Source organism: Lampris incognitus, chromosome 18 (genome assembly GCF_029633865.1).
Source record: "Lampris incognitus isolate fLamInc1 chromosome 18, fLamInc1.hap2, whole genome shotgun sequence".
In the NCBI taxonomy this organism is placed as follows: domain Eukaryota; kingdom Metazoa; phylum Chordata; class Actinopteri; order Lampriformes; family Lampridae; genus Lampris; species Lampris incognitus.
In genome coordinates, this window is record NC_079228.1 from 5,305,399 (window position 1) to 5,377,487 (window position 72,089).

Consider the following 72,089-nt stretch of genomic DNA (forward strand, 5'->3'; position numbering starts at 1 on the left):
TACCATCTGGCATCATGTGTGATATCAGTGCTCCTAATCCATATGCACTAGCGTCACAAGCCAATATGATAGGCAACTGAGGTTCAAAGTGAGTAAGGACAGTTGAGGATGGCAACTGCCTTTTTGCATTCTCAAAAGCTGCTTGGCAACAGCACCATTATAGGTTTGATGATGGTAGGCAAGTTCTCGATAAATTTCCCATAATATGTCAGTAAGGATAGGAACGCTCTAAGCTCTGTGGTATTCTTTGGCTGTGGAGCACTTGCTATGGCCTCCACTTTCTCTAGTACTGGGTGTAACCCATCTCTGTCTATTTGTGTCCGAGGTATGTTACACTTGGTTGACAGAAGGCACATTTCTCTGTTTACCCTAATACCTCTGTCTTGTGGCCGTTCTAAGACCTGTCCCACATCTTCCCAGTGTTGGCTTTCTGTTTCCCCTGTGATCGGAATGTCATCTAGATAACAGACAACACTTGGAAGACTCTGTAGCACCTGATCCATAATACGCTGGAATATTGCAGGTGAACTTGCTACTCCATATGGCAACCTGTTCAGTCGATAGAGACCTTTTGGTGTATTTATGGTAAGGTACTGCTTCGATTTCTCGTCTAACTCAACCTGTTGGTAGGCTTGTGTTAGGTCTTAGCTTGGTAAAATATTTTCCACCTGCTAATTTAGCAAACAAGTCTTGCGTCTTCGGTAGTGGGTATTTGTCTATCTCTAACCATGGGTTTATGGTGACCTTATAATCCCCACAAATCCTAACTTCCCCATTGGTTTTTGGGATGCACACAATGGGCGTCGCCCACTCCACTGTACTCTACAGGAGTCAACACACCTTTCTCTTCCAGCTTTGTGAGCTGCTGCTCAACGCATAAGGTACTGATCTGGCCTCACAAAATTTTGGAGTTGCATTGTCAACTACCTGTAATTTTGCTTTTACTTCCGAGACCACCCCTCTGTCCCTATCAAATATTTGGGAGTATTTCTCATACATCTCAGTCAGCGGAGCTGTTACTGGTACATAGTTCACTCTAGACCAGTCTAGATGTAGGTACTGAATCCAGTTCCTACCGATCAGTGTTGGACCTTTTCCCTTTGACACTAATAATGTTAGCTGTTCTGTTTGGTTTCCACACTGTACTCTCACTTGGAATTTCCCTACCAGTGGAACTGGCTCTGAAGAATAAGTTTTCAAGCTAACCTCACAAGGCTGCAGCTTACACTTCCCAAATCTCTGTTTGTACAGTTTCTCTGCGATTATACTCATGGTTTGCACCTGTATCTACTTCTATTTTAATCTTGACACCATTGCATCTTACCATTACCATGTATGGTTTCACATACTCACTGTCACCTTTCACTACAAACAGTCCAAATTCCTTTTAAGTCCCTGGAGTGTCTGTGGATGCAGGCTGACGGTTTGCATTAATGGGTACGTCTACGATGTAGTCTGGGTCTGGGGGCTGTCCCGGCACTGCTGGGTAAAGTTCAGTCTCTCCTGGAGGCTGACCCAGCACCTCTGGGTACATTTCAGTCTCTCCTTCACGTGCTGACTGGTACCTCACCTCCGTCGCACTTGATCCCACATTGGCTGGTTCCCTCGCTATGTAGCGGGTCTCTCTCTCTGCCGCATTGGCTTTATTGAATGCCTGCGGTCTGTTGGAGCTGCCGCCCTGGCTCGCTGTCTCCCTCGCTGGTGCAGTATTGCAAGCTCGCTCGAGATGTTCTTTCTTGTTATATGCTCTGCACTGGAAATCTTTGTACTTGCATGATACAGCTGGATGTTCCTCGCCAAGGCATCTGTAGCACGGAGTCTCTCTTTTTCCTGTCCTGCGCCTTCTCGGCAATCCCGCATGCACCTGCATTCGCTTTGTGTCTATTCACACTGTCTGTTCTCAGCGGAGTTTGCTGGAACGTTCTCAAACTTGTAGTTGTGCACTCGAAATTATTCACAATGGCCATCAATAGCTCTTGCCAAGTTCAACTGTTCTCCGTATGCAGCACTTAACAGCTTAGCTCGTAGCTTTTTCGGTGCTACCAAGTCAGTCAGTAACGAGAAAGTGTTTGCACCCACCACTGATAGGAAAACGGTCTGTCGTTTCTCCTCTTCAATTCCGTTTGCTTCTACAAATTGTGCAAAACGTTCTTTGGATGTGCTGAAGCTTTCGTTCGCCTCATTGAAACACAATCCCGACTCACTGCTGAAAACCGCCATGCTTAGTTGACCACGCTGCTAGCTAGTTGTGTGACTTTTCGCTAGCTTCATCTCCCGTTCTCTCAACATTTTCTCTCCGCTTCCACAGGGGAAAAAACAACAACAACAAAAACGTGGTAAACGAATCCACACCTCGTCGCCAGTTTGTTGTGTCCTTGCGGGCCCAGCATTCAAAAATAAGGATTGCCGGAGACAGAAATACGATTTATAAAGAACTCAAGAGATTTATTAACTCCCGCTTCATGTGAACTTGGGCACACTCTGATCTGGAGCTATGCTGAGAGGGCGGGGTTTTATACTGTGGTGTGACACTTCCAGCAGCCTGAGGCTCATTGGATATGTAGTACAATATGTCTACCACGCTCTATAGACCCTTTTACAGCTTACGTCATCAAAAGTATGCGCGCGCATTTAGACAACGGAAGTGAAACGCTACCCCCTAGTCTCCCATTCATTCAGGGATTCAGACGAGGAAGAGGAGATGACAGAGTTTATTCAGAAGTATAAGCAGCATCAAAATGTGCGGTTGTTGTGTGTTTGGCTGTACGAATCGCTACTCTACCAACAGCGGAGTGTAGTTTTACCCAGTCCCGACGGGATCACGGCCATTTCAGAGCCACCGGAGGCGCCTCCCTGTGGCTGCAAGCCATCAAACGTATTGATGAAAACTGGACTGAGGACCCGATCCAGATGCCGGCGTTTGCAGCGGCCATGTTCTCTCAGGTACGTTATCCATCTACTCTGTGGTTTCACTGGCATGCCTGGTTTAGATGGAGACTAATATCTACAGTAACCGATAAGCAGCGTTAGCCGCTATTATCTGGCTAATGTGGTGTGTCTGGCTAGTTACTGGTGAGGCGTCACTAGACTCACAGAATCCTGGTTTTGGGCCCTCTGTGTTTAAGTACACAAAACAAAGTCAGAACCCCGAGGCAAAGGTGGAAAGGTCAGAATAATTAGGCCTAACACTTCCTAATGGTTTTAGAATTACTTTTTCCCCTCTTTCATTTCATGCTATTCAGTGCACTTTGGAGCTTGCAGCTGCTGGCGCTGAGAAAATGGGGCTGTATTACAAATATTTACTGTCTTAAGGTTAAAGTGAAGATAGGGATGTCTAAGATAGGATTTTTCTCCAGTTGGTATTAAGCAAATCATAACCTAATATCTAATCGTAACCAAACAGTTAAGATAGGATCTGCAAGTTAGGAATGTCCTGTAATATGGCCTCTGATCAGTATTTCTGTTCATTAATTTAGCTGTTTTATGTTAAGGTACCATAGGAAAAGGAGACGAGATGAAAGGGTTTACACTCCACCAACCCAGCCTGCTCCTTCTGAAACTCCAGGACAAGTCAGCAGCATGGATCACTGTCCTGGTGAGGACATATTTCTGTTGTGCAATCGACCAATTTGTTGTGAGCTTGTGCCAGCATATCCTAACTGTTGGCTTTTCTGTTAAAGCTGAAGAGGACGTCCCAGTCCCAAGGACAGAATATGATGATCTGAACCTGAGGTACCCTCAGCTTCAGAAGGACTATGTCAACCTGCAGCAGGAGTGTGAAAAACTACGGGCTGAAAATGAGAAGCTTAAAGAGGAGCTGCAAAACTCTACGTTTTCCTATGCCACTATTAAGTTCAACATGGGACAACTGGTTTTTTTTCACAGGACTTACCTCCATTATCTTTGACTGGCTGTGTGCAAAAATAACAGACAGTGTAGGAAGAATTAGCCAAAACCTCTTTCTACAGGATCATCTATTGCTTGTGCTAATGAAATTAAGGCTGGGCCTAACTAATACTGATTTGGCCTATAGGTTTAAGGTATCAAAAACCACCTTATCAAATATTTGTTGGAGCTGGATACCTGCCATTGTCATAGTCCTCAAGCCACTCATTAAATGGCCAAGTAAGGGAGCTATTCTAAAGAAGATGCCTAAAATCTTAATGCGAAACTTTAAAAGATGCCGGTGCAGAATAGATTGCACAGAGATTTTCATTGCTAGACCCAGTAATCCGACCACCAGGGCCCAGACATGGTCAAATTATAAACACACCAACACCATTAAATATTTGATTGGCATCACTCCAGCTGGAGCAATCTCATTTCTGTCCCCTGGTTGGGGTGGGCGGGTTTCTGACAAGCAGATAACAAAGGAATCCGGGTTTTTGGAACTTTTGGAACATAACGATGAGATTCTGGCAGATAGGGGATTTCTAATACAAGATGAACTTGCAGCTTATGGTGCCACCCTTCGTATACCTCATTTCACAAAAGGAAAAAGCAACTCTCTGCACAGGAGGTGGACTCATCGAGACAACTGTCTGGTGTAAGGATACATGTGGAACAAGTAATTGGGCAATGGAAGAACTTTAAGATTTTGCAGACAGTAATTCCAGTGTCACAGGTTAACTTTCTCGATGATGTTGTGATAGTGTATGGCGCTCTCACAAACCTCTGCAAAAGTGTTGTTCCCAAAAAATCTAAAAAATTAGTGAATTCTATCATTGATATGTTGCCATTTCACAAACAGCGCCGTGTATTGTCAGAACGTGTACATTGTTTTTGTTTTCCTCTCAAAATAATTTAGAACTGTAACTATTAATTGAGAGCTGTTATTAAATATACATTGTGACAACACCTTGATCTGAGTCATTTATAAGAAAATTTTTGGAAATTCTCTGCTTTTAGCCTCTTAAATGTGAATATTTCTCTGTTTTATTCCCTCCTCTGTGACAGTAAACTGAATCTTTGTGTTGTGCACAAAACAAGACTTGGGATTTCAGGACACAGAACTCAGAGCCTATGTCACGGTATTTTACATTTTGTACGTGACCACACACAACATAGTTGTAAGCATCCAGTGACTTGTATGCCCGCAACTTCTCTCTTGTGTATACGCTCGGTTTCTCCACCAGATATATATATACACTACCGTTCAAAAGTTTGGGATCACATTGAAATGTCCATATTTTTGAAGGAAAAGCACTGTACTGTTCAATGAAGATAACTTTAAACTAGTCTTAACTTTAAAGAAATACACTCTATACATTGCTAATGTGGTAAATGACTATTCTAGCTGCAAATGTCTGGTTTTTGGTGCAATATCTACATAGGTGTATAGAGGCCCATTTCAAGCAACTATCACTCCAGTGTTCTAATGGTACAATGTGTTTGCTCATTGGCTCAGAAGGCTAATTGATGATTAGAAAACCCTTGTGCAATCATGTTCACACATCTGAAAACAGTTTAGCTCGTTACAGAAGCTACAAAACTGACCTTCCTTTGAGCAGATTGAGTTTCTGGAGCATCACATTTGTGGGGTCAATTAAACGCTCAAAATGGCCAGAAAAAGAGAACTTTCATCTGAAACTCGACAGTCTATTCTTGTTCTTAGAAATGAAGGCTATTCCATGTGAGAAATTGCTAAGAAATTGAAGATTTCCTACACCGGTGTGTACTACTCCCTTCAGAGGACAGCACAAACAGGCTCTAACCAGAGTAGAAAAAGAAGTGGGAGGCCGCGTTGCACAACTGAGCAAGAAGATAAGTACATTAGAGTCTCTAGTTTGAGAAACAGACGCCCCACAGGTCCCCAACTGGCATCTTCATTAAATAGTACCCGCAAAACACCAGTGTCAACATCTACAGTGAAGAGGCGGCTGCGGGATTCTGGGCTTCAGGGCAGAGTGGCAAAGAAAAAGCCATATCTGAGACTGACCAATAAAAGAAAAAGATTAAGATGGGCAAAAGAACACAGACATTGGACAGAGGAAGACTGGAAAAAAGTGTTGTGGACGGATGAATCCAAGTTTGAGGTGTTTGGATCACAAAGAAGAACGTTTGTGAGACGCAGAACAAATGAAAAGATGCTGGAAGAATGCCTGACGCCATCTGTTAAGCATGGTGGAGGTAATGTGATGGTCTGGGGTTGCTTTGGTGCTGGTAAGGTGGGAGATTTGTACAGGGTAAAAGGGATTCTGAATAAGGAAGGCTATCACTCCATTTTGCAACGCCATGCCATACCCAGTGGACAGCGCTTGATTGGAGCCAATTTCATCCTACAACAGGACAATGACCCTAAACACACCTCCAAATTGTGCAAGAACTATTTAGAGCAGAAGCAGGCAGCTGGTATTCTATCGGTAATGGAGTGGCCAGCGCAGTCACCAGATCTGAACCCCATTGAGCTGTTGTGGGAGCAGCTTGACCGTATGGTACGCAAGAAGTGCCCATCCAACCAATCCAACTTGTGGGAGCTGCTTCTGGAAGCGTGGGGTGCAATTTCTCCAGATTACCTCAACAAATTAACAGCTAGAATGCCAAAGGTCTGCAATGCTGTAATTGCTGCAAATGGAGGATTCTTTGACGAAAGCAAAGTTTGATGTAAAAAAAATCTTATTTCAAATACAAATCATTATTTCTAACCTTGTCAATGTCTTGACTCTATTTTCTATTCATTTCACAACATATGGTGGTGAATAAGTGTGGCTTTTCATGGAAAACACAAAATTGTTTGGGTGATCCCAAACTTTTGAACGGTAGTGTATATATATATATATATATATATATATATATATATATATATATATATATATATATATATATATATGGCCACTGGATATTAGGCCCCTTAGTAACGTCTTCCACCCACTCGCTAATACTACACGGATCTGGAAGTCAGTTGCCGCTCGCCAAAGTTAATTTATTCAGGTAACTTTCGCGATCTTTTGTCGTTAATCCCCTCGCATAGTTTGACAAACTAGCTAACTCCGCCATACTTCCGTTGCCTAAATGCGCGCGCATCCACACCTACGTCGTCACTGTTTACAAACAGTAAAAGGGTCTATTCTTGTGTTATTAACAAAAATACACGTCTTAATACACAACACTAGCTAATGGCTAAGCTACGTGCTATCTCTGGATAGCTGAAACACAAGGGCGCTGGTGAACCGTTAAAGGTGCATTGCACTGATTTTGGTGCCATTGGGTTTTATTGGGGTTAACATATTGATGGTTTGTAGTTCAACTACATTGTGTTTGAACTGGTTTTAGTTATTAAAATATACATGTTAAATAAATTAGTATTGATGAGTCACAGGATTCAATTGTAAATTCAATGTATATCCTTAGCTATTGGCTCTACATGAAGGTATTCTGCATGAAGGAAAGAAGTTAAGGACATGTCTTGTTAGAAAAAGAAAGAACAGAATAACTGACTATTCTGCGCTACTTGTGTAGACTGATTTTTGAACTGCCAGATAGAATGTGGATCAGTGACGGCAAGCCCAGCCCAGCCCAGCCCAGTGAGATTGTGGATGGTCGTGGAAGCGGTGTGGCCTACCGTAGGATCTGTCCACAGAAGACGTCTGACCAGCTCCTTCATCCACTCAGACACCAGATGAGACCACGTACACACTACTAGATCTACCCGGGTAGTACTAGTAGTCAACACACACGGCACACACACGAGAACACTGAACCGAACTCTCGGAACTCACCTGCAGGGGCATCTGAGAGGCGGGTTCCACTCGGGGGACTTAGTCTCATTTTAAGGTCCATATTGAAGAGCTCTAAACTGCAGTGCTGCCTATGTTTTGTAAATCGGGAATTGCTCAGGTTTATTGCTAAGGGCCAGTAAAACTGTCAACTGTTCAACTTCATCCCAACTCCCCTCGCGAGTCATTCAAGACATGCCACACCTGTACCCAGGTAGATGCTGGTGTCTCTGTTTAGACCACTACTGTCACTGGCTACAGCCTAGAGGCACTACACACACATACACACACACACACACACATTAGATAGATGATAGACAGACAGACCAACAGACACATACATAACAGGAAGATAGGTAGACGGATAAATAGATAGACAAAATACTGGCAAATGTCCTCACTGTGAACTAACTAAAGGCAACAAGCGGTGTTGAAAAAAGGAGAGCAGAGAGGGCGTTCATTTCTGGGTTGTTTTAGTATCTGAAAATAAAGCATTAGAATCAGAGACACTTTGTCATTTCACTTCATGCACTTGCGTACGTGAAATGAGACGACACATTTCCCCCAGCCCTCACCAGTGCAACACAAAGACAAAAACGCATCTTCAGAAACTACAACAACACACACACCCGAACTAACACATACATATCTGTTATTTCTGCACACATCGACAGTGCTGCATTTGATTTGGTGCTGTTCTATTGTGCTGGGATCGATTGGTGATGCCTGCGGGCTCTGGGTTGTTTGATCGGGTCTGCCTGTGATGCTGTCAGTCTAAATAAAGAATGCAACGTAGCGATTGTGTCGAGTGACAGCGCTGTGTCCTGACGTGATTTCTAAACACAATATTGGCGACGAGGATGGCTGATATCTCTCTCCCACCACCTGCCCCCTTCCTGGCATTACCTGGCGAGCCTCCGGTACCATGGACTCGCTGGCTACATAGTTTTGAAAATTACATCATCGCCTCAGGGCTCGGCGACGTGAGCCAGGCTAGGGAGACGGCTCTGTTGCTACACTGCTTGGGAGCAGAGGGTCATCGTGTGCTCGGGACTCTGGGGAACGTCACAAGCTTTGACGAAGCTGTGGGACTTATGAGCACCCATTTCGCTGCTCCACAGAGTGCCCTCCTTCGGCGATTTATATTCCGTCAGCGACACCAACTGCCTGGTGAGTCTGTGCAGCAGTATGTAGCTAATTTGCGAGGGCTAGCTAGCTCATGCAAGTTTGGCGCGCTTCAGGACGAGATGGTTCGCGACCAGCTAATCGAACACACCAACAACGCAAACGTGCGTGAGACTCTCCTGCTGGAAAACGACGATCTGCTGCTGTCCAGAGCAATTACCATCGCACTACAGGTTGAGGGAGCAGCTGAGTGTGCTGCTATGCTAAATACACAGCAAGTGGCCACCTCCAGTCAAGCTGCCAACGACTCCTCCCTCTACTCACGGCTGCCCCTCGGGACGCAACCCAGCCAGAGCGAGGCGGGCGCCGACTCCACTGGGGACGTCTTGCAACTGCAACGACGGCGTTCTCGGCCCCGCCCTCAACAGTCCTGTGGTAACTGTGGGTCTCGGTCTCATGTTTCAAGGGCTCAGAACTGCCCTGCCCGTGGCCAGACATGCCGTAGCTGCGGTAAGCAAAATAACTTTGCCAACGTCTGTCGATCTTCCCCGGCTGGGTCAGAGGGCCACACCCCCCAGTCTTCAACCGCCGTCATTCATAAGGTGAGCTCTGGGCCAGTGTCATTCAAATCATGCATAGTCAACATTAATGATGTGTGCATTCCCCTGCTGTTGGACACCGGTGCAGGTGTGTCTCTCCTGAATGTTGATAGCTACAGTCAATTTTTCAGATCACTGCCACTGTCCGCACCCTCAGCTGTTCTCTGTGGGTATGGTGACTCCAAAATTGATCTGGTTGGCTCTCTCCAAGTGACTGTCCGCTATGGAACCAAGCTAGTGCCCAATGCAGTTTTTCATGTGGCACGCCGTGGGGCCAACCTCCTGGGCCTGGACCTGTTCTCCGCTCTGGGGTTCTCCCTCTTAGACACAAGGGGGGCAGCAATCCTGACTGTTGCCACGCCTTGGCAGCAGAAGTGGCCATCGCTGTTTATGGGGCTGGGCTGCCTCTCCGCCTTCGCCCATCAACCTCTCCTCAACCCTGCTGTGAAACCTGTCATCAAACCACTGCTCTGCATCCCGTTGGCTCTCCGTGATGGGGTCTCCGCCGAGCTGCAACTACTGCTGGAAGCTGGCATCATTGAACCGGTGGACGCGTCACCCTGGGTCTCAAACCTCGTGGTGGCTAAGAAGAAGTCGGGAGGCCTGCGTGTCTGCGTCGATCTACATGCAGTAAATAAGGCAGTGGTCCCTGATAAGTATCCACTACCCACCTCAGAAGAACTCACTGCTCAGTTCTACGGCTCTGAGGTGTTCTGCAAGCTCGACCTCAGACAGGGGTACTTACAGGTGCCCCTCCACCCCAGCAGCCGAAACCTCACAGCCTTTGTGACACATGCAGGAGTGTTTCGCTACACCAGGAAGCCTTTCGGTCTCAGCTCCGCCCCTAGCTGCTACCAGAAAATCATGGTCTCCGTGCTGGCTGGCATACTGGGCGTGGCCATTTATCTGGACGATATAGTGGTACACGGGCCCACCAGTGAAATCCACGACAAGCGCCTCAACATGGTCTTCGCAGCCCTGTCCAAGCACAAGCTAACTCAATGCTGAGAAATGTGTCCTCTCTGTGCCAGCCATCGAGTTCGTGGGGTTCCGGCTGTCAGCGAGCGGTGTAACTCCACTACAATCCAACGTGGACGCCATTCAGGCCATCCCTGAGCCCAGCTCGGCCGCCCAGGTCGCCTCCTTCCTGGGTATGACAAGTTACTACCTGAGGTTTCTTCCCCAGTACTCTACGACCACAGTCCCCTGCGCCAGCTGCTGCGTAAGGACGAGCCATGGGTGTGGTCAAAGGCATGCAGTGACGCTGTGCGTGATCTCAAGACTCAACTGACTTCGCCACCAGTGTTGGCTCACTTCGACATCTCCAGCTCCACCTTTGTGACATGTGACGCATCAGCCACAGCAATAGGGGCTGTGCTGTCTCAAACCCAGAACGGTGTGGAGAAGCCCATCGCCTTCGCCTCCCGTGCCCTCAACCTGACCGAGCAGCGGTACTCCGTGGGTGAGCGTGAGGCGTTAGCCTGTATCTGGGCTTGTGAAAGTTGGCACCTCTACCTCTATGGCCGCTCCTTCACCCTCAGGACAGATCACCAGGCCCTGACAGCGCTGCTGTCCACATCTGGGACAGGCCACAAACCCCTGAGGTTGCACCGCTGGTCTGACCACCTCCGCCAGTACAACTTCAGCCTGCAGTTCACCCCAGGCAGAGACAATGTTGTCACCGACCTGCTCTCTCACTCTGTCTCCACCCCAGCTCCACAGACGGACACTGACTGTGTGGAAAAGGACATTGTCCAAATGCTACACACACCCCTCCAGGCCACTGTCTCTCTGCAGGAGCTGAGGGCAGCCTCCGAACAGGACCCTGTCCTCTCCCAGCTCCACACCTACATCCAGAACGGCTGGCCTCACAAGGTCCCAGAGGAGCTGGCTGCGTTCGCCCGAGTCAGACAGGAGCTCTCCTGCTGGAACGACACCTGCATGGCACGTGGGTTTTGCACAGTGGTCCCAGCTGCTCTCCATGTGCGTGTTTTGAATATGGCGCATGAAGGCCACCTGGGCATTGTGAAACTGAAACAGCACTGCCGAGACCTGGTGTGGTGGTCGGAGATAGACAGAGATATTGAGGCTCTGGTGAAGGACTGTTCTGCCTGCCTTGTGAGTGGCAAGACTTGGCCACCAGGCTCCCCCACCCCTGCAACCTCTCGCCTGGCCCTCTCAGCCCTGGGAACACCTGCAGTTGGACATCTGTGGTGAGATCCATGGAGTTCCCCACCACCAACGCTTCATGGTGGTCGCCTACGATCTACACTCAACATGGTCTGAACTCACCACTTCCGGCACTGTGACCTCACAGGTCATCATCGACTTCCTGGACTCTCTCTTCTCTCGCTGGGGCCTCCCAAAGACCATCACTACTGACAACGGTCCTCAACTGGTCTCTGCTGAGTTCACTGCTTATCTCGAAAGCAAGGGCATCCGTCATATACGCACTGTGTACTACCATCCCCAGGCCAATGGCGGCGTTGAACGTTCTCATCAGTCACTGAAGAACGGCCTCAGAGCACACATGGCCCAAGGGTGCTCTTTCACGCAGGCCATCCGTCACACTCTGCTGCACTATCGGGCCACACAGCACTCGACCACAGGCGTCTCCCCAGCCTCTCTCTCAGTCACTCGTCAGCAGACACGGCTGAAGCAACGGTTTGACCAGTCAAAATGAATCAGCGTGCCAGACATCAATGTGTCAGACTGGGTCAGGGTCCGCAGGCCCCACAGAGACAATAAAATGGCTTCATACTGGTCCTCTCATCTCCAAGTCACCCGTCAGCTGGGCCCAGCCACTTACCTCCTCAGCGATGGCACTCGGTGGCACTCCAGTCGTCTACGGAAGGTGTCAGCTCCGCCACACACAGCTGGTGACACAACCTTAGCCATTCCCTCAGCATGGCGAGACGCCCCGGGGCTTCATGCAGCTCCTACACGGGCCCCAGACATTCCTGGGCCTCAGCTTCCCCTGCCTTCTCCCTCCCCACCTCAGCCTGCCCAGCCTCAGGCCGCCTCGCGACCTGTTCGCACACGTTTACGCCCTGGCCACCTAGAGGACTTTGTGTCAACCTTTCATGTTTGAAATCCTGCTAGGGGGGAGGGTGTTATGTCTGCTGCAATTAGTTAATGATAGCATCGTTCTATTTCACCTTGATTGATGTGTGATGCACATAGTTCTGTTCTTGTTAAATCCTGCCGGGGGGGGGGGTGTTACGTCTGCACACATTGACAGTGCTGCATTTGATTTGGTGCTGTTCTATTGTGCTGGGATCGATTGGTGATACCAGCGGGCTCTGGGTTGTTTGATCGGGTCTGCCTGTGACGCTGTGTCAGTCTGAATAAACAATACAACGCAGAGGTTGTGTCGAGTGACAGCGCTGTGTCCTGACGTGATTTCTAAACACAATAATAACTAAACTAAACACACACAAAAATATCACTGTCCTAGCAGAACGAACGCCAGCCAGGATGACTGTGGGAACTACCGGTCTGCATGGGCTAGCAGTTAGCTTAGCCTGCCCCACTTCCCTGTCCTGTCAGACCGCCCTCAGTGGTGCCTCTTCGGGCGCAACTCCAGCCAGGGGCCGTGGTCCTTGGGCCCACAGAGGGCCGGATCATGACGTTAATGGGCCCTAGGCCTCGCCTCCGTTTTGGGCCACCTACCGCCACCCCCCACCAACATAAAAAGTAAATGCAATACAACAGACAGCTGGCAAATACGGACGGAGCACACACAGAGTGCAATAACATAATTAATTAATTACAGGCAAGTTAAATAAGTATCATTCATTATAATTAAATAAGTATATATAAGTATTCAATAAGCTACAGTTAATACCACATAATGCCCGGAAGGTTGCTTGTGTGAGGGAATATTAGGCTACCGAGTGCTGCAGTCTTGATTTAATACGTCCTCCTTTGGCATTCAGCCTCTGCTTCTTCTTGTTTTCCTTTTTTATGCTTTGCTGCACCTGACTGCAGTCTGCGTGGATGCTGTTTCTCTGCTGTAACTTCCATTAACAGTACACTTCAAGTTAAATGCAAATGCGGTATGGCATTCTGGGAGATGCCATACCGGATTTAGAGTTCTTAGAGTTAGATTGAACGATACCACGGTTTCATTTGCGTTATTTCTTTTTATGGCAAAATAATTATTCGTGATTGATAGACACATATTTATTTGGCGTGTGTCATAGGAATTGTTGATATGTTAAAAAATGCTACTAATAAAATAATAATAATTTTAAAATATATTATATTTCCCCCCTTCCCCCCATAATTTTGGGCCCCCTCGGAAATTTGGGCCCTAGGCCTGGGCCTTGTTGGCCTATGCAGACATCCGGACGCAGCAGACCAAGCTCTCTCAGCTGATCCAACGCTAGCTCTCCCATCCAGACACCCCCGACACACCTCCCCATACTCCACACGATGACGCTAAAAACACAGTCAAGGCTAGGTGAGGCCGCCGCCAGATCACCCTCGGTGTTATCGGAACTGCCGGTCTGCATGGGCTAGCAGTTAGCCTAGCCTGCCCTGTTTCTGCGTCCTGTCAGACCGCCCTCGGTGTTTCCTCCTTGAGCACAGCTCCAGGCAGGACGCAGCAGGCCAAGCCTCCCAGCCGATTCAGCACCAGCTCTCCCAGCCATCAAACGAAGACAAACTTAGACACAGACGTGGATAAAGACACTGCATGGACGGTACTGGGTGAGGCCGCCGCAAACGTGAATTTACGCCACCATCTTCCCACATCAGTACTGCAAACGTGAATTTGTGCCGCCATCTTCCCACACCGGAAGCCTAGTGTGGGCTTATAAAGGGATAGCTCAGTTTCTGGGGTTTTCCCTGTGAATTCTACTTTCATGGTCAGACAAGCTGATGGGTTCCTTTTTCATGTGTGTGTGGCATGTTGAAGGTAAACTGAATGGTGAGTTGAGCTCATTTGCTGGATGTCAACCAGAATCATTAGCAGCTCCTCTCAAAAGGAGCCGGATGTGCCTTCTCCAAAGCCAATTCTCAATACGTTTTACCTGCTAATTTACTGTCAACAGTTTTTTCTTCACCCGCGTTTCACAAGTATATGCGAAATCCTAGAAATTAGATGATAGTTTAGAACTGTTTTCCCATAATATGCACATCCTCCTTCTTCTGTGGCGGGGGAAGCTGGTGAATGAAGACCCCGTCTGAACATTAAATATCAAACACCAACAGGCATTTTTTCTTTTGAAACTATTTCTGTTGTTTCTTTAATCTGAAAATGTTTCAAAGCTCCACGTGTACTTTTAACACATTTAACGTGCTTAAACATATGAAGACATCAGCTGATAAGCCATAGAAGTCATGTAATACATGCTGTCTAAAACACAGCAGCCGGGAGAAGAAGAAGAAGAAGAAGAAGAAGAAGAAGAAGAAGAAGAAGAAGAGGGAGATAAGGTCGCACATTCACAGCAGATGCACAGCACCGTCTCATGTGCGCTATTCACAAACTCTGTGATAGGTCAATTTCTCTGAATGAGGTCGCAGATGCTATAAAGTGTCTAAAAGTTAATAAGTCTCCTGGTACAGATGGCCTTACTGCCGAACTTTATAAGCAGTTCTCTGACAGCTTAGCCCCATTTCTTGTGGAAGTCTTTAAGGAAAGTATTGATAGGGGTGCGCTCCCTCCCACTTTATCTCAAGGCCTAATCACCCTGATTCCCAAACCTAGAAAGGACCCCTTATTCTTAGATAATTGGCGACCAATTTCCTTATTGAACAACGATTACAAGATACTAGCGCTGATTCTTCCTAATAGAGTAAAACCTGTTTTAGATACTGTTATTGATGAGTGTCAGTCCGGGTTTATGCAGAATCGTCATATTTCAAATAACATAAGACTAATCTTAGATATAATAGACTACCCAGAATTTGTGCAGGATGAGAGTTTTATTCTTCTTTTGGATTTTTATAAGGCCTTTGACTCCTTAGAACATGATTTTATTATTACTGCTTTGAAGAAATTTGGTTTTGGTCAATCCTTTTGCAATGCAGTTCATACTTTATATTTCAATAGTAATAGTTCCATAAAACTTGTTAGTGGTACTTCCCCAAGATTTTCTTTGAGACGTGGAGTGAGGCAGGGGTGCCCCCTTTCAGTGTATGTTTCTTCTTTCTGTACAACTCCTTAATTTACATATTAAACTCAGTTCATTAAAGGGTATGGTCGTAGCTGACAGAGAAATATTTATAAGTCAACTGGCAGATGACACGGCTCTCTTTCTCAGAGATGCCTCGCAAGTTTCTGTCGCTATCAACAGTATCCAGTCCTTCTCGAAAGCCTCTGGACTTTTCCTTAATCTTAATAAATGTGAACTTTTGCCTGTTACAGACTGTTTGGTGACCTCAATTCATGGGATTCCTGTGAAAGACTCTGTAACATACCTCGGTATTCAAATCACTAAAGATAGGCAATCCAGAAGCTCTGTAAACTTCAGCCCTATTATAGAAAAGTCCCAAAAAATCTTTAATCACTGGCTGCAGAGAGACTTGTCTCTAAGGGGTAGAGTTCTGCTTTCGAAGGCAGAAGGAATCTCTCGTCTAACCTATGCTGCTCAGTCCTTACATGTCGATAACACAATCTGCAAATCAATTGATAAAATGTTAAACAATTTTTTATGGAAAAACAAAACCCACTATTTACAAAAATCTGTTACTTTAAGCGCGTATGACAAAGGTGGTTTGAATGTTATTGATTTTGGTGCACTCAACAATACCTTCAAGATAAACTGGATAAAAAAATATTTGAAAAATCCCACATCTATCTGGAATTTCATTTCACATCATGTGTTCTCAAACTTAGGCGGCCTTAATTTCCTGCTGCTCTGTAATTATAGCATTCCAAAAATACCTCTGAAACTTTCTCACTTCCATCAACAGGTCCTTTTAGCGTGGGCATTGATATACAAACACAATTTCTCTCCACAGAATTGTTTCATCTGGAACAACTGTAATATTGTTTATAAGAACAAAACATTGTTTTTGGACAGATGGTTGAACAATGGTCTTGTTTTAGTTGGTCAATTGTTCAAAAAAGATGGGCTGCTATATAATTACTCTGAATTCCTAATGAGATTTAATGTACCAGTAACGCCTAGAGAGTTTTCGGTGGTATTTGACGCTATCCCTTCTGGTTTGTGCATGTTATTCAGGTCCTCTGGCAGCTCTCCTCTCATATCATTCAACCCTCCTGATGTGTCACAGTCTCCTCTTGGTACTGTCTGCTTCTCATCGTGTAAACTTCTGAACTCCAGAATAAGAGCCATGTTTCAGGATAGCCTAGTTTCCGTCCCACCAGCAACACTTTTTTGGAACAACTTTGTGAATGATGTTGAATGGAAGAAAGTTTGGTCGTTACCACAAAGATGTTTTTTAACAAACAAAGTCAAAGAGATTTCATTTAAATTGCTACACAAATTCTACCCTGCAAAACAATAGTTATCAAAGATTAAAAATGATATAGATGTTGAATGTTCTTTTTGCCAAATGCCTCCTGAAACACGTGTCCACTTATTCTGGTCATGTCAGTTCACTTATCAATTCTGGAGAGACTTCCACAAGTTTATCGCTGATTTTGTCTTTTCTGATGTTCACCTTTACTATAAGAATGTTATTTTTGGTTTTCATAATTTTAATCACAAAGATGGTGATGCGTTCTTTTTTATAAATATGCTTTTATTTTTAGCCAAGTTTCATATACATAAATGTAAATTCTCCAACAGAACGCCTCAACTCTTTGCACTTAGAAAAGAAGTTGAACAATATTTAAGGGCAATCTCTACTTTAAAAAACACAAAGGCTTTAAAAACTATCAACATTTGCAAATCTCTGAATCTGTTTACATAAAATATGATCTCACCTTTATTTACTTATTTTTTTTCTGTTATTTATTTTTTATAATTTACTTTCTCTTTTGTGTCTTTATTGTTTTTTTATCTTCAATCCATTGTTTTTGTGGTGTCTCGTGTGTCTATTTTGCTCTGTTTGAATGTATTTGAAGTATCAATAAAGAAAGAAAAAAAAAGAAAAAAAATTTGCGTTATTCACAATAATCTGCCACAAGAGATTCAGAACATCTCATAAAATACTCACAATATGTTCAGATTACAATCACAACACAAAATAAAATGCAACCTAGAGTGAACTAGAACAGAGTATGATAAACAAGAGTCACGTCAAGCCAGACTTTATTTATATAGCACGTTTCATAGTTGAATGATCAATAAATAAATAAATACATAACACATTCATACACATTAATTAAATAAACAATAAATAAATAAATAACATGTTCACACATTAAATAAATAAATAGATAGATAGATAAAATAAAGTGAAACATGAGCAAATACAATACCATGACAAACTAATAAATATTAAGAGATAAATAAATCAATAGACAGTGTGACACGTGTCCTACATGAGGACGACTGGTAAAATAAGAGTAGTTACACGATCAACGTGTGATGATTCACAATTCACAAGTCTGAAAGCTCATGAGATATACATTATACACTGCACATTGTGCAACGTAGTGTCGCCCAGCAGCGCTGAGACTCAGATACGTAGTACATGAAGTACTTCAAACGTAGACCCATCAAGACTGTCTTGGTGGGTCTACGTTAAACTGTTGCAGTACACAGGCGGACGTACTGCTGCTGTACTTACTGTGTGTCTCACAGTACATGTAGCTTCAATATGAAGCCCTGCTTTGATTCATATGTAAACATCACATGCCGGACATGCCGGGCTGCTCCACCTTCTCGTCTCTCTCGTGTCTTCATGTATTTTAGAAGCCTCGTGGTACATTCAGCTGCCAGTCATTCCTGCTTACAAGGAAAACACTCCAAAGAAGGTTTTCCCTGGGTCGTCGTCCAGGTTGGGCAGTAGCCTGGGCTCCGTGACCGTCCTGATCCTGTCTTCCTTCATCAGGCTGAACACGGCTCCCATGTACACGGCACTGAACCAGTTGCCCCCGCTGTCCGGGCCGCTGTCCGGGCCGCTGCTGGGCCTCTGCTCGCAGGCTGTGCGTATGGAATGCAGGATGGTCTCGTAATTATTCGGATCGCTGATCCCAAAGGATTTGGACCACCGCTTCACGATGTGGCTCAGGTGGACCTCCTGCTTCGCCACGCCCTCATCGTGCGAGTTGCAGCTGACCTGGAAGGAGGCCTGGCTGTACACAAAGTACAGGCCGTCCTGGGGGATCACGATCTCGTTGTTGACAAGTTTAAGATGTCCTTGTGAGTGGAACTGGTTTACGTCCCTTTTCCACTCCGCTGAGTCTTTGAAGGACGCATTATATTCACCTATTGAAAGAAGACAGTGAAGAATAAGTGGCAGACTAAGCACACAGACTGAGGACGTATCATCTTACAACAACTAAGAAGAAGAACTTCAAATATGAACCGCTCCGATAAAACGAATGGTGAGACGCACGCCATCTTATCTGTCTCGATTTGCTCAAAACCACGTTCACATTTCATTTCCTGAAGTGGTTTTCATCTTCTGTGTCAGACGAGTTCCTGTGTCTGGGTTCATTTAAAAACAGAAGTGTTGTCCAGTCTGCCCTTACCTTCAACATGAATGGCGGCCCTGATATTCCCAGAGATCTGTCTCAACATGTGGCGGAGATCTGGAAAGAAGAGGAGACGGGTTTACCATGTGCTACCTGGCAGTCGCTTCCACACAGCAAACCATGTGAGCTTGTGGTGTGACCAGTCTGAATCCGTATCAGAGGATGAAACCAGGACTTCTTTTAAAAACGGTGTAATGGTGAGGTGAGGAAAAGGGGAAGAGTGCTTACCTCCATCTTGCTCAGTATGACTCTGCTCCTGCACAGGAAAGGAGAAAGAAAGAATGGTTAGTGTAAAGGAATGCCAGACCACCTGGACATGAAGTCTCTGAAGGCTTCATGGATGCTTCATGGATGCTTCATGGCACGCTGTCGTCAGGGTTACATGGTATTTACCTTGGCATGCCAGCTGAAGAAGACGGCTCCGGCAACACACAGTGCCATGGCCACCAGGGCTGCAGCCAGCCTGCGGCGGTGGCGGCTGCTGGGTGTGGACGGCTGCTGTGATGGCTTCACGTCCTGCTGCTCGCTGGTGTCTACGTCCAGCAACACTTCATGGTGTCCTTCCATTGTTGTAAATAGTGTTCCTGTTGCTTCGTCAGGAGAGCAAACCGTATCTAGCACACGCTTGGAGCTCGCCGTTTATCTCAGGGTGTCGTGCTGTGTCAAAATAAGGGTGTCACACACACAGCAAGTCACACAGCCCGCTGAAGAAGTGCTTCCTTGGTTGTGTGTCTGCTCTGCTGATGTGTGTGAGCAGCCTTTTAAAAGGGCTTCTCTCTGACAGGGAAACTCCGCTGATGTCACTCAGAGAGAAGTTGCTAAAGAAGGAAATCCAGAGTCTGGGTGGTTGGAGCTACCGAGAGAGCCCACACTCTCCCCACCTGCACACAAGCACACACATGCAGCCATGTGCATGCACAGACGCCTCCAGCAGCTTCACACACACACACACACGCACACACACACACACGCACACACACACACACACGCACACACACACACACACACGCACACACACACACACGCACACACACACACACACACACACACACGCACACACACGCACACACACGCACACAAAAATGTCCAATACCTCTTTTTCTCTATACACACACACACACACAGACACACACACACACGCAAAAATGTCCAATACCTCTTTTTTTCTATACACTCACACACACAGACACACACACACACGCAAAAATGTCCAATACCGCTTTTTCTGTATACACACACACACACACGCAAAAATGTCCAATACCGCTTTTTCTCTATACACACACACGCACACACACACACACACACACACACCCACGCAAAAATGTCCAATACCTCTTTTTCTCTATACACACACACAGATGAGGGGATTCGCTTGATGTTTACTTTTTCCCCAGTGTGCTTTCCTTTTACTTTCCAAGTGTGTAGCAGGAACTTCCTGTTGTGTGGTGGCTCATTTGTTCTTCTATAACAAGCACACTAAATGATACTGTGCACACTTTCTTTCTCCTGCGTGACGTGAGAAATGTACATTTCGGTATTTCTGGGTCAAATGGTCATACACGCGGGCCCTGTGGTTGAGACTGCATTGCATTGTGGGAACAGCCCTTATAGCTGTTTATTACTCTGTGTGAAGTATGTGTTGTGCTGTCATCACTACATGTAGCTGTCCATATGTATGATTAGTGTCATCATCACCTATACATATTTTATATTATATATAATATATATAATATTGTAGCGAATTCAGGGGGCAGCCCAGCCGGACCGTCACAGCCGGGACGCGAACTCGGGTTTCCTGCACCGCGGGCGAGAATGTTAACCAGTCGACTAAAGGGTCCGACCCGTTAGCCAAGGGCTAGCGAGCCTATTTATCCGTGATCGTTACAATATATGTATGATCTATATTATCTGACCCCTTATTGTTTGCTAGAAGCTCTGCTAATATATTTTCTTAGTCATTTAATTACATCATATCTCAACCACCCCATAAATGACATCATAAAAAATAAAGTAGCAACACAGATGAGCAACAGTGACAAATTACCTCAATTCTTCAACAACCACACCGTGTAGAAGACACCCAGTCAGTCAGAAGACACAGTCAGGCAGAAGAGAGTCAGTCAGAAGAGACAGTCAGTCAGAAGACAGCCAGACAGAAGACACAGTCGGAAGAACTGGCAGAAGAGTCTGTCAGTTCTGCCGTTGGGGTCTTTGTTGGATCGCGCTTCATCTGGAACCTCCCCCTTGACCTGTCCGCCCTGGGTGACTCTATCAGGAGCCAAGCTCCAGATGGCATAGCTCTTGGGGTCATTGGTACACGCAAGCTTCTCCACCACAGCAAGGTGGTGATCCAGGAGAAGAGACATACATATACGTTCTGTAGAGATCAGGGTGCTCTCCGTGGAGTGGAATGGAAGAACACCAGACAAGAATCTTCATACCTCAGCTGTGGTTTTGTTACCGGCTCCACACCTAGGGGATATCCGGTACGGCAGCAAATGATACACAGGCTAAATAGCACTGTGGATCTGTGAATCAAAAAGAGAGGCACGATGAAAATAACGTTGTCACTCAAGCTCATGTCAGTTTATTTCTGGTCTCAACAGTTAAATATATTGTAGTGAATTCAGGGGGCCACCTCTCCGCATTGTACCTCTACTACTACTTTTGGCTGCTCCCGTTAGGGGTCGCCATAGCGGATCATCCATTTCCATTACTTCCTGTCTTCTGTGTCTTACTCAGTCACACTAGCCACCTGCATGTCCTCCCTCACCACATCCATAAACCTCCTCTTTGGCCTTCCTCTTTGCCTCTTTCCTGGCAGTTCCATATTCGGCATCCTTCTCCCAATTTACCGAGCATCTCTCCTCCACACATGTCCAAACCATCTCAATCTTGCCTCTCTTGCTTTGTCTCCAAACCATCCAACTTGAGTGGTCCCTCTAATATAATCATTCCTAATCCTGTCCTTCTTCATCACTCCGAATGAAAATCTTAGCATCTTCAACTCTGCCACCTCCTGTCTTTTCGTCAGTGCAACTGTCTCCAAACCATATAACATAGCTGGTCTCACAACCATCCTGTAAACCTTCCCTTTAACTCTTGCTGGTACCCTTCTGTCGCAAATCACTCCTGACACTCTTCTCCACCCACTCCACCCTGCCTGCACTCTCTTCTTCACCTCTCTATTGCATCCCCGTCACTTTGGACAGTTGACCCCAAGTATTTAAACTCATATGCCTTCGTCACCTCCACTCCTTGCATCCAGACCATTCCACTGTCCTCCCTCTCATTCATGCATAGGTATTTTGTCTTGCTCCTACTGACTTTCATTCCTCTTCTCTCCAGTGCATACCTCCACCTCTCCAGGCTCTCCTCAACCTGCACCCTACTCTTGCTAGGCTCACAATGTCATCCGCGAACATCATCATCGATGGAGACTCCTGCCTGATATCTTGTCCGTCAACCTGTCCATCACTATTGCAAACAAGAAAGGGCTCAGAGCCGATCCTTGATGTAATCCCACCTCCACCTTGAACCCATCTGTCATTCCAACCGCACGCCTCACCATTGTCACACTTCCCTCATACATATCCTGCACCACTCCTACATACTTCTCTGCCACTCCCGACTTCCTCATACAATACCACACCTCCTCCCTCGGCACCCTGTCGTATGCTTTCTCTAAATCTACAAAGACACAATGCAACTCCTTCTGGCCTTCTCTATACTTCTCCATCAACATTCTCAAAGCAAACATTTCATCTGTGGTGCTCTTTCGTGGCATGAAACCATACTGCTGCTCGCTGATCATCACCTCTCCTCTTAACCTAGCTTCTATTACTCTTTCCCAAATCTTCATGCTGTGGCTGATCAACTTTATATGTCTGTAGTTACTACAGTTCTGCATATCGCCCTTGTTCTTGAAAATCGGTACCAGTATGCTTCTTCTCCACTCCTCATGCATCCTCTCACTTTCCAAGATTGTGTTAAACAATCTAGTTAAAAACTCCACTGCCATCTCTCCTCAACACCTCCATGCCTCCACAGGTATGTCATCAGGACCAACTGCCTTTCCAGTCTTCATCCTCTTCATAGCTGCCCTCACTTCCTCCTTGCTAATCCACTGAACTTCCTGATTCACTATCCCTACATCATCCAACCTTCTCTCTCTCTCGTTTTCTTCATTCATCAGCCCCTCAAAGTACTCCTTCCACCTTCTCAGTGCACCCCCCTTGCTTGTCAGCACATTTCCATCTCTATCCTTGATCGCCCTAACTTGCTGCACATCTTTCCCAGCTCGGTCCCTCTGTCTAGCCAATCGGTACAAGTCCTTTTCTCCCTCCTTAGTGTCTAACCTGTCATACAACTCACCATATGCCTTTTCTTTTGCCTTTGCCACCTCTCTCTTTGCTTTACGCTGCATCTCCTTGTACTCCTGTCTACTTTCTTCATCTCTCTGATTATCCCACTTCTTCTTTGCCAACCTCTACCTCTGTATACTTTGCTGTACTTTCTCATTCCACCACCAAGTCTCCTTGTCTTCCTTCCTCTGTCCTGATGACACACCAAGTACCTTCCTAGCTGTCTCCCTCACTATTTCTGCAGTGGTTGCCCAGCCATCCGGCAACTCTTCACTACCATCCAGTGCCTGTCTTAACTCCTGCCTGAACTCCACACCACAGTCTTCCTTCTTCAACTTCCATTTGATCTTCGGCTGTGTCTTCACTCGCTTCCTCTTCTTGGTCTCCAAAGTCATCCTACAGACCACCATCCGATACTGCCTAGCTACGTTCTCCCCTTTCACCACCTTGCAGTCTCTAATCCCTTTTAGATCGTGCCTTCTACATAAGATATAGTCCACCTGTGTGCACTTTCCTCACTCTTGCACATCACCGTGTTCCTCCCTCTTCTTGAAATATGTATTCACCACAGCCATTTTCATCCTCCTCTCCACATTGTACCATATTCATCAAAAGTAAAATAAATACAAAATAAAAAGTAACAATTTGTAAAATCAATTTGTTTTTTCTCATCACTCAAACATCAACATAGGCGAGTGTCAAAATAGCACTTTCACAACAACAGAAATAATTAGCCTATTACAGCATCTGAACCATGTATCTATATCCACCTGCACAACTCTTTTATCCCATACACAGGCTTCAATAGGAGAGATCAGTGTGACGTCACAACAACAAACAACCTTCTTCCGGGTGGCTAGCTTCGCGGAGTGCAATGTTTACACAAACAGAAGGCAGAGTCGAAACGCATCTTTAGCAAGGGGTCTGTGAGGTTTGTCCCATGTGTGTATGAAATAAAGAGCATAATAAAGTAATTTTGAGTGCAGATTAAATTAAACTGTTGTTTTTGTGTTCATTTTATCTTCAACTTGCTGTGAATAACGTGTGTAAACATCAATACAAAAGTTTGTTAGATTATAATCTCTAGCCTAGCTAACGTTATTTGTGTTGGAGCCTAGTCCAACAGCGGGACATTCAGCTCACACCGGTCTCGAGGCATAATATGCCTATGTCCCGTCTCGAGACATATCTCTCGAGACATTTGTCCACCTCTGGACGTTTTGCTCCTAACGGACATTTGGGACATTTTTGGATCGCCTAGCTGAATGAGAAGGTAAGGAAGTGTTCGCGACTAATCAATTAATAATTCTGTTGAAACAAAAATAAAGTAGTAGGCCCAGCTATAGAGAGCTGGGTGTTTCATGAACAATATTATCTTGTAGCGAATTCGGGGGACAACGCAACCACAGGAACTGCCGCGGCCGGGAAACAAACCCGTGTCGCCCGCACCGCAGGAGACGTCGCTAACCGCTCGACTGAAAGGTCAGACCCGCCGGCCAGCGGCCAGCGTGTCTTCTTATCCATACACGTTACAATACGTTGTTTTCATTAGTAATGACGCGACCGGGGATTTACGTTACTTTGACTGATGTAAAATGTAGCTAACGTTAGCTAGCGGGTGAAACGGATACACAATCTCCCACTACACAACGGCAACAATGTTCATTCTTACCTGTAATAAAATGTCTCCCACAGATCCGGTCATGAATGGATGGTTTCCGTCCTCCTCCCAGTTCAGCACCAGCAAGTCCTCCTGGCAACGTCACTAATTTTGTAACGTTAGCGGTGCTCTTCGTCCGTTTTACTCTCCGTACCCACAGACTACGCTGGGTAGATTCAGATTTATCTGATGGAAAACGGAAAAAGCCAAAACACGTGTTTGCCGGGGTACATTTGGCATTACAGCCCCACACACAGCAGCACGATTTCGGCATTTTGACAATTAATTTGTCTGTTCAACTAGTGCTAGCTAACCGTTATGTACGTTAGCTACTAGGCACTACCCAGCTACCAGAATCCACCCGGAAGTAGCTTGGCGCTCTTTGTTTACAAATATTCTGATCACACGCATACACTATGCGTGGTCTCACGCATGCGCACACATCCTAACACGCAGCACCAGCAACAGGCATGAAATGGCGACAACTGGACAATTATCTGAACAAGTTACCACAGAATAGCTCCTCGTAAAATAGTAACATTAACACTTTTCTTACAACATAAACCCACATCTCCATGTATCACCCAAACTTTACTACGAGATGTTTACAATCTACTACGACAGGATACCACTTTATTGGGCTAGCCTAGCTACTAGCTAGCATGGCGTCTGGTACCCTCAGCAAGTCGAGACAATTATCAACCCAAAACATAACAGGCTTATCACATTTGCACTAAAACACCATGGAATACTGTCGTGACTATATCTTCTGTCTAAGACTAAACTGGGGAGTTTATAATATCTTTTTGCAGTACCTGTGAATCAAGAAGAGAGGCACAATGAAAATAAATTTATTTCCGGCCTGGCGTAAGGAAGCTTTGCTCTTTCGTACTGATCCCAAGAAGCGATGAAGCGCCACCTACTGACTTGGTGGTGTAAACCCACATTTAATTTAATCTAACAAATAGGGGGAGCGCAAACGTGAATTTGTGCCGCCATCTTCCCACACCGGAAGCCTAGTGTGGGCTTATAAAGGGATAGCTCAGTTTCTGGGGTTTTCCCTGTGAATTCTACTTTCATGGTCAGACAAGCTGATGGGTTCCTTTTTCATGTGTGTGTGGCATGTTGAAGGTAAACTGAATGGTGAGTTGAGCTCATTTGCTGGATGTCAACCAGAATCATTAGCAGCTCCTCTCAAAAGGAGCCGGATATGCCTTCTCCAAAGCCAATTCTCAATACGTTTTACCTGCTAATTTACTGTCAACAGTTTTTTCTTCACCAGCGTTTCACAAGTATATGCGAAATCCTAGAAATTAGATGATAGTTTAGAACTGTTTTCCCATAATATGCACATCCTCCTTCTTCTGTGGTGGAGGAAGCTGGTGAATGAAGACCCCGTCTGAACATCAAATATCAAACACCAAACAGGCATTTTTTTTCTTTTGAAACTATTTCTGTTGTTTCTTTAATCTGAAAATGTTTCAAAGCTCCACGTGTACTTTTAACACATTTAACGTGCTTAAACATATGAAGACATCAGCTGATAAGCCATAGAAGTCATGTAATACATGCTGTCTAAAACACAGCAGCCGGGAGAAGAAGAAGAAGAAGAAGAAGAAGAAGAAGAAGAAGAAGAAGAAGAAGAAGCAGAAGAGGGAGATAAGGTCGCACATTCACAGCAGATGCACAGCACCGTCTCATGTGCGCTATTCACAAACTCTGTGATAGGTCAATTTCTCTGAATGAGGTCGCAGATGCTATAAAGTGTCTAAAAGTTAATAAGTCTCCTGGTACAGATGGCCTTACTGCCGAACTTTATAAGCAGTTCTCTGACAGCTTAGCCCCATTTCTTGTGGAAGTCTTTAAGGAAAGTATTGATAGGGGTGCGCTCCCTCCCACTTTATCTCAAGGCCTAATCACCCTGATTCCCAAACCTAGAAAGGACCCCTTATTCTTAGATAATTGGCGACCAATTTCCTTATTGAACAACGATTACAAGATACTAGCGCTGATTCTTCCTAATAGAGTAAAACCTGTTTTAGATACTGTTATTGATGAGTGTCAGTCCGGGTTTATGCAGAATCGTCATATTTCAAATAACATAAGACTAATCTTAGATATAATAGACTACCCAGAATTTGTGCAGGATGAGAGTTTTATTCTTCTTTTGGATTTTTATAAGGCCTTTGACTCCTTAGAACATGATTTTATTATTACTGCTTTGAAGAAATTTGGTTTTGGTCAATCCTTTTGCAATGCAGTTCATACTTTATATTTCAATAGTAATAGTTCCATAAAACTTGTTAGTGGTACTTCCCCAAGATTTTCTTTGAAACGTGGAGTGAGGCAGGGGTGCCCCCTTTCAGTGTATCTGTTTCTTCTTTCTGTACAACTCCTTAATTTACATATTAAACTCAGTTCATTAAAGGGTATGGTCGTAGCTGACAGAGAAATATTTATAAGTCAACTGGCAGATGACACGGCTCTCTTTCTCAGAGATGCCTCGCAAGTTTCTGTCGCTATCAACAGTATCCAGTCCTTCTCGAAAGCCTCTGGACTTTTCCTTAATCTTAATAAATGTGAACTTTTGCCTGTTAAAGACTGTTTGGCGACCTCAATTCATGGGATTCCTGTGAAAGACTCTGTAACATACCTCGGTATTCAAATCACTAAAGATAGGCAATCCAGAAGCTCTGTAAACTTCAGCCCTATTATAGAAAAGTCCCAAAAAAACTTTAATCACTGGCTGCAGAGAGACTTGTCTCTAAGGGGTAGAGTTCTGCTTTCGAAGGCAGAAGGAATCTCTCGTCTAACCTATGCTGCTCAGTCCTTACATGTCGATAACACAATCTGCAAATCAATTGATAAAATGTTAAACAATTTTTTATGGAAAAACAAAACCCACTATTTACAAAAATCTGTTACTTTAAGCGCGTATGACAAAGGTGGTTTGAATGTTATTGATTTTGGTGCACTCAACAATACCTTCAAGATAAACTGGATAAAAAAATATTTGAAAAATCCCACATCTATCTGGAATTTCATTTCACATCACGTGTTCTCAAACTTAGGCGGCCTTAATTTCCTGCTGCTCTGTAATTATAGCATTCCAAAAATACCTCTGAAACTTTCTCACTTCCATCAACAGGTCCTTTTAGCGTGGGCATTGATATACAAACACAATTTCTCTCCACAGAATTGTTTCATCTGGAACAACTGTAACATTGTTTATAAGAACAAAACATTGTTTTTGGACAGATGGTTGAACAATGGTCTTGTTTTAGTTGGTCAATTGTTCAAAAAAGATGGGCTGCTATATAATTACTCTGAATTTCTAATGAGATTTAATGTACCAGTAACGCCTAGAGAGTTTTCGGTGGTATTTGACGCTATCCCTTCTGGTTTGTGCATGTTATTCAGGTCCTCTGGCAGCTCTCCTCTCATATCATTCAACCCTCCTGATGTGTCACAGTCTCCTCTTGGTACTGTCTGCTTCTCATCGTGTAAACTTCTGAACTCCAGAATAAGAGCCATGTTTCAGGATAGCCTAGTTTCCGTCCCACCAGCAACACTTTTTTGGAACAACTTTGTGAATGATGTTGAATGGAAGAAAGTTTGGTCGTTACCACAAAGATGTTTTTTAACAAACAAAGTCAAAGAGATTTCATTTAAATTGCTACACAAATTCTACCCTGCAAAACAATAGTTATCAAAGATTAAAAATGATATAGATGTTGAATGTTCTTTTTGCCAAATGCCTCCTGAAACACGTGTCCACTTATTCTGGTCATGTCAGTTCACTTATCAATTCTGGAGAGACTTCCACAAGTTTATCGCTGATTTTGTCTTTTCTGATGTTCACCTTTACTATAAGAATGTTATTTTTGGTTTTCATAATTTTAATCACAAAGATGGTGATGCGTTCTTTTTTATAAATATGCTTTTATTTTTAGCCAAGTTTCATATACTACTACTAGTACTTTCGGCTGCTCCCGTTAGGGGTCGCCACAGCGGATCATCCGTTTCCATTTCTTCCTGTCTTCTGCGTCTTCCTCTGTCACACCAGCCACCTGCATGTCTTCCCTCACCACATCCATAAACCTCCTCTTTGGCCTTCCTCTTCTCCTCTTCCCTGGCAGCTCCATATTCAGCATCCTTCTCCCAATATACTCAGCATCTCTCCTCCACACATGTCCAAGCCATCTCAATCTTGCCTCTCTTGCTTTGTCTCCAAACCGTCCAACCTGAGCGGTCCCTCTAATATAATCGTTCCTAATCCTGTCCTTCTTCGTTACTCCCAGTGAAAATCTTAGCATCTTCAACTCTGCCACCTCCAGCTCCGCCTCCTGTCTTTTCGTCAGTGCCACTGTCTCCAAACCATATAACATAGCTGGTCTCACAACCATCTTGTAAACTTTCCCTTTAACTCTTGCTGGTACCCTTCTGTCGCAAATCACTCCTGACACACTTCTCCACCCACTCCAACCTGCCTGCACTCTCTTTTTCACCTCTCTACTGCACTCCCCGTTACTTTGGACAGTTGACCCCAAGTATTTAAACTCAGATGTCTTTGTCACCTCCACTCCTTGCATCCTGACCATTCCACTGTCCTCTCTCTCATTCACGCATAGGTATTCCGTCTTGCTCCTACTGACTTTCATTCGTCTTCTCTCTAGTGCATACCTCCACCTCTCCAGGCTCTCCTCAACCTGCACCCTACTCTCACTACAGATCACAATGTCATCCGCGAACATCATCATCGATGGAGACTCCTGCCTGATCTTGTCCGTCAACCTGTCCATCACCATTGCAAACAAGAAAGGGCTAAGAGCCGATCCTTGATGTAATCCCACCTCCACCTTGAACCCATCCGTCATTCCAACCGCACACCTCACCATTGTCACACTTCCCTCATACGTATCCTGCACCACTCCTACATACTTCTCTGCAACTCCTGACTTCCTCATACAATACCACACCTCCTCTCTCGGTACTCTGTCATAAGCTTTCTCTAAATCTACAAAGACACAATGCAACTCTTTCTGGCCTTCTCTATACTTCTCAATCAACATTCTCAAAGCAAACATCGCATCTGTGGTGCTCTTTCGTGGCATGAAACCATACTGCTGCTCGCTGATTGTCACCTCTCCTCTTAACCTAGCTTCTATTACTCTTTCCCATATCTTCATGCTGTGGCTGATCAACTTTATACCTCTGTAGTTGTTACAGTTCTGCACATCGCCCTTGTTCTTGAAAATCGGTACCAGTATGCTTCTTCTCCACTCCTCAGGCATCCTCTCGCTTTCCAAGATTGTGTTAAACAATCTAGTTAGAAACTCCACTGCCATCTCTCCTAAACATCTCCATGCCTCCACAGGTATGTCATCAGGACCAACTGCCTTTCCATTCTTCATCCTCTTCATAGCTGCCCTCACTTCCTCCTTGCTAATCCGCTGAACTTCCTGATTCACTATCCCTACATCATCCAACCTTCTCTCTCTCTCATTTTCTTCATTCATCAGCCCCTCAAAGTATTCCTTCCACCTTCTTAGCACACTCTCCTCGCTTGTCAGCACATTTCCATCTCTATCCTTGATCGCCCTAACTTGCTGCACATCCTTTGCAGCTTGGTCCCTCTGTCTAGCCAATCGGTACAAGTCCTTTTCTCCTTCCTTAGTGTCTAATCTGTCATACAACTCACCATACGCCTTTTCCTTTGCCTTTGCCACCTCTCTCTTTGCTTTACGCTGCATCTCCTTGTACTCCTGTCTACTTTCTTCATCTCTCTGACTATCCCACTTCTTCTTTGCCAACCTTTTCCTCTGTATAATTTGCTGTACTTCCTCATTCCACCACCAAGTCTCCTTGTCTTCCTTCCTCTGTCCTGATGACACACCAAGTACCTTCCTAGCTGTCTCCCTCACTATTTCTGCAGTGGTTTTCCAGCCATCTGGCAACTCTTCACTACCACCCAGTGCCTGTCTTAACTCCTGCCTGAACTCCACACAACAGTCTTCCTTCTTCAACTTCCACCATTTGATCTTCGGCTGTGTCTTCACTCGCTTCCTCTTCTTGGTCTCCAAAGTCATCCTACAGACCACCATCCGATGCTGCCTGGCTACGCTCTCCCCTGTCACCACCTTGCAGTCTCCAATCCCTTTTAGATGGTGCCTTCTACATAAGATATAGTCCACCTGTGTGCACTTCCCTCCACTCTTGTACGTCACCCTGTGTTCCTCCCTCTTCTTGAAATATGTATTCACCACAGCCATTTCCATCCTTTTCGCAAAATCGACCACCATCTGTCCTTCCACATTTCTCTTCTTGACTCCATACTTTCCCATCACCTCCTCATCACCTCTGTTCCCTTCACCAACATGTCCATTGAAGTCCGCTCCAATCACCACTCTCTCCTCCTTGGGTACCCTCTCCACCATGTCGTCCAACTCATTCCAGAATTCTTCTTTTTCATCCATCTCACACCCAACTTGCGGGGCATATGCGCTGATAACATTCAGCAATAAACCTTCAATTTCCAGCTTCATACTCATCACTCTGTCTGACACTCTCTTCACCTCCAGCACGCTCTTGACATACTCTTCCTTCAGAATTACCCCTACCCCATTTCTCCTCCCATTCACACCATGGTAGAAGAGTTTGAACCCACCTCCGATACTCCTGGCCTTACTCCCCTTCCACCTGGTCTCTTGCACACACAGTATGCCTACCTTTCTTCTTTCCATCATGTCAGCCAGCTCTCTCCCTTTACCAGTCATAGTGCCAACATTCAAAGTTCCAACTCTCACCTCCAAATGCCTACCCTTCCTCCTCTCTAGCTGCCTCTGGACATGCTTTCCTCCTCTCCTTCTCCTTCGCCCAACAGTAGCATAGTTTCCACCGACACCCTGCTGGTTAACAGTACCGGTGGCGGTCGTTGGTAACCCGGGCCTCGACCGATCCGGTATGTAAGTCTTATTTATGATCCGCATATTTGATTTGGCAAAGATTTTACGCCGGATGCCCTTCCTGACGCAACCCTCCCCATTTGTCCGGGCTTGGGACCGGCACTAAGGATGCACTGGCTTGTGCATCCTCAGTGGCTGGGTAGCCAAGTTTCATATACATAAATGTAAATTCTCCAACAGAACGCCTCAACTCTTTGCACTTAGAAAAGAAGTTGAACAATATTTAAGGACAATCTCTACTTTAAAAAACACAAAGGCTTTAAAAACTATCAACATTTGCAAATCTCTGAATCTGTTTACATAAAATATGATCTCACCTTTATTTACTTATTTTTTTTCTGTTATTTATTTTTTATAATTTACTTTCTCTTTTGTGTCTTTATTGTTTTTTTATCTTCAATCCATTGTTTTTGTGGTGTCTCGTGTGTCTATTTTGCTCTGTTTGAATGTATTTGAAGTATCAATAAAGAAAGAAAAAAAATTGCGTTATTCACAATAATCTGCCACAAGAGATTCAGAACATCTCATAAAATAATCACAATATGTTCAGATTACAATCACAACACAAAATAAAATGCAACCTAGAGTGAACTAGAACAGAGTATGATAAACAAGAGTCACGTCAAGCCAGACTTTATTTATATAGCACGTTTCATAGTTGAATGATCAATAAATAAATAAATACATAACACATTCATACACATTAATTAAATAAACAATAAATAAATAAATAAATAACATGTTCACACATTAAATAAATAAATAGATAGATAGATAAAATAAAGTGAAACATGAGCAAATACAATACCATGACAAACTAATAAATATTAAGAGATAAATAAATCAATAGACAGTGTGACACGTGTCCTACATGAGGACGACTGGTAAAATAAGAGTAGTTACACGATCAACGTGTGATGATTCACAATTCACAAGTCTGAAAGCTCATGAGATATACATTATACACTGCACATTGTGCAACGTAGTGTCGCCCAGCAGCGCTGAGACTCAGATACGTAGTACATGAAGTACTTCAAACGTAGACCCATCAAGACTGTCTTGGTGGGTCTACGTTAAACTGTTGCAGTACACAGGCGGACGTACTGCTGCTGTACTTACTGTGTGTCTCACAGTACATGTAGCTTCAATATGAAGCCCTGCTTTGATTCATATGTAAACATCACATGCCGGACATGCCGGGCTGCTCCACCTTCTCGTCTCTCTCGTGTCTTCATGTATTTTAGAAGCCTCGTGGTACATTCAGCTGCCAGTCATTCCTGCTTACAAGGAAAACACTCCAAAGAAGGTTTTCCCTGGGTCGTCGTCCAGGTTGGGCAGTAGCCTGGGCTCCGTGACCGTCCTGATCCTGTCTTCCTTCATCAGGCTGAACACGGCTCCCATGTACACGGCACTGAACCAGTTGCCCCCGCTGTCCGGGCCGCTGTCCGGGCCGCTGCTGGGCCTCTGCTCGCAGGCTGTGCGTATGGAATGCAGGATGGTCTCGTAATTATTCGGATCGCTGATCCCAAAGGATTTGGACCACCGCTTCACGATGTGGCTCAGGTGGACCTCCTGCTTCGCCACGCCCTCATCGCGCGAGTTGCAGCTGACCTGGAAGGAGGCCTGGCTGTACACAAAGTACAGGCCGTCCTGGGGGATCACGATCTCGTTGTTGACAAGTTTAAGATGTCCTTGTGAGTGGAACTGGTTTACGTCCCTTTTCCACTCCGCTGAGTCTTTGAAGGACGCATTATATTCACCTATTGAAAGAAGACAGTGAAGAATAAGTGGCAGACTAAGCACACAGACTGAGGACGTATCATCTTACAACAACTAAGAAGAAGAACTTCAAATATGAACCGCTCCGATAAAACGAATGGTGAGACGCACGCCATCTTATCTGTCTCGATTTGCTCAAAACCACGTTCACATTTCATTTCCTGAAGTGGTTTTCATCTTCTGTGTCAGACGAGTTCCTGTGTCTGGGTTCATTTAAAAACAGAAGTGTTGTCCAGTCTGCCCTTACCTTCAACATGAATGGCGGCCCTGATATTCCCAGAGATCTGTCTCAACATGTGGCGGAGATCTGGAAAGAAGAGGAGACGGGTTTACCATGTGCTACATGGCAGTCGCTTCCACACAGCAAACCATGTGAGCTTGTGGTGTGACCAGTCTGAATCTGTATCAGAGGATGAAACCAGGACTTCTTTTAAAAACGGTGTAATGGTGATGTGAGGAAAAGGGGAAGAGTGCTTACCTCCATCTTGCTCAGTATGACTCTGCTCCTGCACAGGAAAGGAGAAAGAAAGAATGGTTAGTGTAAAGGAATGCCAGACCACCTGGACATGAAGTCTCTGAAGGCTTCATGGATGCTTCATGGATGCTTCATGGCACGCTGTCGTCAGGGTTACATGGTATTTACCTTGGCATGCCAGCTGAAGAAGACGGCTCCGGCAACACACAGTGCCATGGCCACCAGGGCTGCAGCCAGCCTGCGGCGGTGGCGGCTGCTGGGTGTGGACGGCTGCTGTGATGGCTTCACGTCCTGCTGCTCGCTGGTGTCTACGTCCAGCAACACTTCATGGTGTCCTTCCATTGTTGTAAATAGTGTTCCTGTTGCTTCGTCAGGAGAGCAAACCGTATCTAGCACACGCTTGGAGCTCGCCGTTTATCTCAGGGTGTCGTGCTGTGTCAAAATAAGGGTGTCACACACACAGCAAGTCACACAGCCCGCTGAAGAAGTGCTTCCTTGGTTGTGTGTCTGCTCTGCTGATGTGTGTGAGCAGCCTTTTAAAAGGGCTTCTCTCTGACAGGGAAACTCCGCTGATGTCACTCAGAGAGAAGTTGCTAAAGAAGGAAATCCAGAGTCTGGGTGGTTGGAGCTACCGAGAGAGCCCACACTCTCCCCACCTGCACACAAGCACACACATGCAGCCATGTGCATGCACAGACGCCTCCAGCAGCTTCACACACACACACACACGCACACACACACACACGCACACACACACACACACACACACACGCACACACACACACACGCAAAAATGTCCAATACCTCTTTTTCTCTATACACACACACACACACAGACACCTCCAGCAGCTTCACACACACACACACACACACACACACACACACACACACACACACACACACACGCACACACACACACACACACACGCAAAAATGTCCAATACCTCTTTTTCTCTATACACACACACACACACAGACACCTCCAGCAGCTTCACACACACACACACACACACACACGCGCGCGCACGCACACACACACACACACACGCACACACACACACACACGCAAAAATGTCCAATACCTCTTTTTCTCTATACACACACACACACACACAGACACACACACACACGCAAAAATGTCCAATACCTTTTTCTCTATACACACACACACACACAGACACACACACACACGCAAAAATGTCCAATACCTTTTTCTCTATACACACACACACACACACAGACACACACAGACACACACACACACGCAAAAATGTCCAATACCTTTTTCTCTATACACACACACACAGACACACACACACACAGACACACACACACACGCAAAAATGTCCAATACCTCTTTTTCTCTATACACACACACACACACACACACACAGACACACACACACACGCAAAAATGTCCAATACCTCTTTTTCTCTATACACACACACAGATGAGGGGATTCGCTTGATGTTTACTTTTTCCCCAGTGTGCTTTCCTTTTACTTTCCAAGTGTGTAGCAGGAACTTCCTGTTGTGTGGTGGCTCATTTGTTCTTCTATAACAAGCACACTAAACGATACTGTGCACACTTTCTTTCTCCTGCGTGACGTGAGAAATGTACATTTCGGTATTTCTGGGTCAAATGGTCATACACGCGGGTCCTGTGGTTGAGACTGCATTGCATTGTGGGAACAGCCCTTATAGCTGTTTATTACTCTGTGTGAAGTATGTGTTGTGCTGTCATCACTACATGTAGCTGTCCATATGTATGATTAGTGTCATCATCACCTATACATATTTTATATTATATATAATATATATAATATTGTAGCGAATTCAGGGGGCAGCCCAGCCGGACCGTCACAGCCGGGACGCGAACTCGGGTTTCCTGCACCGCGGGCGAGAATGTTAACCAGTCGACTAAAGGGTCCGACCCGTTAGCCAAGGGCTAGCGAGCCTATTTATCCGTGATCGTTACAATATATGTATAATCTATATTATCTGACCCCTTATTGTTTGCTAGAAGCTCTGCTAATATATTTTCTTAGTCATTTAATTACATCATATCTCAACCACCCCATAAATGACATCATAAAAAATAAAGTAGCAACACAGATGAGCAACAGTGACAAATTACCTCAATTCTTCAACAACCACACCATGTAGAAGACACCCAGTCAGACAGGAGACCCATGCAGGCAGAAGAGACAGTCAGTCAGAAGACAGCCAGACAGAAGACACAGTCGGAAGAACTGGCAGAAGAGTCTGTCAGTTCTGCCGTTGGGGTCTTTGTTGGATCGCGCTTCATCTGGAACCTCCCCCTTGACCTGTCCGCCCTGGGTGACTCTATCAGGAGCCAAGCTCCAGATGGCATAGCTCTTGGGGTCATTGGTACACGCAAGCTTCTCCACCACAGCAAGGTGGTGATCCAGGAGAAGAGACATACATATACGTTCTGTAGAGATCAGGGTGCTCTCCGTGGAGTGGAATGGAAGAACACCAGACAAGAATCTTCATACCTCAGCTGTGGTTTTGTTACCGGCTCCACACCTAGGGGATATCCGGTACGGCAGCAAATGATACACAGGCTAAATAGCACTGTGGATCTGTGAATCAAAAAGAGAGGCACGATGAAAATAACGTTGTCACTCAAGCTCATGTCAGTTTATTTCTGGTCTCAACAGTTAAATATATTGTAGTGAATTCAGGGGGCCACCTCTCCGCATTGTACCTCTACTACTACTTTTGGCTGCTCCCGTTAGGGGTCGCCATAGCGGATCATCCATTTCCATTACTTCCTGTCTTCTGTGTCTTACTCAGTCACACTAGCCACCTGCATGTCCTCCCTCACCACATCCATAAACCTCCTCTTTGGCCTTCCTCTTTCCCTCTTTCCTGGCAGTTCCATATTCGGCATCCTTCTCCCAATTTACCGAGCATCTCTCCTCCACACATGTCCAAACCATCTCAATCTTGCCTCTCTTGCTTTGTCTCCAAACCATCCAACTTGAGTGGTCCCTCTAATATAATCATTCCTAATCCTGTCCTTCTTCATCACTCCGAATGAAAATCTTAGCATCTTCAACTCTGCCACCTCCTGTCTTTTCGTAAGTGCAACTGTCTCCAAACCATATAACATAGCTGGTCTCACAACCATCCTGTAAACCTTCCCTTTAACTCTTGCTGGTACCCTTCTGTCGCAAATCACTCCTGACACTCTTCTCCACCCACTCCACCCTGCCTGCACTCTCTTCTTCACCTCTCTATTGCATCCCCGTCACTTTGGACAGTTGACCCCAAGTATTTAAACTCATATGCCTTCGTCACCTCCACTCCTTGCATCCAGACCATTCCACTGTCCTCCCTCTCATTCATGCATAGGTATTTTGTCTTGCTCCTACTGACTTTCATTCCTCTTCTCTCCAGTGCATACCTCTACCTCTCCAGGCTCTCCTCAACCTGCACCCTACTCTTGCTAGGCTCACAATGTCATCCGCGAACATCATCATCGATGGAGACTCCTGCCTGATATCTTGTCCGTCAACCTGTCCATCACTATTGCAAACAAGAAAGGGCTCAGAGCCGATCCTTGATGTAATCCCACCTCCACCTTGAACCCATCTGTCATTCCAACCGCACGCCTCACCATTGTCACACTTCCCTCATACATATCCTGCACCACTCCTACATACTTCTCTGCCACTCCCGACTTCCTCATACAATACCACACCTCCTCCCTCGGCACCCTGTCGTATGCTTTCTCTAAATCTACAAAGACACAATGCAACTCCTTCTGGCCTTCTCTATACTTCTCAATCAACATTCTCAAAGCAAACATTTCATCTGTGGTGCTCTTTCGTGGCATGAAACCATACTGCTGCTCGCTGATCATCACCTCTCCTCTTAACCTAGCTTCTATTACTCTTTCCCAAATCTTCATGCTGTGGCTCATCAACTTTATATGTCTGTAGTTACTACAGTTCTGCACATCGCCCTTGTTCTTGAAAATCGGTACCAGTAATCTTCTTCTCCACTCCTCATGCATCCTCTCACTTTCCAAGATTGTGTTAAACAATCTAGTTAAAAACTCCACTGCCATCTCTCCTCAACACCTCCATGCCTCCACAGGTATGTCATCAGGACCAACTGCCTTTCCAGTCTTCATCCTCTTCATAGCTGCCCTCACTTCCTCCTTGCTAATCCACTGAACTTCCTGATTCACTATCCCTACATCATACAACCTTCGCTCTCTCTCGTTTTCTTCATTCATCAGCCCCTCAAAGTACTCCTTCCACCTTCTCAGTGCACCCCCCTTGCTTGTCAGCACATTTCCATCTCTATCCTTGATCGCCCTAACTTGCTGCACATCTTTCCCAGCTCGGTCCCTCTGTCTAGCCAATCGGTACAAGTCCTTTTCTCCCTCCTTAGTGTCTAACCTGTCATACAACTCACCATATGCCTTTTCTTTTGCCTTTGCCACCTCTCTCTTTGCTTTACGCTGCATCTCCTTGTACTCCTGTCTACTTTCTTCATCTCTCTGATTATCCCACTTCTTCTTTGCCAACCTCTACCTCTGTATACTTTGCTGTACTTTCTCATTCCACCACCAAGTCTCCTTGTCTTCCTTCCTCTGTCCTGATGACACACCAAGTACCTTCCTAGCTGTCTCCCTCACTATTTCTGCAGTGGTTGCCCAGCCATCCGGCAACTCTTCACTACCATCCAGTGCCTGTCTTAACTCCTGCCTGAACTCCACACCACAGTCTTCCTTCTTCAACTTCCATTTGATCTTCGGCTGTGTCTTCACTCGCTTCCTCTTCTTGGTCTCCAAAGTCATCCTACAGACCACCATCCGATACTGCCTAGCTACGTTCTCCCCTTTCACCACCTTGCAGTCTCTAATCCCTTTTAGATCGTGCCTTCTACATAAGATATAGTCCACCTGTGTGCACTTTCCTCACTCTTGCACATCACCGTGTTCCTCCCTCTTCTTGAAATATGTATTCACCACAGCCATTTTCATCCTCCTCTCCACATTGTACCATATTCATCAAAAGTAAAATAAATACAAAATAAAAAGTAACAATTTGTAAAATCAATTTGTTTTTTCTCATCACTCAAACATCAACATAGGCGAGTGTCAAAATAGCACTTTCACAACAACAGAAATAATTAGCCTATTACAGCATCTGAACCATGTATCTATATCCACCTGCACAACTCTTTTATCCCATACACAGGCTTCAATAGGAGAGATCAGTGTGACGTCACAACAACAAACAACCTTCTTCCGGGTGGCTAGCTTCGCGGAGTGCAATGTTTACACAAACAGAAGGCAGAGTCGAAACGCATCTTTAGCAAGGGGTCTGTGAGGTTTGTCCCATGTGTGTATGAAATAAAGAGCATAATAAAGTAATTTTGAGTGCAGATTAAATTAAACTGTTGTTTTTGTGTTCATTTTATCTTCAACTTGCTGTGAATAACGTGTGTAAACATCAATACAAAAGTTTGTTAGATTATGCTCTCTAGCCTAGCTAACGTTATTTGTGTTGGAGCCTAGTCCAACAGCGGGACATTCAGCTCACACCGGTCTCGAGGCATAATATGCCTATGTCCCGTCTCGAGACATATCTCTCGAGACATTTGTCCACCTCTGGACGTTTTGCTCCTAACGGACATTTGGGACATTTTTGGATCGCCTAGCTGAATGAGAAGGTAAGGAAGTGTTCGCGACTAATCAATTAATAATTCTGTTGAAACAAAAATAAAGTAGTAGGCCCAGCTATAGAGAGCTGGGTGTTTCATGAACAATATTATCTTGTAGCGAATTCGGGGGACAACGCAACCACAGGAACTGCCGCGGCCGGGAAACGAACCCGTGTCGCCCGCACCGCAGGAGACGTCGCTAACCGCTCGACTGAAAGGTCAGACCCGCCGGCCAGCGGCCAGCGTGTCTTCTTATCCATACACGTTACAATACGTTGTTTTCATTAGTAATGACGCGACCGGGGATTTACGTTACTTTGCCTGATGTAAAATGTAGCTAACGTTAGCTAGCGGGTGAAACGGATACACAATCTCCCACTACACAACGGCAACAATGTTCATTCTTACCTGTAATAAAATGTCTCCCACAGATCCGGTCATGAATGGATGGTTTCCGTCCTCCTCCCAGTTCAGCACCAGCAAGTCCTCCTGGCAACGTCACTAATTTTGTAACGTTAGCGGTGCTCTTCGTCCGTTTTACTCTCCGTACCCACAGACTACGCTGGGTAGATTCAGATTTATCTGATGGAAAACGGAAAAAGCCAAAACACGTGTTTGCCGGGGTACATTTGGCATTACAGCCCCACACACAGCAGCACGATTTCGGCATTTTGACAATTAATTTGTCTGCTCAACTAGTGCTAGCTAACCGTTGTGTACGTTAGCTACTAGGCACTACCCAGCTACCAGAATCCACCCTGAAGTAGCTTGGCGCTCTTTGTTTACAAATATTCTGATCACACGCATACACTATGCGTGGTCTCACGCATGCGCACACATCCTAACACGCAGCACCAGCAACAGGCATGAAATGGCGACAACTGGACAATTATCTGAACAAGTTACCACAGAATAGCTCCTCGTAAAATCGTAACATTAACACTTTTCTTACAACATAAACCCACATCTCCATGTATCACCCAAACTTTACTACGAGATGTTTACAATCTACTACGACAGGATACCACTTTATTGGGCTAGCCTAGCTACTAGCTAGCATGGCGTCTGGTACCCTCAGCAAGTCGAGACAATTATCAACCCAAAACATAACATGCTTATCACATTTGCACTAAAACACCACGGAATACTGTCGTGACTATATCTTTTGTCTAAGACTAAACTGGGGAGTTTATAATATCTTTTTGCAGTACCTGTGAATCAAGAAGAGAGGCACAATGAAAATAAATTTATTTCCGGTCTGGCGTAAGGAAGCTTTGCTCTTTCGTACTGATCCCAAGAAGCGATGAAGCGCCACCTACTGACTTGGTGGTGTAAACCCACATTTTATTTAATCTAACAAATAGGGGGAGCGCAAACGTGAATTTGTGCCGCCATCTTCCCACACCGGAAGCCTAGTTTGGGCTTATAAAGGGATAGCTCAGTTTCTGGGGTTTTCCCTGTGAATTCTACTTTCATGGTCAGACAAGCTGATGGGTTCCTTTTTCATGTGTGTGTGGCATGTTGAAGGCAAACTGAATGGTGAGTTGAGCTCATTTGCTGGATGTCAACCAGAATCATTAGCAGCTCCTCTCAAAAGGAGCCGGATATGCCTTCTCCAAAGCCAATTCTCAATACGTTTTACCTGTTAATTTACTGTCAACAGTTTTTTCTTCACCAGCGTTTCACAAGTATATGCGAAATCCTAGAAATTAGATGATAGTTTAGAACTGTTTTCCCATAATATGCACATCCTCCTTCTTCTGTGGTGGAGGAAGCTGGTGAATGAAGACCCCGTCTGAACATCAAATATCAAACACCAAACAGGCATTTTTTTCTTTTGAAACTATTTCTGTTGTTTCTTTAATCTGAAAATGTTTCAAAGCTCCACGTGTACTTTTAACACATTTAACGTGCTTAAACATATGAAGACATCAGCTGATAAGCCATAGAAGTCATGTAATACATGCTGTCTAAAACACAGCAGCCGGGAGAAGAAGAAGAAGAAGAAGAAGAAGAAGAAGAAGAAGAAGAAGAAGAAGAAGAAGAGGGAGATAAGGTCGCACATTCACAGCAGACGCACAGCACCGTCTCATGTGCGCTATTCACAAACTCTGTGATAGGTCAATTTCTCTGAATGAGGTCGCAGATGCTATAAAGTGTCTAAAAGTTAATAAGTCTCCTGGTACAGATGGCCTTACTGCCGAACTTTATAAGCAGTTCTCTGACAGCTTAGCCCCATTTCTTGTGGAAGTCTTTAAGGAAAGTATTGATAGGGGTGCGCTCCCTCCCACTTTATCTCAAGGCCTAATCACCCTGATTCCCAAACCTAGAAAGGACCCCTTATTCTTAGATAATTGGCGACCAATTTCCTTATTGAACAACGATTACAAGATACTAGCGCTGATTCTTCCTAATAGAGTAAAACCTGTTTTAGATACTGTTATTGATGAGTGTCAGTCCGGGTTTATGCAGAATCGTCATATTTCAAATAACATAAGACTAATCTTAGATATAATAGACTACCCAGAATTTGTGCAGGATGAGAGTTTTATTCTTCTTTTGGATTTTTATAAGGCCTTTGACTCCTTAGAACATGATTTTATTATTACTGCTTTGAAGAAATTTGGTTTTGGTCAATCCTTTTGCAATGCAGTTCATACTTTATATTTCAATAGTAATAGTTCCATAAAACTTGTTAGTGGTACTTCCCCAAGATTTTCTTTGAAACGTGGAGTGAGGCAGGGGTGCCCCCTTTCAGTGTATCTGTTTCTTCTTTCTGTACAACTCCTTAATTTACATATTAAACTCAGTTCATTAAAGGGTATGGTCGTAGCTGACAGAGAAATATTTATAAGTCAACTGGCAGATGACACGGCTCTCTTTCTCAGAGATGCCTCGCAAGTTTCTGTCGCTATCAACAGTATCCAGTCCTTCTCGAAAGCCTCTGGACTTTTCCTTAATCTTAATAAATGTGAACTTTTGCCTGTTAAAGACTGTTTGGCGACCTCAATTCATGGGATTCCTGTGAAAGACTCTGTAACATACCTCGGTATTCAAATCACTAAAGATAGGCAATCCAGAAGCTCTGTAAACTTCAGCCCTATTATAGAAAAGTCCCAAAAAATCTTTAATCACTGGCTGCAGAGAGACTTGTCTCTAAGGGGTAGAGTTCTGCTTTCGAAGGCAGAAGGAATCTCTCGTCTAACCTATGCTGCTCAGTCCTTACATGTCGATAACATAATCTGCAAATCAATTGATAAAATGTTAAACAATTTTTTATGGAAAAACAAAACCCACTATTTACAAAAATCTGTTACTTTAAGCGCGTATGACAAAGGTGGTTTGAATGTTATTGATTTTGGTGCACTCAACAATACCTTCAAGATAAACTGGATAAAAAAATATTTGAAAAATCCCACATCTATCTGGAATTTCATTTCACATCATGTGTTCTCAAACTTAGGCGGCCTTAATTTCCTGCTGCTCTGTAATTATAGCATTCCAAAAATACCTCTGAAACTTTCTCACTTCCATCAACAGGTCCTTTTAGCGTGGGCATTGATATACAAACACAATTTCTCTCCACAGAATTGTTTCATCTGGAACAACTGTAATATTGTTTATAAGAACAAAACATTGTTTTTGGACAGATGGTTGAACAATGGTCTTGTTTTAGTTGGTCAATTGTTCAAAAAAGATGGGCTGCTATATAATTACTCTGAATTTCTAATGAGATTTAATGTACCAGTAACGCCTAGAGAGTTTTCGGTGGTATTTGACGCTATCCCTTCTGGTTTGTGCATGTTATTCAGGTCCTCTGGCAGCTCTCCTCTCATATCATTCAACCCTCCTGATGTGTCACAGTCTCCTCTTGGTACTGTCTGCTTCTCATCGTGTAAACTTCTGAACTCCAGAATAAGAGCCATGTTTCAGGATAGCCTAGTTTCCGTCCCACCAGCAACACTTTTTTGGAACAACTTTGTGAATGATGTTGAATGGAAGAAAGTTTGGTCGTTACCACAAAGATGTTTTTTAACAAACAAAGTCAAAGAGATTTCATTTAAATTGCTACACAAATTCTACCCTGCAAAACAATAGTTATCAAAGATTAAAAATGATATAGATGTTGAATGTTCTTTTTGCCAAATGCCTCCTGAAACACGTGTCCACTTATTCTGGTCATGTCAGTTCACTTATCAATTCTGGAGAGACTTCCACAAGTTTATCGCTGATTTTGTCTTTTCTGATGTTCACCTTTACTATAAGAATGTTATTTTTGGTTTTCATAATTTTAATCACAAAGATGGTGATGCGTTCTTTTTTATAAATATGCTTTTATTTTTAGCCAAGTTTCATATACATAAATGTAAATTCTCCAACAGAACGCCTCAACTCTTTGCACTTAGAAAAGAAGTTGAACAATATTTAAGGGCAATCTCTACTTTAAAAAACACAAAGGCTTTAAAAACTATCAACATTTGCAAATCTCTGAATCTGTTTACATAAAATATGATCTCACCTTTATTTACTTGTTTTTTTTCTGTTATTTATTTTTTATAATTTACTTTCTCTTTTGTGTCTTTATTGTTTTTTTATCTTCAATCCATTGTTTTTGTGGTGTCTCGTGTGTCTATTTTGCTCTGTTTGAATGTATTTGAAGTATCAATAAAGAAAGAAAAAAAAAGAAAAAAAAATTTGCGTTATTCACAATAATCTGCCACAAGAGATTCAGAACATCTCATAAAATACTCACAATATGTTCAGATTACAATCACAACACAAAATAAAATGCAACCTAGAGTGAACTAGAACAGAGTATAATAAACAAGAGTCACGTCAAGCCAGACTTTATTTATATAGCACGTTTCATAGTTGAATGATCAATAAATAAATAAATACATAACACATTCATACACATTAATTAAATAAACGATAAATAAATAAATAACATGTTCACACATTAAATAAATAAATAGATAGATAGATAAAATAAAGTGAAACATGAGCAAATACAATACCATGACAAACTAATAAATATTAAGAGATAAATAAATCAATAGACAGTGTGACACGTGTCCTACATGAGGACGACTGGTAAAATAAGAGTAGTTACACGATCAACGTGTGATGATTCACAATTCACAAGTCTGAAAGCTCATGAGATATACATTATACACTGCACATTGTGCAACGTAGTGTCGCCCAGCAGCGCTGAGACTCAGATACGTAGTACATGAAGTACTTCAAACGTAGACCCATCAAGACTGTCTTGGTGGGTCTACGTTAAACTGTTGCAGTACACAGGCGGACGTACTGCTGCTGTACTTACTGTGTGTCTCACAGTACATGTAGCTTCAATATGAAGCCCTGCTTTGATTCATATGTAAACATCACATGCCGGACATGCCGGGCTGCTCCACCTTCTCGTCTCTCTCGTGTCTTCATGTATTTTAGAAGCCTCGTGGTACATTCAGCTGCCAGTCATTCCTGCTTACAAGGAAAACACTCCAAAGAAGGTTTTCCCTGGGTCGTCGTCCAGGTTGGGCAGTAGCCTGGGCTCCGTGACCGTCCTGATCCTGTCTTCCTTCATCAGGCTGAACACGGCTCCCATGTACACGGCACTGAACCAGTTGCCCCCGCTGTCCGGGCCGCTGTCCGGGCCGCTGCTGGGCCTCTGCTCGCAGGCTGTGCGTATGGAATGCAGGATGGTCTCGTAATTATTCGGATCGCTGATCCCAAAGGATTTGGACCACCGCTTCACGATGTGGCTCAGGTGGACCTCCTGCTTCGCCACGCCCTCATCGTGCGAGTTGCAGCTGACCTGGAAGGAGGCCTGGCTGTACACAAAGTACAGGCCGTCCTGGGGGATCACGATCTCGTTGTTGACAAGTTTAAGATGTCCTTGTGAGTGGAACTGGTTTACGTCCCTTTTCCACTCCGCTGAGTCTTTGAAGGACGCATTATATTCACCTATTGAAAGAAGACAGTGAAGAATAAGTGGCAGACTAAGCACACAGACTGAGGACGTATCATCTTACAACAACTAAGAAGAAGAACTTCAAATATGAACCGCTCGGATAAAACGAATGGTGAGACGCACGCCATCTTATCTGTCTCGATTTGCTCAAAACCACGTTCACATTTCATTTCCTGAAGTGGTTTTCATCTTCTGTGTCAGACGAGTTCCTGTGTCTGGATTCATTTAAAAACAGAAGTGTTGTCCAGTCTGCCCTTACCTTCAACATGAATGGCGGCCCTGATATTCCCAGAGATCTGTCTCAACATGTGGCGGAGATCTGGAAAGAAGAGGAGACGGGTTTACCATGTGCTACCTGGCAGTCGCTTCCACACAGCAAACCATGTGAGCTTGTGGTGTGACCAGTCTGAATCCGTATCAGAGGATGAAACCAGGACTTCTTTTAAAAACGGTGTAATGGTGAGGTGAGGAAAAGGGGAAGAGTGCTTACCTCCATCTTGCTCAGTATGACTCTGCTCCTGCACAGGAAAGGAGAAAGAAAGAATGGTTAGTGTAAAGGAATGCCAGACCACCTGGACATGAAGTCTCTGAAGGCTTCATGGATGCTTCATGGATGCTTCATGGCACGCTGTCGTCAGGGTTACATGGTATTTACCTTGGCATGCCAGCTGAAGAAGACGGCTCCGGCAACACACAGTGCCATGGCCACCAGGGCTGCAGCCAGCCTGCGGCGGTGGCGGCTGCTGGGTGTGGACGGCTGCTGTGATGGCTTCACGTCCTGCTGCTCGCTGGTGTCTACGTCCAGCAACACTTCATGGTGTCCTTCCATTGTTGTAAATAGTGTTCCTGTTGCTTCGTCAGGAGAGCAAACCGTATCTAGCACACGCTTGGAGCTCGCCGTTTATCTCAGGGTGTCGTGCTGTGTCAAAATAAGGGTGTCACACACACAGCAAGTCACACAGCCCGCTGAAGAAGTGCTTCCTTGGTTGTGTGTCTGCTCTGCTGATGTGTGTGAGCAGGCTTTTAAAAGGGCTTCTCTCTGACAGGGAAACTCCGCTGATGTCACTCAGAGAGAAGTTGCTAAAGAAGGAAATCCAGAGTCTGGGTGGTTGGAGCTACCGAGAGAGCCCACACTCTCCCCACCTGCACACAAGCACACACATGCAGCCATGTGCATGCACAGACGCCTCCAGCAGCTTCACACACACACACGCACACACACACGCACACACACACGCACACACTCACGCACACACACACGCACACAAAAATGTCCAATACCTCTTTTTCTCTATACACACACACACACACACACACACGCACGCACACACACACACACACACACACACACACACACACACACACACACACACACACACACACGCACACACTCACGCACACACACGCACACACGCACACACACGCACACAAAAATGTCCAATACCTCTTTTTCTCTATACACACACACACACACAGACACACACACACACGCAAAAATGTCCAATACCTCTTTTTTTCTATACACTCACACACACAGACACACACACGCAAAAATGTCCAATACCTCTTTTTTTCTATACACTCACACACACAGACACATACACACACGCAAAAATGTCCAATACCGCTTTTTCTGTATACACACACACACACACGCAAAAATGTCCAATACCGCTTTTTCTGTATACACACACACACACACGCAAAAATGTCCAATACCGCTTTTTCTGTATACACACACACACACACGCAAAAATGTCCAATACCGCTTTTTCTGTATACACACACACACACACGCAAAAATGTCCAATACCGCTTTTTCTGTATACACACACACACACACGCAAAAATGTCCAATACCGCTTTTTCTGTATACACACACACACACACGCAAAAATGTCCAATACCGCTTTTTCTGTATACACACACACACACACGCAAAAATGTCCAATACCGCTTTTTCTCTATACACACACACACACACGCAAAAATGTCCAATACCTCTTTTTCTCTATACACACACACACACACACACACACACACAGACACACACACCCACGCAAAAATGTCCAATACCTCTTTTTCTCTATACACACACACAGATGAGGGGATTCGCTTGATGTTTACTTTTTCCCCAGTGTGCTTTCCTTTTACTTTCCAAGTGTGTAGCAGGAACTTCCTGTTGTGTGGTGGCTCATTTGTTCTTCTATAACAAGCACACTAAACGATACTGTGCACACTTTCTTTCTCCTGCGTGACGTGAGAAATGTACATTTCGGTATTTCTGGGTCAAATGGTCATACACGCGGGCCCTGTGGTTGAGACTGCATTGCATTGTGGGAACAGCCCTTATAGCTGTTTATTACTCTGTGTGAAGTATGTGTTGTGCTGTCATCACTACATGTAGCTGTCCATATGTATGATGAGTGTCATCATCACCTATACATATTTTATATTATATATAATATATATAATATTGTAGCGAATTCAGGGGGCAGCCCAGCCGGACCGTCACAGCCGGGACGCGAACTCGGGTTTCCTGCACCGCGGGCGAGAATGTTAACCAGTCGACTAAAGGGTCCGACCCGTTAGCCAAGGGCTAGCGAGCCTATTTATCCGTAATCGTTACAATATATGTATAATCTATATTTTCTGACCCCTTATTGTTTGCTAGAAGCTCTGCTAATATATTTTCTTAGTCATTTAATTACATCATATCTCAACCACCCCATAAATGACATCATAAAAAATAAAGTAGCAACACAGATGAGCAACAGTGACAAATTACCTCAATTCTTCAACAACCACACCATGTAGAAGACACCCAGTCAGACAGGAGACCCATGCAGGCAGAAGAGACAGTCAGTCAGAAGACAGCCAGACAGAAGACACAGTCGGAAGAACTGGCAGAAGAGTCTGTCAGTTCTGCCGTTGGGGTCTTTGTTGGATCGCGCTTCATCTGGAACCTCCCCCTTGACCTGTCCGCCCTGGGTGACTCTATCAGGAGCCAAGCTCCAGATGGCATAGCTCTTGGGGTCATTGGTACACGCAAGCTTCTCCACCACAGCAAGGTGGTGATCCAGGAGAAGAGACATACATATACGTTCTGTAGAGATCAGGGTGCTCTCCGTGGAGTGGAATGGAAGAACACCAGACAAGAATCTTCATACCTCAGCTGTGGTTTTGTTACCGGCTCCACACCTAGGGGATATCCAGTGCGGCAGCAAATGATACACAGGCTAAATAGCACTGTGGATCTGTGAATCAAAAAGAGAGGCACGATGAAAATAACGTTGTCACTCAAGCTCACGTCAGTTTATTTCTGGTCTCAACAGTTAAATATATTGTAGTGAATTCAGGGGGCCACCTCTCCGCATTGTACCTCTACTACTACTTTTGGCTGCTCCCGTTAGGGGTCGCCATAGCGGATCATCCATTTCCATTACTTCCTGTCTTCTGTGTCTTACTCAGTCACACTAGCCACCTGCATGTCCTCCCTCACCACATCCATAAACCTCCTCTTTGGCCTTCCTCTTCTCCTCTTTCCTGGCAGTTCCATATTCGGCATCCTTCTCCCAATTTACCGAGCATCTCTCCTCCACACATGTCCAAACAATCTCAATCTTGCCTCTCTTGCTTTGTCTCCAAACCGTCCAACTTGAGCGGTCCCTCTAATATAATCATTCCTAATCCTGTCCTTCTTCATCACTCCGAATGAAAATCTTAGCATCTTCAACTCTGCCACCTCCTGTCTTTTCGTCAGTGCAACTGTCTCCAAACCATATAACATAGCTGGTCTCACAACCATCCTGTAAACCTTCCCTTTAACTCTTGCTGGTACCCTTCTGTCGCAAATCACTCCTGACACTCTTCTCCACCCACTCCACCCTGCCTGCACTCTCTTCTTCACCTCTCTATTGCATCCCCGTCACTTTGGACAGTTGACCCCAAGTATTTAAACTCATATGCCTTCGTCACCTCCACTCCTTGCATCCAGACCATTCCACTGTCCTCCCTCTCATTCATGCATAGGTATTTTGTCTTGCTCCTACTGACTTTCATTCCTCTTCTCTCCAGTGCATACCTCTACCTCTCCAGGCTCTCCTCAACCTGCACCCTACTCTTGCTACGGCTCACAATGTCATCCACGAACAACATCATCCATGGAGACTCCTGCCTGATATCTTGTCCGTCAACCTGTCCATCACTACTGCAAACAAGAAAGGGCTCAGAGCCGATCCTTGATGTAATCCCACCTCCACCTTGAACCCATGTCATTCCAACCGCACGCCTCACCGTTGTCACACTTCCCTCATACATATCCTGCACCGCTCCTACATACTTCTCTGCAACTCCCGACTTCCTCATACAATACCACACCTCCTCCCTCGGCACCCTGTCATATGCTTTCTCTAAATCTACAAAGACACAATGCAACTCCTTCTGGCCTTCTCTATACTTCTCAATCAACATTCTCAAAGCAAACATCGCATCTGTGGTGCTCTTTCGTGGCATGAAACCATACTGCTGCTCGCTGATCATCACCTCTCCTCTTAACCTAGCTTCTATTACTCTTTCCCAAATCTTCATGCTGTGGCTCATCAACTTTATACCTCTGTAGTTGCTGCAGTTCTGCACATCACCCTTGTTCTTGAAAATCGGTACCAGCATGCTTCTTCTCCACTCTTCATGCATCCTCTCAGTTTCCAAGATTGTGTTAAACAATCTAGTTAAAAACCCCACTGCCATCTCTCCTAAACACCTCCATGCCTCCACAGGTATGTCATCAGGACCAACTGCCTTTCCAGTCTTCATCCTCTTCATAGCTGCCCTCACTTCCTCCTTGCTAATCCACTGAACTTCCTGATTCACTATCCCTACATCATCCAACCTTCTCTCTCTCTCATTTTCTTCATTCTTCAGCCCCTCAAAGTACTCCTTCCACCTTCTCAGCGCACCCCCCTTGCTTGTCAGCACATTTCCATCTCTATCCTTTATCGCCCTAACTTGCTGCACATCTTTCCCAGCTCGGTCCCTCTGTCTAGCCAATCGGTACAAGTCCTTTTCTCCCTCCTTAGTGTCTAACCTGTCATACAACTCACCACACGCCTTTTCCTTTGCCTTTGCCACCTCTCTCTTCACTTTACGCTACATCTCCTTGTACTCCTGTCTACTTTCTTCATCTCTCTGATTATCCCACTTCTTCTTTGCCAACCTCTTCCTCTGTATACTTTGCTGTACTTTCTCATTCCACCACCAAGTCTCCTTGTCTTCCTTCCTCTATCCTGATGACACACCAAGTACCTTCCTAGCTGTCTCCCTCACTATTTCTGCAGTGGTTGCCCAGCCATCCGGCAACTCTTCACTACCATCCAGTGCCTGTCTTAACTCCTGCCTGAACTCCACACCACAGTCTTCCTTCTTCAACTTCCACCATTTGATCTTCGGCTGTGTCTTCACTCGCTTCCTCTTCTTGGTCTCCAAAGTCATCCTACAGACCACCATCCGATACTGCCTAGCTACGTTCTCCCCTGTCACCACCTTGCAGTCTCTAATCCCTTTTAGATCGTGCCTTCTACATAAGATATAGTCCACCTGTGTGCACTTTCCTCCACTCTTGTACATCACCCTGTGTTCCTCCCTCTTCCTGAAATATGTATTCACCACAGCCATTTCCATCCTTTTCCATCCTCCTCTCCACATTGTACCATATTCATCAAAAGTAAAATAAATACAAAATAAAAAGTGTAACAATTTGTAAAATCAATTTGTTTTTTCTCATCAATCAAACATCAATATAGGCTACTGTAGAAATAGCAATTTCACAACAACAGAAATAATCAGCCTAATATAGCATCTGAACCATTTATCTATATCCATCTGCACAACTCTTATCCCATACACAGGCTTTAATACACCATGCGTGGTCTCACGCATGCGCACATTCCTAAGACGCAGCACCAACAGGCATGAAATGGCGACAACCGAACAATTATCTGAACAAGTTACCACAGAATAGCTCCTCGTAAAATAGTAACATTAACACTTTTCTTACAACATAAACCCACATCTCCATGTATCACCCAAACATTACTATGAGATGTTTATAATCTACTATGACAGGATACATCTTTATTGGGCTAACCTAGACTACCAGCTACCGTTTGTTACCCTCAGCAAGTCGAGACACTTAAGTATCAACCCAAAACATAACATTCTTATCACATTTGCACTAAAACACTACGGCATACTGTCTGAACTATATCTTTTGTCTAAGACTAAATTATGGAGTTTATATCTTTTTGCAGTACCTGTGAATCAAAAAGAGAGGCATGATGAAAATACGTTGTCACTCAAGCTCGCGCCAGTTTATTTCTGGTCTGGCTTCAGGAAGCTTTGCTCTCTTTCGTACTGATCTCCAGAAGCGCTGCAGCGCCACCTACTGAGTTGGTGGTGTAAACCCACATTGTATTTAATTTAAAAAATAGGGGGGGGTTATCCTAAACTTTTTATGAAGGCAATTTCTCAATCCCTTACACTCTCCCCTGCTTTCAGAGATGTCTCCGGACATCTAGAACTAAACAAGTCAACTGTCTAGCTGTAACGTCACAGTCAGTGTTTGTCAGTGTCAGAGTCTCTCATGTCCTTTGTTCATTCAAGTCTTTCGCTTTGCGTCTAGTATGTCCACACTGCTTGTGTAGGTTAGTAACAGGCCTCAGGATGTATTGGGTAGGTAGGAATGGGGTAAGGCATAGAGGTCAACTTTACATTTGCTCCTCGTCTCCATGGGTGGTAGGTGGGCTGCCCTAACTGTTTGTATGTAAACAACCCTCTGGGTCTTACTTCCCGGGCAGACCTACTCAAGGGCGGCTCTTCCTCATCCCCTAACTCTAAGACAGGTTCAACCACCCTTCCAGGATCCCCTTGAGTTCCATGGTCCATAGTATCATACCCCTCGGGTTGCTCCTGAGCTCCCACAGCCAATGGCATATTAGCGGATGTTGGTACTCGTACTGACTCTGGCCTTACAGCAGGTTCATTTTGCTGTTGCACATCGCCGAACTCAGTCTCCTGACACATTGGCTGATATTCTGGTGCTGCAGCTCTAAGCTGACGGTGTTGCTCCACCTGAGGTGATGGAACTCTGTCTTCCTTTTGTATACAGGTAGATGTCGGAAGTTGTAGGAGAATTCTTCCTCCTCTGCAGACTCATTGGAGTCCTCCTCTGCTGTCTCTCTGTCATTTGTTTGTTGTTGTCTCCATCTTTGTGGTTTCTTTTGTCTTTGTGGTTTCTTTTGTCCGTCCCTGGTCTCTGCTTGAACTCTATACACAGGACCATCTCCCAGCCTTTCAACCACGCGGTGGACCTGTTCCTCCCAATATGCACGAAATTTACCTGGACCATCTCTCTCAGACATATTTCTGACGAGTACATGATCACCGGGTTGAAGCATGATTCCCTTGACACCTCGATCATCGCAGTTTTTTCCTTATGCTGAGCACCTTTTGCCGTTTTCCGAGGCAATCTTTTATGCCTCCAGCATCCGAGAAGCCAATTTCTGTGTATATTCCTGTCAGTTCTGTGCCTGCTGCTCAGGTTCATGGTCAAAGAGCAAATCAATGGGCAACCGCCCAGCTCTTCCAAACAGAAGGAAGAAGGGTGAGTAGCCTGTCGCTTCGTGATGTGTGCAATTGTAAGTGTGGGCCATGTTTGATAGGTGATCTTTCCACTCAGCTTTTTTTGTCTCCTGCAGGGTGCAGAGCATCTGAAGAAACGTCCCATTTAGGCGTTCAACAGGGTTCCCCTGCAGGTGATAGGGGGTGGTTCGAGAATGGGCAATTCCTGCCAGCTGCTGAAGTCGTTGGAATAGTCTGTTCTCAAACTCCCGGCCTTGATCGTGATGTAGCTTTTGAGGGTACCCGAAGCGTGGAATAAAGTCATAGAAAATCTTCTCTGCTGCGGTTTTGCCTGACTTGTTCTTAGTCGGGTAGGCTTGTGCAAATCGTGTGAAGTGATCTACCAGGACTAAGATTACTCATAACCTCCTCGGCTTGGTTCAAGATGGAGGTAATCAACAGAAATGAGCTCAAAGGGACTGTTGGTTGTAATCAAGCCCATTGGTGCTTTCTCTGGGATGGTGGATCGCTTCTGTTTGATACGTTAGCACTGGCGAATGACATAATCTTTGATTTCTCGCTGCATGATTGGCCAATAAAACCTCTGCCTCGCCAGGTGCATGACTTTGTCAGCCCCAATGTGTCCCATGTCATCGTGCAGGTATTTTAGTACAGTGGACTTGAGCGTCTTGGGAAGAACGAGTTGTTTATGTTGTTCTGTCTGCCTGTACAGAATTCCCTTGTCAAGTCTGAGGTTGTTCCACTCATGTATCAGTCTTCATGTTTCCAGTCCCATCTGTCTCTTGTCTTTATCGTTAGGATTCCATCCTCTTTGTTTTAAGGTTATCAGTTCTCAGATAGACACATCATCTTTCTGCGCAGCTCTGATGTCCTCTGGGTTGTACATGGGCGTGCTTATAGGAGGTGAGTCATCATCAATGGAACCCAGCTATAATGCTGCCATCCATGGCACATCCTCGTCTCTTTTGGCCCTGTCCCCTTGCCAGACGATGGAGATGACATCGGGGGGCATGCTCTCTGTGTATTTTCTCATGTGGTCTGGGAGTTTCGATGGATACCGAGAGAGGGTATCAGCATCAATATTTGCCTTGCCTGGCCTGTATTTGATCGTAAAATTGAAGTCGGACAACTCACCAACCCAGCGGCGTCCGACAGCATTTAACTTGGCCGTGCTTAAAACGTAAGTTAGGGGATTATTATCTGTGTATACTGTGAAAGTGGGTGCGTAATACAGGTAGTCCCTAAACTTATCGCAGATCGCCCACTTTAAGGCAAGAAACTCGAGCTTGCTAGAATGGAGGTGGTAATTCTTCTCAGCAGGTGTGAGTGACCTGGATCCATAGCAATGACACGGAGTTTCTTTCCCTGTTCCTGATAGAGCACTGCCCCCAGGCCTTCGTTGGATGCGTCGGTGTGTAAGACGAATGGTAAATTGAAGTCTGGGTATGCCAACATGGGGGGGGTTGGTCAATATGTTGACCAGGTGAGACACGATAGCACTGTGTTTTGGGGTCCAATGTATGGGTGTCTTGGGTGGCAATTGGCCACTCTTTGTGCCCTTCAGTGTAGCCTTGGCAGACGTAGATGTAACAGGGTGCTCACTAGACTCCCCGAGGCCCTCTTGAAGCTTAAACAGCGGCCGTGCTATCTTGGAAAAGTCTTGAATGAAGGATCGATAGTAATCTAAGAACCCTAGCAGAGAGCGGACTTCTCCCACGTTCTTCAGTTCCTTCTCCTTCACCTGAAGCACTGCTTCCATGTCCTTAGGGTCTACCTTAACACCTTCACTTGACACCAGGCGTCCAACATACTTCACTTAGCGCTTGAACAACTCACATTTCTTTGGGCGTAACTTCACACCATGCTCCCGTAAGCGACACAGCAGTCTTCTCAGATCCTCAACGTGGTCATGAAAGGTTTTGGAAAAGCAAAGCACGTCATCCAGGTATGGAGAGCAGCACTCGTCCCTCAGACCATCAAGAACACCTTCCATATCCAAAGGAATTGAATCAAGTGCAACTGGACTTGGTATATATCCGTAAAGACGTTTCGCCTCTCATTCAAAAGGCTTCATCAGTTCGTGCCTTTCTGACTAGACCAAGCTAGTCTGACTGGCTGGTAATGAAACTCAGATATTTATCCTCTTTGGAATCGTTATCAGAGCTATTGATGTCCATGGCTCTTTGTGTTCCGATGTTTAGCAACGCCCATCGTTATCAGAGGTATTGATATGCGTGGCTCTTTTGTGTTCCGATGTTTACCCACGCCCATCATTATCAGAGCTATTGATGTGCATGGCTCTTTGTTATCCGATGTTAAGCAGCGATGGTCATTGGGGGTGTTAGTTTCGACTTCGTTGGTGCTCCATTCAGTGGTCATGAGTCGTTGGAGCCGTTAGTGACTGATTGTTGTTCTTGGAGGCTAAGCTTCTTGAGTCTCCTGGGTAGAGATAACAGGACGGCATTGTAAGTGGGAGATAGATGGTGTCGCAGACCTTCTCCTCTGTTGAGGGATGGTTTTTCCAGTTTCGCATAGATGGCTTCCTTCACCCCTCTTTCAAACCATCGATCTTCCCTGTCCAAAATGTGTACGTTGCTGTCCTCAAAGAAGTGTGTCTTCTCCTTTAGGTGTAGATAGACTGCTGAGTCTTGTCCTGAGGAGTTTGTCCTTCTGTGTTGGGCCATCCGTTTGTGTAGTGGTTGTTTGGTTTCTCCTATGTATAGGTCAGTGCAATCCTCATTGCATTGTACAGCATACACCAGATTGCTTTTTTTGGGTGTGGTACACGGTCTTTGGGATGAACCAGTCTTTGTCGGAGTGTGTTGCTGGGTTTGAAGTATACCGGGATAAGGTGTTTGTTAAAAATTCTCCTGAGTTTCTCGGAGACCCCAGAAACATACGGGATGACTATGTTATTCCTTCTGTTCCTTTTCTCTTCATCGCTCACCTGGTTGGTCTTTTTGGAACGTGTTGCAGTTGTCACAAAGATCCAACTTGGGTAGCCGCAGGTTTTTAAAGCTCCCCTCAGGTGTTTGTGTTCTTCCCGTTGGGCCTAAGTGCTGCTGGGCACATTGTAAGCTCTGTGTTGCAGAGTTCTGATGACGCCCAGTTTGTGTTCCAGAGGGTGGTGTGAGTCGAAAAGTAGATATTGGTCTGTGTGTGTAGGTTTCCTGTGAACCCCAATGTGGAGGCTCCTGTCTTCCCCACTGTGGACGTCACAGTCCAAGAAGGGCAAACTGTAAACGTAAAGAACACAGTTGCACTTGATTAAATTCCTTTGGATAACCATGACCTGGATGAATGAAAACATTCACAGACAACACATTCCATACATCTCTGGAAGGCTGCTGGAGCGTTGGTCAGGCCGAAGGGGAGGCGGAGCCACTCAGACAGCCCCCAAGGCATACTAAAAGCCGTCAGATGCCTGGAGCCTTCATCGACAAAGCCCTGGTGGTATGCACTACCTTGGTCGATTATTGAAAACCACGAGTAGCCTCCAAGGTTATCCAGCAGATCCTGGATGCGTGGGAGTGGATGGCGGTCAGGGACTGTTTTGCTGTTCAGCCCACGGAAATCAACGCATAGACGTAGGCTCATGTCTATTTTCCTAACACAGACCACGGGAGAGGAATAGGGTGAGGTGGATTTTCTGATTGATCCATGGTCAAGCAGGTTCTGTACATACTCCTTTACCTCTCTGTACAGTGGCTTTGGAATCGCACTGTATGTCTTTTGAACTGGTGTTTCGTCTTTTAGGTGGATTTTGAGTTGCAGGTTTGGGATGCAACCGATATCTGCATCATCCTTGGCGAACACATCTGATTCATTGAATAACATGTGGCTAACTATCTTCTGTTCATCTTCTCCGAGATGTGACAAGTCAACAGGTGGATGCCACTTATCTTTTGTCGTTTACGCATTTGAGTGTCTGTCTTTCCCTTTGCTCACATTAGACTGTTTGTCTGTACTCAACTGAGCTGAGCATGTTTGGGCAGTGGGTTGCGGTGTGGGCCCAAAACTCAAAGTGGGACACTTGACTGGTTTCACATCAATGACTTCTTCGAGAGTTCCAAGGATTGTTCTCTGTGCTAGATATATATCATGCCTAGAGGAGTTCTGAATGGGGACTAAAGTACATTTTGCTGACCCACAAGGAACATCTACTAGAGCTGGAAACAGCTCTAAACCTTCAGGGTAGTTATTCTCTGGACTAGGCTGAAACAACCTTGTGCCACCTTCTGGCCACCCCCTAACCTTGCATCTCACTTCTCTGATTTGGCCTGCGGGAATAGTTAGACCTTTCTTACTCACACTTACATTACACTGGGGTGGTGTCTCCTCAGGACATTGCTACCTAGTAGGGGATGGTTACAGTCCCGACTGATCACTATTGGTACTTGGATAGTCACATGTCCATGATTCACACTACAGATCTGAAGGTCGATTTCTGCCCACCCATCCAGGGAACCTCTGTACCATTCACCGCTGATACTTCAAGGGGTTGGTTGGTAAATAAGGATGCAAGCAGCTGGATGTTGACACTAGGCAATGTTTTCTTGAGCAATTCTCTCCCCACTACAGTCACTTGAGCCCCAGAGTCCAACAACATTTGGAGAGGGACGCCGTTGATTGAACAAGAGACCATACATCGCTTTCCAATAAGTTGGGCTACACGTTTTCTTGAGTTTTGCTGACATTGTGTGTTTCGATTAATTGTTTTGACCTTTACAGGGGGCCTCTTGCTGCTGAAGATTGCTGGCTGCCCCTTTCCAACGACCTCCCCCCCATTCCCGACATCCTCTTCTGCAGACAGCCAATGGCCCTATGTCCTGCCTTGCCACAGATAAAACAGTGGGGACAACTCACATTGCCATTTTGGACACGGTCATTGCACCTACCGTTGGACTCAGTTACTGGTGACTGGGGACATTTCATAGTTAAGCCTCGGCCTCCGGAAGTAACATTTTCAGCAGGTTTCACCATCTGGGCCATGTGTTTGTTTAAAGTGGACACTTGTGCTGTCAGCTCCTGAATAGCAGCATGGTTAGCCTGTAACTCAGAGTTGACTTCAGTCTGTTTAGTCTGGTCAGTCTGTTCATTACTGTCATGTTGAACTGTACTAACAGTCACTGGTCTGGCTTTGGCTGTGGTACCTAGGCGTTTTACCCTCCCTTCTTCTTCACTGGTAGATTTTGTGACCTGCTCTAAGAGAAAGTCATCACTGGCCTGCATGTCTGAAACGAAGGGCTTTAGGTCACATCTGACATGGCTACTTCTCTCATTTAACCCCTGGTAGAGTGTGTGAAGGAAAGTGCCCTGCACAAGCTTTTCATCATAGCTGAAACATGCACCAGGCTGTTGTGACTCAAAACGAACTCGCTGCTTTAACCCCATAACTCTGTACAAAAGCTGTTGTGGGCTCTCTTTGTCTTGCTGTCTGGCATTACTTAACTCTTGGAACAGCTCAGTAACATTTTTATCTCTTATATGGGAGCGGAGAAACCGCTTCAAACTATTCACTGTGAGGTCATCTTTGTTGGTTAACATCTGCCTGAATACACCAGGTTTAGTAATCTTAAGTATGGTTCTTATGACCTCTGTCTCACTAAACCCTTCTCGCAACCCCTCATCAATCTGTTTACCCAGACTTCTATATGAGATGTCAGAACCTGCATCAGAGATCTGACAAACATGTACCTTAAACTCTCTGCGTGGAAACAGGGTAGCCACATCAGCCAACCTTACCACCTGATCCGTGATAGTGAAGGATCAGTTCACACGACCCAGGGGAGCACTCCCGGCACCGTTGAGACTGGAGTTGGCTTGCATCGGCATGGCGGGACCTCTGGCTGGTGTGAAGGGATTGGTGGGATTGTCTCTGTCCGTGGTGTTTGGGTGTGTGAAAAGGTCTCTGTCCATGGAGGTTGAATGCGTGTGGATGTCTCTGTCCATGGAGGATGGGTGTGTGAATGCCTCTGTCCGTCCAGGATAGGTCTGTGTATGGTTCAGTTTCCATCGGGAGGGGTGTGGCCTGGCTAGCTTCAGCTACTCCGGTGTCTTGGGCTAGTATCGCCCCATTGATAATGTCATCAAGGAGGAGGAAGTTAGTCATACCTTCATCTTCCATGGCTTCCAGCTTCACACTTCTGACATAATTAACAATCATGTCATAGAGTTCTGGTTCACATAGGTCTTTAACATCACAAGTCCCTTTGCCATCATCAATTGCACTTGCAACGGCCTGTAGCTGATTGGTTCTCAAATCTGAGCGTTTCTTCTGGATCTGGAATATCAGCATCCGCCGGGGGGGTTACAGTTGACATCATGACTTCACACCTGTGGCTATGGCTCTCTGGATGACGCGTGTTGTAGCAGTCTTCCCTGAAGCTTTGGGCACAGGATCTCGTCGTCACAGTTACTGCTTCCTCACCTGGGCAGTGCTAAATCCCGGACAGGCCTCCAATTGTTACCTAGGGGATATCCGGCACGGCAGCAAATGATACACAGGCTAAATAGCACTGTGGATCTGTGAATCAAAAAGAGAGGCACGACGAAAATACGTTGTCACTCAAGCTCGCGCTAGTTTATTTCCGGTCTCAACAGTTAAATAAATTCTCCACATTGTACCATATTCATCAAAAGTAAAATAAATACAAAATAAAAAGTGTAACAATTTTTAAATCAATTTGGTTTTTTCATCACTCAAACATCAATATAGGCTACTGTCAAAATAGCACTTTCACATCAACAGAAATAATTAGCCTATTACAGCATCTGAGCCATGTATCTATATCCACCTGCACAACTCTTTTATCCCATACACAGGCTTTAATACACTATGTGTGGTCTCACGCATGCGCACACTTCCTAACACGCAGCACCAGCAACAGGCATGAAATGGCGACAACTGAACAATTATCTGAACAAGTTACCACAGAATAGTTCCTCGTAAAATAGTAACATTAACACTTTTCTTACAACATAAACCCACATCTCCATGTATCACCCAAACTTTACTATGAGATGTTTACAATCTACTACGACAGGATACCACTTTATTGGGCTAGCCTAGCTACTAGCTAGCATGGTGTCTGGTACCCTCAGCAAGTCGAGACAATTCAGTATCAACCCAAAACATAACATGCTTATCACATTTGCACTAAAACACCACGGAATACTGTCGTGACTATATCTTTTGTCTAAGACTAAACTGGGGAGTTTATAATATCGTTTTGCAGTACCTGTGAATCAAAAAGAGAGGCACGATGAAAATACTTTGATACTCAAGCGCGCGCCGATTTATTTCCGGTCTGGCGTAAGGAAGCTTCGCTCTCTTTCGTACTGATCCCCAGAAGTGCTGCAGCGCCGCCTATTGGCTTGGTGGTGTAAACCCACATTATGGGGGGGTATTCTAAACTTTTAATGAAGACAATTTCTCAATCGCTTACAGTTTTATTGAGGACAGACATTGTTGTGATACAGGTCATGGTTCCAGCACTGAAAAGCGGAGTATCACAAAAACTGGTGACGACAGTTCACACGAGCGTCTACCTAATAGCACAATAAAACCGGAGCTTGCCCCTCAACGAAAGCAATACGTCACAAAATGGACGCCTAGGCAGCGATCATTACAGTATATACGTACATACGTATACATATGTAACCTGTATGAATAATAAGGTTACTAAAGCAGTCATATAGAGGTGTAGGTGCATCTTGTTCCCAAGGGAGCGCGCAATACACTGCCTCTGCATCTAAAGTGGTAGAGGGCACCGCGTCTGTCTTTCACTTCCTGTTCCGGTCCCTTTCTGAAACGTGCTGGGAACAACGAAACAACTCTCGACTTCCCAACCGGGAACGTGAGGAATCCAACTTCAGTGGAGTTACCGATACTGGACCTCTGGTGGGTTGAAGCGCTGTTTCACTGCTAGTCTGTGCTAGCCGCTGTGAGAAGAGAATACACCATACTTGCTGTGAAAGCTCAGATATTTCCCATAAAAACCATTTGGGGTTATGCGAATGTTGTGTAATGTTCCAACGTACTCTGGTGCACACTGTGTCATTGTGTTAATGTTTTAGAAAGATCGCTAGCTAATCGCTAGCTGCCGCTAATCGCTAGTTAAAGCTAATCGCTAGCTAATGGCTAAGCTACGTGCTATCTCTGGTTAGCTGAAACGCAAGGGCGCTGGTGAACCGTTAAAGGTGCATTGTACTGATTTTGGTGCCATTAAAGCCATTGGGTTTTAGTGGGGTTAACATATTGATGGTTTGTAGTTCAACTACATTGTGTTTGAACTGGTTTTAGTTATTAATATATACGTGTTAAATAAATTAGTATTGATGAGTCACAGGATTCAATTGTAAATTCAATGTATATCCTTAGCTATTGGCTCTACATGAAGGTATTCTGCATGAAGGAAAGAAGTTAAGGACATGTCTTGTTAGAAAAAGAAAGAACAGAATAACTGACTATTCTGCGCTACTTGTGTAGACTGATTTTTGAACTGCCAGATAGAATGTGGATCAGTGACGGCAAGCCCAGCCCAGCCCAGTGAGATTGTGGATGGTCGTGGAAGCGGTGTGGCCTACTGTAGGATCTGTCCACAGAAGACGTCTGACCAGCTCCTTCATCCACTCAGACACCAGATGAGACCACGTACACACTACTAGATCTACCCGGGTAGTACTAGTAGTCAACACACACGGCACACACACGAGAACACTGAACCGAACTCTCGGAACTCACCTGCAGGGGCATCTGAGAGGCGGGTTCCACTCGGGGGACTTAGTCTCATTTTAAGGTCCATATTGAAGAGCTCTAAGCTGCAGTGCTGCCTATGTTTTGTAAATCGGGAATTGCTCAGGTTTATTGCTAAGGGCCAGTAAAACTGTCAACTGTTCAACTTCATCCCAACTCCCCTCGCGAGTCATTCAAGACATGCCACACCTGTACCGAGGTAGATGCTGGTGTCTCTGTTTAGACCACTACTGTCACTGGCTACAGCCTAGAGGCACTACACACACATACACACACACACACACACATTAGATAGATGATAGACAGACAGACCAACAGACACATACATAACAGGAAGATAGGTAGACGGATAAATAGATAGACAAAATACTGGCAAATGTCCTCAGTGTGAACTAACTAAAGGCAACAAGCGGTGTTGAAAAAAGGAGAGCAGAGAGGGCGTTCATTTCTGGGTTGTTTTAGTATCTGAAAATAAAGCATTAGAATCAGAGACACTTTGTCATTTCACTTCATGCACTTTCATATGTGAAATGAGACGACACATTTCCCCCAGCCCTCACCAGTGCAACACAAAGACAAAAACGCATCTCCAGAAACTACAACAACACACACACCCGAACAAGCACATACATATCTAAACTAAACCCACACAAAAATGTCACTGTCCTAGCAGAACAAACACCAGCCAGGATGACTGTAGGAACTGCCGGTCTGCATGGGCTAGCAGTTAGCTTAGCCTGCCCCGCTTCCCTGTCCTGTCAGACCACCCTCGGTGGTGCCTCTTCGAGTGCAACTCCAGCCAGGGGCCGTGGTCCTTGGGCCCACACAGGGCCGGATCATGACATTAATGGGCCCTAGGCCTCGCCTCCGTTTTGGGCCACCCACCCCCGCCCCCCACTAACATAAAAAGTAAATGCAATATAACAGACAGCTGGCGAATACGGACGGAGCACATACAGCGTGCAATAACATAATTAATTAATTATAGGCTAGTTAAATAAGTATCATTCATTATAATTAAATAAGTATATATAAGTACTAGAAGAACCCCCGCTACAATGTAGCAGTTTGGTTATCCACCCGTCTAAATCTCCTCCCTCCTCTTCATCCTGCCAGCTAACCGCCTTCCCCCTGCCCCTAACCCCCCCCCACTCCAACTCCCTCCCCCCAAATGCTCAGAATCATCTGAAATGCCGAGAAAAGTGGTTTTTAGCCATTTTTAGAAAATGCATATTTTGCACAATTATTTTAATTTTCTGCTATTTTTCTGGTCCTCTCTGGAACAATACCTACCACCTCCAAAACAAATTAGGATCATAAATGCATTTTTGCAAAAATGCATTTATTTTGCGTAATGCCAAAACATTTCTAAGTCCCAGAAATTTTTTTTTATATAGGTGAAAAAATCAAAGATGCTCAGAATCCTCTGAAATGCCGAGAAAAGTGATTTTTAGCCATTTTTAGAAAAATTAATATTTTGCATATTTATGCATATTTATGCATAATTTTAATTTTCTGGGATTTTTCCCTTGCTCTCTGAGACAATACCTACCACCTCCAAAACCATAAGTGCTTTAGTTTTCGGTCCCGCTATCTACGCTAACTAACACACACACACACACACACTAACACCACACACACACACACACACACATTCCGAAAATATGGGAGTAGATTCAATAAGTGACAGTTAATACCACATAATGCCCGGAAGGTTGCTTGTGTGAGGAAATAATAGGCTACCGAGTGCTGCAGTCTTGATTTAATACGTCCTCCTTTGACATTCAGCCTCTGCTTCTTCTTGTTTCCCTTTTTTACGCTTTGCTGCACCTGACTGCAGTCTGCGTGGATGCTGTTTCTCTGCTGTAACTTCCATTAACAGTACACTTCAAGTTAAATGCAAATCCGGTATGGCATTCTGGGAGAGGCCATACCGGATTTAGAGTTCTTAGAGTTAGATTGAACGATACCACGGTTTCATTTGCGTTATTTCTTTTTATGGCAAAATAATTATTCGTGATTGATAGACACATTTATTTGGCGTGTAAGTGTCATAGGAATTGTTGATAAGTTAAAAAATGCTACTAATAAAATTATAGCAAAACCTTAGAAAGGTTCTTAGCGGGAGGGGAGACCTTGGACTCCTTCTATGTTTAACACAAACCATCAAAAAATAATGTGATATAATTTGAGTGCATGGGGTCCCCTCTTGCCAACCCTAACCCTACCCTAATTATTATTTACCTGATACAGTGCTTTTCCGACCGTGGCACCGTGGCCCTCCAGCTAACTCTAAGCTATTATATGCTGTATGGGTGAGTTTAAGCTTGCGCGCGAGTAATCTTGGCAGTCTAATCTACGCCGCGTAGTATTAGTAGCTTAGTAGCACGCGTGTTGCACTGGTACTGCGACTTCTCACAATGCAATGGTACTAAAACTACCGCGGGCTACAGAATATAACTACAAACTGATTGGTACTTATACACGAAGTTAAAGTCAACCTACTTATAAATATAGTGTTGCAGAGTTGCACTCAGCTGTTGTGTTTAACTTTAAGTCTAGTTTTACTTTTTGGTCCCGGCACCCACGTGACAGTTCTTGATCAAAGATAGCAGAACTAGATACTGATAAGTGGTCACGCGCGGCATCTGCTTCTGGACGAATATTAACTTTTAAGTTGCTAAACTTGATCAATTTGTCCAGACGCGCGCGGTAGGCATGGGGTCTGCCACGCAGTTTTGGGAACCAATTTAATTTTATGTTCGCCCTCGTAGTAAAACCGTATATTCTCCTTACACTATACTTATAGAGACAACCAAAACCAAGGCCTATTGGAAAACCTACTAACAGATTTCAAGACACGCGGCGCTTAGCCTTAAACTTGATTGCACTCGTGGGGGTACCTATACTCATCCAAGACGTTGAGACTGTGCATGGCAGCTGACCAAGCTGACAGAAAAGGTTGGCGACAATTTGTTAGAGCAGCCACAGGGGACAGATGAGCCCCTTGGCCTTTGTGCTAAAAGTAATCGCGTATCAAATATTGCAATTAAGTAAGACTTCATTCTTCAAGTACAAAATGGAGAGACTCAACAGATTTGACATGATTTGAAAATATACACTTGGATCAAGAACAAAAAGACGGTACAACATAACATTAATGTATTATAAACGTATTGCAAATGCAACGAACATTAATCACAATTCATTAATTCATAATCACATTGTCCAATTTGAAAATTTCGAAATGATTCTTAATGTTATTGGTAAATTTGGCGGCAACATGTGTCTCTTTAATCTTTTATATCGTCATTAATATAGACCACCCTTGTGTTCTCAATCACAGCAATCCCAGCTCGCAGCGTCACAAGCTCCATCCGTAATAGGCACTTCCATTGTATTGAACTTGAGAGTTGAAACTGCAATAAAAAGAGTTAGCAGTAGTACTAGTAGGTACTAGGTAGGTAGGTAGGTAAATTAAAGTAATATTATAGCTAACAGTAATGCCATGAATACATCATTTGAGTAGTGAGAAAAGTCATATTCTACGCATTGTGGGAGATCTACCAGTATTACTAAAACGAGGTGCAACAGTTACTTCCTGACAGTGACATGACATGATGACAGCATGCAGATGTATACACACACTTCCCCAGGTTCGTACAGGGTGCTTTTTCACCCATACAGCGTATAATAGCTTAGAGTTAGCTGGAGGGCCACGGTGCCACGGTCGGAAAAGCACTGTATCAGGTAAATAATAATTAGTAGGGTAGGGTTAGGGTCGGCAAGAGGGGATCCCCTAGACTCAAATTATATCACATTATTTTTTGATGGTTTGTGTTAAACATAGGAGTGCAAGGTCTCCCCTCCCGCTAAGAACCTTTCTGAGGTTTTGCTATAATGTCATTTTACTTTGTGACTCTAGTATAGTCCGAGTCGAGTCAATACCTACCAAAAATGATTATTTAAAAATGATTTTTAAATAATCACTAAGCTCGCTAATACAGTCGAACCCCCCAATACCGCGCCGTCCCTCCAGACACCGTCTCCCTCAAAAATACCGCCGGCCGTTTTCAAGTCCCAGAAAGGTTTATTCATAAATTTGAGTGACTCCGAATACCGCCGCCCTTTGAATACCGCAGATTTTCTCCAGACCCATGAGCAGCGGTATTGGGGGATCCGACTGTACATCGTTTCTGCAGCATTGGGACTGCGACTAACGAGCACGATTTAGTTTGCCTGGGTTTACACTAGCTGTAATTTTTCATGCACCGCAATGGAAATTTTGTAGACTTTTTTAAATGACAATGTAATTAATTAATTAATTTGAGGTAAAAGAAAAAGGTTTGAATTTTTTACTCGGTTAACACTTAACTACAGCTAGTGCCCTCACCTAGCTGAGGATTTCCAGATTTCAGAAGATTGATCCAAAATCGAAAGATGCAATTCAGTATGGAATACAGATGTTTCTATTCTATAGAAAAAGGAAAGAAATAGAAGGAATTGGTGATCTGAAATCTTAAAGTTACATAATCTAAAGTATTTTTTTAACTTTTTAATCAGTATTTTCTTATTTTATTTTTTTAGCTTTTCAATTAATATTTTTACATTTTTTTTAAATTTTTATCAATATTTTGAAACACTCCAGTAATAACCTTAAAACTGGCCACAAAACACCTAACACCCCGGTACTTGGTATACAAAGCACAGCTAGACAAAGGAAACGGGGCATCTGGGTTTGACTGGAGGACGTGCGTGGGGCACTTCTACGCAGGAGGGCAGAAATCAGCTGTGATTTGTTATTGTAAACCTTTCCGGTCACCCACTGCACAGCCCAGCGAAGGAAGAGAAAAATCCATCAAATAAAGGTGTCTGAAATGAGGAACGTTCGTAGTCCTGAAAAGTGAGGTGTTATTAAAGTACTATACAATAACAACCAATACAGAAAAAGAAGCAAAAATCGGCACTGAGCAAACGTGCACGGCCTTACACTTAGAGAATGTAGAGTCTCAAAGTACTTTAATAACAACACGTAAAGTTAAAACATACCAATTGGCATGAGCAACCATGTTTCAAAGTCCCAGCTAATTATCATAAAAAATAATCTTTCTATTTCTTCTTGAAACATGTCACATTACTAAAACCCGTCACTATTACTAACGGAAAATAAAATGAACAATGGCATGTAGACCTTAGTACTCAAAACAGAGCGGTTACATTTTATAGTAATTGTACCAAAGTAGTAAGAATAGCGTGTAATGTGTACCTACCCGGCTACCCATACCCACCCAGCTGCAACCTTCCCACCACCTCCCGGCCCCGATCAGCGATCAAGAATACCCGCACATTGGGTGCAGGTATAATGTATTTTTTCAATTTCAACTATAAATTTCAGTGCAGGTTTGTACATAGGGGCGCACGTGCATAATTTCAATAAGTAATGTTCAATCCATATTCAATCCGATATTATTTTTCAATAATTTTGCGAACGATTTTCAATTGGAAATGTGCCGAACAGTGCAGTATACATAGCTAAGGAAAACTGTGATTTTTGTGTAATTATTTGAAATTATGATCGAAAAACACTGTACGTGGGCCACCAGCCATGGTCCCGGAACAGGAAAAAGTACACCCACCTAAAGCATGGTCAAGAATTAGGGTTTAGATGACTAGAAGCCTGGGAATTGTTCAATGTATAGGCTTTTAGTTTTAAGCTATCAGATTCATCTCATTAGCTATCTGATCCATCTCATCCTCCCCAGCATAGAGTCGTTTAACTGAGTTCAATGGCTGCTGTTCTGCTGGAACCTTCATCTTAGCTATATGTCTTATTAAAATGTTCCTGCCGTTAGGACCAGCCAGCTCATTCAAGAAAGGATTATTCAGAAATTTCTGTTTGCAAAAACAGAAAATAATTACCCCAACGCTAGAAATGAAGCAGAAAACGATCAAACCAAAGCATACCCACACTACTACGTCAAAATTATCTTGCACAAGTGTAGGAAGTTTAGCAAAATTTGCTACCATGGGTTTCATCTCTGAGATTTCTGAATTCTGGACGGTAACAATATCTGACAGACCTTTAGTATCATAATGATTGTTCACCTGAAACACTGATCGGTTGAAATATGCGTTCATCGTATAAGGAATGTCAATGGGCCTTGCTATTACCTCCTCATCGGGTGCCGTTATAATGATCTCGCCCATCGCCAATGACACCTTCCTAAATTCTGACCATGCCAAAAACAAAGTGTTTGATTCCCTGTTGACCATAACCTGAGAAAACTTTTCAACGTTAGAAAAAGATGGATTCTGCTCCCTTCTCACAGCGTTAATTGGGTCCTGGGAAAAGGTTAGAACGCCAGACCTGGTGGTAATGTAATTAGTTACGCACTCAATAGGTCTCAGAGGACAAGTTACGTTATCCCAAGAAATGCATGGCTGCTGAACAGCAATTGGATTATTCATGCTGCAGATCATAATCTCTGTGCTTGTGTCGCACAGAGAAGTGTCGACAAACGTGAACTTTGATTGTGAATCACCACTATTGAGCATAGCATACTCCTGTTTGATGTCGTATTCAACACACCCAGTGCCGTTTTCTACCAAAAACCCCACTTGCTGCATTCTGTAAAGAGAATTTACTCGGTCTATCTTGACATCTGGGAATATTAGTGTGAAGTGAAAGGTCTTAGCCTCTTTCATTTCAATAAAAAGCAGCTTGCTATGACGATACAAGAAATGGGGGTTTTCAGAAAATATAGTGTTTTTAAGACTGGGGTGCTTAACAACCTCATAGAGTGTCTTTATGTCTATTATTTCCGGAGTCAGAAGATCTTGTAAGAGACCTGCGGAAATGAATTGAAGAAGACCACTGAGCCTTCGCTCCCACTTGTCAGCCTGAATTGTCAGCTGCATAGTCAGTTCATTTGTCCACTCGACACACCGTAACCCTTCCTTGAGCTCACCCATTTCACGTTGAATGTCCTCTACAATGCCTATGACCTTTTCATTAAACTTTATCTGTTGCTCTAAGACAGTTGTAGTTAGTTTTGTCACCTTTTGAAGTCCTGCTATCTGGTCATCAATAGTCGCAAGATGCGACTTAATTTTTTGCTGTCCCCACAATGTATACCCCCCCCCAGTAAAAGATCAGCAGAGCCCGATAACCCCCCGAAAAACCTCTTTTGCCTTGAGTGCCTTTTGCTTGTGTCTGTTTCGTTACTACTATTACTACTGTCTGTTCCATCTGTTCCATTCACCGCCTTGATCAGGTCGTCTGTCTGTCTTAGCAGGAGGGAGTAGGCTCTTTTGCGAGCCTGAGTCCACCAGAAACCGTCTACCTGACATCGTGTCCTTAATGAAGAGCAGCTCACTACGTCCACCAGCACCCACAGCTGCTACTGAGCGCTGCCCTGGAGTTTCCCGCCGCCTGAAACGTGCACGGAGGGACGCAGCGCCTCGCTTTGCCGCCAAACCGCTGGTGGAAGAAACAGAGGCCTCTCCCGCGCCGTCTCCGGGCAGTCACTCCAGCCACCACTGCCGGGTCCATGTCCTCCGACGTCGGCTGCAGAGGCTCTGATGCCACACTCTGCACAGAGAACCGTCTGGTAGCCAGCAGGACCCGATCGGCCTCCTCAGCCAAACCTCGGCAGTCACCAGCGCCCAGACACGGGGAGTTAGCCAAAGCCGCGCGCACAGGAGATGGGAGCGGGCGCAGGAAAACATGCGGGAAAAGGAACCCACCTTCGTCTGAGCCTAGCAGCGACAGCATATTGTCCATGAGATCCACAGCCGTCCCGTCACCCAAACCGGATAGGGAAAGGATTCTATCTGCCCTCTCTGCGGCAGATAGGCTGTACCTCCGGAGCAGAAGATGTTTGAGGGCGACGTATTTACCGTGTTGCGGAGGGGCACGCAACAGCTGCATGGCCCGGCGTGTGGACTGCTGGTCCAGTGCAGCGACGACCAAATAGTATCTGGAGTCGTCCGCGGAGATTCCACGCAGGTGGAACAGCGCCTCGACATGCTGGAACCACGAGGCCGGGTCGCTCTGCCAGAACTCTGGGAGTTTCACAGCCGCGGCGAGAACGGCCGGCTGTGAGAGTTGGGGCGGCGTGGCCGAAGTGGATTCACACTCCTCTTCTGCTCCAAACATGTTCAATTCGGGGTCACCAATGTGGCAGGAATGAGGAAAAACACAGGAGACCAAGGCGAGTTTGATGTTTATTCCTCAACTCCAAAAACCAACTGCAGCAGGAACAACCCTGCACCGGCGAGCCCGGGAACGTAAACCACGCCCCCAGCTCACAGTCCTGCTGGGTAAGAGGCATAGCCCCTAGTGTCCGCCACAATATGGTAATTGTTATATGTACCTAATATCAGCCTCCAGATCATTAAGAAAATCCAGAAGTGGGCCATCGACAGTTTCCTCCACATTTAGGTTAGCAGCTTCATTGAGATCAGGTTCACTAAGAAATGGTATTTTAGAAAAATGCTGTTTTAGAATTTAATAAATTGAATTACATTTCAATGTTAATAGCATGTTGCACGCAGGGCAATGGGCAGTGGTATGTGGTTAGTACTTTGTTACCTTGTAGTTGCTTTTTTCTGAGCGCATTTTTGTTAAACTTTGCTATCTCAGATCTAACGCCATCGTTTGATGAAGGGGGGAATATCTCGAGCATCACGGAAACCATGTTGACAGAATCATAGGTACCTGCAAAATTGGTGTTCAACACAAATATAGTTTAGCTAAAGGAAAAACATCAAGGTACAGTCAAAACCCCCCCCCCCACAACCGCCCCTCCGAGAACCACCCACCCCTCGCCAGTCCCATTTTTTAAAAATCCCCACCTCCGAGAACCGCTTATTAATGACAACCGCCATACAAACTTTAGACCAGTCCCAAAGTGGGCGGTTGTGGGGGGGTGACTTAATGTGCTTTTTGAAAAATTGGTGCTTGAAATTCTATTTTAACTAGGACAACCATCAATGCCTTACCGATGTTTCCCATTTGTTCAACCATCATGCCGTGACGTTGAAAGACCCTAGCAGCTCTACTGTCAGTTTCTGCACCGGCTGCACCCATCACAATCACGATCATAAGCAGTATCATCACTAATGAGGAAATTTGGTAATACAGTCCCAAAACCGCCGCTCATAAGTCTGGAGAAATATCAGCGGTATTCGGACTCACTCAAGTCCCAGAAAAAACTTCTTGAGACTTGAAAATGACCGGCGGTACTGGGATGGAGGCAATGTCCTGAGGGGCGGGATTGGGGAACTGGAAGGGGGCTCAACTGTACATTTACAGCGAGAATTTGTTATGGATAAGCAATGAGATGCAGCTGTGAACACAAATTGCCTGTAGCGGTAATGATGTACGTATAGCGATAATTCAAAGAATGAATTCTGTATTGTTGATTATAACATTCAAGTAACACTTCAATATTGGAATAAATTTAGGTAAATACTGATACATGCTATATACAATGTCAATTAGTAACAATAATTAATAAAAACCAATAATAATTTAAAACAATGTATTTAAAATCTGCACTAGCTCCAAAAAGAGCTTTGAAAATTGACAGGAAAATTTTATTTAAAAAGCGTTACATTGACAGACTAAAAATAAATAATACTGTGAAAAAAAACAAGTTCAATCAAAACAAATGACATCATGGTGCATCTTGTAGATGAAGCA

General features: G+C 44.7%; 3 protein-coding genes across 3 annotated transcripts; all 3 read right to left on the minus strand.

The window, feature by feature from the left end:
- Positions 1 to 17,811: 17,811 nt before the first annotated feature.
- On the minus strand, positions 17,812 to 19,770 carry LOC130129099 (tumor necrosis factor-like). Its single transcript, XM_056298899.1, has 4 exons — positions 19,452 to 19,770; positions 19,287 to 19,314; positions 19,056 to 19,115; positions 17,812 to 18,789 (listed from the first exon to the last, which is right to left on the minus strand). The coding sequence occupies exons 1-4, from the start codon at positions 19,623 to 19,625 to the stop codon at positions 18,311 to 18,313; spliced, it is 741 nt and encodes a 246-aa protein (XP_056154874.1). The 5' UTR covers positions 19,626 to 19,770; the 3' UTR covers positions 17,812 to 18,310.
- A 13,062-nt stretch (positions 19,771 to 32,832) lies between these two features.
- On the minus strand, positions 32,833 to 34,791 carry LOC130128938 (tumor necrosis factor-like). Its single transcript, XM_056298716.1, has 4 exons — positions 34,473 to 34,791; positions 34,308 to 34,335; positions 34,077 to 34,136; positions 32,833 to 33,810 (listed from the first exon to the last, which is right to left on the minus strand). The coding sequence occupies exons 1-4, from the start codon at positions 34,644 to 34,646 to the stop codon at positions 33,332 to 33,334; spliced, it is 741 nt and encodes a 246-aa protein (XP_056154691.1). The 5' UTR covers positions 34,647 to 34,791; the 3' UTR covers positions 32,833 to 33,331.
- A 10,211-nt stretch (positions 34,792 to 45,002) lies between these two features.
- LOC130129100 (tumor necrosis factor-like) lies at positions 45,003 to 46,816 on the minus strand. The gene is made up of 4 exons (XM_056298900.1): positions 46,643 to 46,816; positions 46,478 to 46,505; positions 46,247 to 46,306; positions 45,003 to 45,980 (listed from the first exon to the last, which is right to left on the minus strand). The coding sequence occupies exons 1-4, from the start codon at positions 46,814 to 46,816 to the stop codon at positions 45,502 to 45,504; spliced, it is 741 nt and encodes a 246-aa protein (XP_056154875.1). The 3' UTR covers positions 45,003 to 45,501.
- Positions 46,817 to 72,089: the final 25,273 nt, after the last annotated feature.

Excerpts from the sequence above, each read along its gene's own strand:
- LOC130129100 (XM_056298900.1), bottom strand. The coding sequence starts at position 46,816 with ATGGAAGGACACCATGAAGTGTTGCTGGACGTAGACACCAGCGAGCAG. Across the intron at positions 46,506-46,642 it reads TCTTCAGCTGGCATGCCAAG|GAGCAGAGTCATACTGAGCA; the intron begins GTAAATACCATG and ends TTTCCTGTGCAG. Across the intron at positions 46,307-46,477 it reads TCATACTGAGCAAGATGGAG|ATCTCCGCCACATGTTGAGA; the intron begins GTAAGCACTCTT and ends TCTTCTTTCCAG.
- LOC130129099 (XM_056298899.1), bottom strand. The coding sequence starts at position 19,625 with ATGGAAGGACACCATGAAGTGTTGCTGGACGTAGACACCAGCGAGCAG. Across the intron at positions 19,315-19,451 it reads TCTTCAGCTGGCATGCCAAG|GAGCAGAGTCATACTGAGCA; the intron begins GTAAATACCATG and ends TTTCCTGTGCAG. Across the intron at positions 18,790-19,055 it reads GGCCGCCATTCATGTTGAAG|GTGAATATAATGCGTCCTTC; the intron begins GTAAGGGCAGAC and ends TTCTTTCAATAG.
- LOC130128938 (XM_056298716.1), bottom strand. The coding sequence starts at position 34,646 with ATGGAAGGACACCATGAAGTGTTGCTGGACGTAGACACCAGCGAGCAG. Across the intron at positions 34,336-34,472 it reads TCTTCAGCTGGCATGCCAAG|GAGCAGAGTCATACTGAGCA; the intron begins GTAAATACCATG and ends TTTCCTGTGCAG. Across the intron at positions 33,811-34,076 it reads GGCCGCCATTCATGTTGAAG|GTGAATATAATGCGTCCTTC; the intron begins GTAAGGGCAGAC and ends TTCTTTCAATAG.